This window comes from Podarcis filfolensis (assembly GCF_964270895.1).
Source record: "Podarcis filfolensis genome assembly, chromosome: W".
NCBI classification, from domain to species: Eukaryota; Metazoa; Chordata; class Lepidosauria; order Squamata; family Lacertidae; genus Podarcis; species Podarcis filfolensis.
In genome coordinates this window covers 15,757,194-15,829,282 of record NC_139619.1, presented here as the reverse complement: position 1 = coordinate 15,829,282, position 72,089 = coordinate 15,757,194, and positions in this window count along the sequence as shown.

The following is a 72,089-nucleotide window of genomic DNA, read 5'->3' as shown; positions in this document are numbered from 1 at the left end:
CTCCATAGCTGTTATTGGCGAGTTCAAAATTTAAGTTTTTTCCTTAGGTATTATTGGTAGTTTTTTTTTCCCATTCCTTTTTTAAAAATAATTTTTTTATTCAAAGTTATAACAAAACATATTTTCCAAAAACATATCCTTATTTCCCCCCATTTTTCTTCCCCCCTCCCCCCCATAAAACCTATCCCCCCACCCCCGACTTCCCTCAGTTCCAGTCTTTGGTTTCTCTAAGAATGCTGTTTTCTGCATGTTACAAAGTTGCATAGATCCTCAAACTATTTAGCTGATTATTTTCAATAAAAAGTTTGTGAATGTTTATTCAAAACCTGCCAAGGAGTCCAGTTCGCTTTGTTGTGCCTTCAGATACTTTGTAAAGGGTTCCCATTCATCCTTAAAGTCACAGTTATCCTTGTCCCATAGCTTATATGTCAGTTTTGCCAGTTCTGCATAGTCCATCAATTTTTCTTGCCATGATTCTTTAGTTGGGGTTTCTTCAGTCTTCCATCTTTGTGCTACCAGACCTCTCACGGCCATTGTCACATACCTGAAGATGTTTTTCAACTTTTTTGGCAGGTCTTTCCCTACAATCCCCAACAAAAATGCCCCAAGGGGCTGCTGATTCTTCTAGACCTGTCAGCAGCCTTCAACATGGTCGATCACGAACTCCTGGACCACCGCCTTGCTGACGTGGGGATCCAGGGCACAGTCCTTCAATGGCTGCGCTCATTTCTCTCTGGTCGGGGACAGAGGGTGGCGCTTGGGGGGGAACTGTCATCGCGCCACTCCTTGGTGTGTGGAGTGCCTCAGGGTGCGATACTCTCCCCAATGCTTTCCAACGTCTTTATGTGCCCCCTCGCCCAGCTTGTCCGGAGTTTTGGGTTGGGCTGCCATCAGTGCCATCATACAATCCCCAACAAAAATGCCTCGGGTTTTTTAACAAATGTTAAATGGAACATTTTCTTCAATTCATTGTATATCATTTCCCAATTTTTTTAATTACTTTACAATCCCACCACATATGATAAAATGTTCCCTCCTTTTCCTTACACTTCCAACATATATTTGAACTAGTTTTGTACATTTTCCCTAACTGCACTGGTGTTGTGTACCATCTGTACATCATCTTCATGTAATTCTCCTTCAATAGGGAACAATCTGTAAATTTTAAGTCAGTTTCCCATAATTTAACCCAATCTTCCATCATAATGTTGTGACCTACATCTTGTGCCCATTTAATCATAACTGATTTTACCTCTTCATCTTTCGTCTCCCATTCTAATAGTATGTGTCAGGGAATCAGGAGCAGGAGCACTGGGGAGAGAGGAATTGGAGAGCGAAGGGGAAGAATCCGAGGGAAGCGTAGGGGAGTATGACAGTGGCCCGAGAGATTCCATGAGCTTCTCCAGCGAATCAGAAGATTCCCAGAAGGGGGCGCCGATGGTCAGAGCAAGGGGGGTCCCAGAGGGGACGCACCAGAAACAAGGAGCCAGAGGGGAACCCCAAAGCAGCAGTGGGAGATCGGGACCAGTTTCCCCACCAGAGCGTAGTGGGGGGGAAGAGTCACATGTGTCAGGGCCAGCGTCCCCTCCAGCCGGCAGAGGAGGTGAGTCAGGGCTGACCACGCCTCCATCGGAGAGTGGGGGAATGGAGGGGAGGTCAGTTGCAGCTAGCCCCCCGAAGGGGGAAGCAGTGACAGCAGCAGTGAAACGGTCAGGAGGAAAGCTGCTGGCTGGGCGCGCGCGCCAAGTTCAAATGTGCAGGCGCGGGGGACAGCAGGAGACCCGGATGGGGAACCAGCTCCTAAAGCCCGCCGGAGGGAGGGAGAAGGCTCAGGGGAATCAGCGTCAGAAGAGGCTAGAAAGGGCGAGACCCCGGCGGGCAGGCGGACCCAGAGGAGGAAAGAGCAGCGGAAAAGGTGGAGCAAGGTGAGGGTCTTAAACTGGTGTACAGGGGGAGGAGATTCAGAGGGATCATCAGCGGTCTGACAGTGAGACGTAGAGCTGCGCGCTGCGGCTCTGGAAGTGAAACTGAACTTCAATAAAGACTTTTGTACTTAACAACGAAGCAGCGTTGGTCCTTTGTGAGCTGGGACCTTGGGCAGCTCTGACAGTATGCTATATGCGGCCTTCAGTAGTTTCATTTTCCCTTCAATCACTTCCGTTTGAAACCTAGATCTAGTATAACTAAATCCTTTCTTACAGTCTTCTTTATATGTTTCATGTAGTTGTTGATAATGCAACCAACTCTGAAAGTGGTCTTTGTCATGCTTCATGTGGTGAAAGCTACCACGGAGTCTTTTGTTCCAATAAGTCTTTATATCTCTCCCATACTCTCATTAATGATTTTCTGATTATATGGTTGTAGAAGCTTCTATGAATCTTCCCTTTCCTGTACCATAAGTATGCATGCCAACCAAATCTGTTGTCATGTCCTTCTAGTTCTAATGCCTCTTGCTTGTCCAATCTCATCCAGTCCCTGATCCATACCAAACAAGCAGATTCGTAATACAATTTAAGGTCTGGGAGGGCAAACCCGCCTCTATCTTTTACATCTGTAAGTATTTTATGTTTTATCCTAGGCCTCTTGCCCCCCCCAGATAAATCTTAAAATCTCTTTCTGCCATTTTTTAAAGCATTCATCTTTCAGGATGACTGGTATTGATTGAAAAAGAAATAGCATTTTTGGCAACACATTCATTTTAATCGCTGATATTTTTCCTAACATTGAGAGATTCATTCTGCTCCATATTTCTAAATTTCTTTTTACCTCAAGCCAAATTTTTTCATAGTTATTTTTAAATAGGTTTATATTTCTTGATGTTAACCAAATCCCTAAATATTTAACCTTTTTATGGACTTCAATCTCAATGTTTTGTTTTAATTCGGTTCTTTCTTCTTCCTTCATGTTTTTAACTAATAATTTAGTTTTATTCCTATTTAGCTTAAATCCTGCCACTTTCCCAAAATTCTGAATTTTTTCTATTACTTTAGGGAGTGAAGTTTTAGGTTCTTCCACTGTTATCATTAGGTCATCTGCATATGCTTTTAACTTGAATTCACTTTTCCCAGTTTTTACACCTGTAATATCTTTATTTGCTCTTATGTTTTTGGCAAGTACTTCCAAGACCAGAATAAACAATAATGGTGATAATGGGCATCCTTGTCTTGTTCCTTTTTGGATCTTACAGTCATCCGTTATCACCTGATTTATAATTAGTTTAGCTTTTTGTTCTGAATAGATTGCTGCTATTGCTTTTAAAAACTTGGGACCACTTCTGATTTGTTCTAACAGCTTTATCATGAACTTCCAAGAAACATTATCGAAGGCTTTTTCAGCGTCTATAAACATCATTGGCACTTTCTTTTCATTTTTAGCCTCCAAATATTCTATTATATTCAAAATATTCCTTATATTCTCCTTCATTTGTCTTCCTGGTAGGAACCCGGCTTGATCTTGATGTATATATTCATTTAATATTTTTTTTAATCTGTTAGCTAGGATATTTGCAAATAATTTGTAATCATTATTTAACAAGGAAATAGGCCTATAGTTTTTAATTTGCAGCAAATCTGCGTCTTGTTTTGGAATTACTGTTATATAGGCCTGTTTCCATGTTTCTGGGATTTCGCCTGTGTTGAGTATTTCATTCATGACATCTTTCAATGGGTTCGCTAATTGTTCATTTAATATCTTATAATATTTTGCAGTAAAGCCATCCGGGCCTGGAGACTTGCCATTTTTAGAGCTTTTTATTGCATCAAGTATTTCTTGCATTGTTATCTGGGAGTTAAGGATGTTCCTTTGTTCTTTTAAATATGGCATATTGCTTTTCCTGATGTACTCTTCTATCTTAAATGTTTTTTCTTTCCCTTGTCTATACAACTCAGAAAAATATTTAACAAACCCTTCTCGTATTTCCTTCAGCTTGTCTGTCATTCTGCCATTTATGTTAATTTTATTTATGGAGTTCCTTTGTTCACTTTTATTCAAATGCCAGGCTAACAACTTCCCCGGTTTATTTGCATGCTCAAAATATTTTTGTTTTACTCTTTTTATTTTCCAGCTGATTTCCTCGTTTATAATCATTGAGTATTGGGTTTGTAATGTTTTGATTGCCTGTTTTACTGCCTCTTTGTTTGCTTTGTTTGGCAGCTGTTTCTCCTTTTTCATAATTTCCTCTAATATTTCTTTTTTCTTTTTCTCTCTCAATTTCTTTTTAAATGAATTTTGTTGTATAAAGAGTCCTCTCATTACAGCCTTGCTTGCATCCCAGACCGTCTGTAACTTTGTTAGCCCTTGACTATTTATTTCAAAATAATCCATCTTTTTTGCTTTTTCAACAAATTTGTGATCATCTAATAAATCATCATTTAATCTCCACCTAAAAGAGATTTGGCTTTCTTTTTGTAATTCCATAGTCAGGGAGTTATGGTCTGAAAAGGTTCTGGGATTGATTTCAATTCTTTTGACTCTTGTTTCCAATTCTTTGGAAATCCATATAGAGTCTATTCTCGAACTGCTGTCATGTACATGGCTGTAAAAAGTATACTCTCTATCAAACATGTGTCTCACTCTCCAGATATCTATCAGGTTTAGATTTTGAGTCATGTCAAAAAAAGTTTTTGGCAATTTACCTTCTTTGGTCTCTTTTTTCCTGGCTGATCTGTCTTTGTCTAAAGTTGGAGCTCCGTTTAAATCTCCCATTAAAATAATCTTTTGATCTGCAAATTCAAGTAGTTCTGTTTCTAGTTTCCTGAAAAAAGTTGCTTTTTGTCATTAGGGGCATAAATACCAACCAATATCACTTTCTCTCCCTGGATTTTAATTTGTATTATTAAAATTCTGCCTTCTTCGTCCTTCTGAATCAATTTGGGTTCAAGTGCAGGATTAATATAAAAAACAACTCCTCTCTTTTTTGTTGTATCTGATGAGATGAAATCCATGCCTAATTTTTTTGTTAATTAAGACCCTTTTATGCTTTTTTGCAATATGTGTCTCTTGGAGACAGATTATATCCAATTTCTGTTTTGCTATTACATGTTCAATCCGATGTCATCTGGCTCCAGAATTTAAGCCATTCACATTCCAACTCAATAATTTAAGATTGGCCATTTCCAGAGTCAGTTACAATATCTCTTTTCCCTGAAGCTGCCTCTTCCAGTAGAAGTTGTTCTAAGGCTTTCTTTTGCTCAGATCGGGGGTCTCCCCTGTCTTGTTTGGGGTCTAAGTCTCTCCTATTTTTCTCCAGGAATTCTCTCGTCTGAGATTCTGATGTCAGCTTATATCTGTTGGAAAAACAAGCCTTAACGGGAGAGACTGGCCCCTCTCCCTGCTCCCGGAGCTTGTTTACTGGTGACCTCCATGGCTGCAATCCCAGCAAGTCCAGGGTAGATCTCAATAGGCGACATTTCCCAGCGTGGGATTAATGCACACCCACTTCTCCCCCTTCGCAGGGGAAAGAAGAGTAGTCAGAAATTCCTTTTACACCATGTTTATTTCTGGCCGTACAAGCCTACAAGAAAACACGTCCGATCACTTCAGACTCCTTCAAGCAAGTCACAAGGACCTCCTTTACAAACGCAACAGGAAGGTCTCATATTACACACTTCACAAAGACTTATCCAGCCTGTGAACTTCCGGGAAGATTCTTTCCCACAGCTAGCCGCACCATGTGATGTAAACATCGAGCTGGCTTGCAGCTGCGTTGCATTCATATCGTAACAATATCTCCTCTTCATGTATGTAAAGGAGATACCCTCAGGAAATTCCCATTTGTATCTGATGTCGGCTCTCCTAAGAGCCGTTGTCAAAAACCGGTATTTTGTTCTTCTTAATCTCAATTTCAGAGGGATTTCTCTAAAGATGTCTACTTTCTGTCCAGCGACCATGAGATCATTTTCAAAGCTATTCTGAAGGATTGCGTCCTTCACTTTTTTTTTGTCACTAATGTTAACAAAATGTCTCCTGGACGGTTCCGTTCTCTGCTCTGAAACGATGTAATTCTAAAACAGCTTTCAACTGAACCATCCAGCCAATCTGTACTTTCCCCCATCCACTCTGAGATTATCTGTGTCACATATGTCTCTAGTACTGGCTCAGAGTCAGAGTCTGGTAAGCCTCTGATTGTGATTGTCCTATCCCGTTCTTGTAGCTGCAAAAGTAAAAACTGATCCTCCAAATCACTCTGTTTCTCTTGAACCCCTTGTACCAATCCTAACATCCCTTTTTGTTCCTCCCTTACTTCTGTGACCTCCTCTCCTAATTTTTCTAATTTATCTACTTTTGACTCCAAGCTGCTAACCTTCTCTCCCAATATCCCAAATTGTTCCTTTAAAACCTTGTTTGAGTTCTCAATATCTCTGTGTACTTGTTCCTTCAATGATAAATTAGACTTTTCCATGTCACTACGGACCTGTTGTGTAAATTCTTGCATTGATTTCATCATCTCTTTCCTAAATCCTAAAAGCTGCAGTGCAAAAGGGTCTGGCTGTTCTTTGTCGCCTTTTTCCCCATTATCGCCCTGTACACTGGCCCATCTTGCAGCTGCAGCAGCAACCGAAGCTGCTGTTTTCCGTGTTGTTATTCTGTCTGTCCCCCACATTTCTTATCAATTGGTTCCCAGTGTTATATGAGTTGTTCAAGGTCACACCTGCCAGCTCTGTTCAGCCATACAGCTATCCCCCCTCCCAGCTTTCTCCCAGTTTCTCTTTCCCTTTTGTCAACTATCTCTCTCCCTGTCACCCTTTCACATTCACTTTTATCCCCTTTTATCCCCTAAACAAAGGAAGATATAAAAAAAGAAAAAGAAAAAAGGGGAAAACTTTCAATAAAACCTCTAACATAAAATATATAAATATACAATACAATATTTAACAATAAGGGGGGAGCCAATTAGTTAATATTCCAAGAACAAGGGAGGTAAACTTAAAATAAAAATAAAAATTAGGTCAGTCCAATTTCCAGTTTCCGATATTTTCTTGGAACAAAGGAAATGCACAAAGCAAATAAAAAAGAACTAGCAAGGGAGAGATTATTCTTTAAATTATACTTATCTACTTATAGTCTCTCAAATGGTGGTGATTTGCAGTATTTCCAAAACTTGTAGGTCCTTTTAGTTTGTTCTTATTTTAGTCCCATGACCGTAGTCTTGTTTTCCAAGTCGTAAATTCACAGGCAATTAACGTTCCAATTCATAAGCAGCTGAGGCTTTGATTAACAACTCTTATTTGGAGAGCTCTCCGACTTCCTTTTGGGGTACTTTAGAATACTTGGGAAGCTGTTCCAGGCTCTTTTCCACTTTGTTTTGGAGGTTGCCCCCCAAATGTGCAAGAGTTCCCTGCAGGCTCCCTGTCTTTACTTCCCCCTTTACTTCCTCTTTAGCTCCTCCAAATTTTTATAAAGTTGCTTAAACCTCCAGCTGTGTAGATTTCCACTTATATCTCATTGAGTAACTAGACACAGTTAAAATTGCAAGCCATTAGAATGTAACAATTCAGTCAGATTTAGCTATAGCAATTCTCCATAGCAATAAACAAAGTCGAGTCCCATTCACAAAAAGAATCCCTTGCAGAACCTGTCCTCAAAGATCAGAGACTGACTTCCTCTTTTATCTCTGTCTCGCCAAATTGAAGTTTTATGGTCTAATTGCGCCTTTAAATTGTTTTATTGGCTTTTACCTCTAATTAGGAAGGTCTGCTGCTTCTGGTGTCAGAATGTAGCTTTGGCAGGGGCCGCGATGGTGCCTTGAAGCATCCTCAAGCCTCTCCCCCTTTCCTCCCGTGTGCTAAACAGCCACTGGGGGGGCCTGGGGGGGTGAGAAATTTCGCTCTGCAGGAACCCTTGGGTCCCCACACTCCTGTGGGGTTTTTTTGGGGGTGCGCTGAGCTCTGGCGCTGCCCTCAAAAGCCTTTCTGCCAGCTCCGTGTCGCAGCCGACACTTAGCACACCGACATTCCTTTCCGCAGCAGCCGGAAGCTTTGGTAGTTTATTTTTGCCCAAATAATCAATTATTTTTTCTAGATTCTCTGGACCTTTTTTATGTAGATTTCCAAAAAACTAGTAAAGTTTTTACTAATTTCCTTCGGTTCTTGGATCCATTTGTCTTCAATTTTAATTTTATTGATAATTCTATCTTCCTTTTTCTTCTTTAGTTGCCAGGCCAGAAGTTTGCCTGGTTTATTTGCAAACTCAAAATTTCTATATCTCAGTCATTTTATCTTCCAAGCTATTGGCTCAATAACCTGAAGAAGATTTTACGATCTCCAATTGTAAATTTTGAGGGTGATCCATCAATGCTTCCTTGTGTGCATGCTAGTGCAATGCTTCCTTGTGTGCATGCTAGTTCCCGCTGAAGTATAATCGTTGCCTGCGGCCTTACCACTCTAAGTTCCTAATTAAAACCTAAACTTCTTTTTCTGTGACTTTATTCCAGGGGTCAGCAAACTTTTTTGGGAGGGGGCCGGTTCACCATCCCCCAGACCTAGTGGCAGGCCGGACTGCATGTGTGCATGCAGCGGAGCGGGCTTCTCTCTTTCCCCCTCTCTCCCCCAGCCCCTCCCCTCCCCCTGCCTACCTCCTTCGCCACTCTGCCTGCGGTTGGGAGCCAGTGGCGGTGCCTGCACCTCTCCTTTTCAGGCCAGCTTTCCCGGGCTCAAGGCGTGGGGCCAGCAGACGCGCCAAGCTCCAGCCCACAGCGTGGCCATGGGGAGAGGCCGGCAGGCTGCGAGGATTCCTATCAAAGCCCAGCCCCCTTCCTCCGCAGGGCGGGGAGAAGCCAGGAAGAGGGAGGGAGGAGGGAGGAGACGCAGCTGCTGTGAGGGAGGGAGGGGGGAAATTGCGGGAAAATGGTGCCCGATTTTTTTTTGGGGGGGGGGGGAAATGGCGATTGCGCTGATCCAAGTGCCGATTGCAGAACCGTTCATGGGCTGGATCCAGAGGGCAACTGGGCCGGATCCAGCCTGCGGGCCTTGGTTTGCCGATCCCTGCTTTATTCCATAATGGGACCTTTAATAAATCAATAGCAGGATTGTCACATCTTGGGAGGGAGTTTGGCGTCTCGGCAAAAATGGTTTTAAAATGGTTCTCCCATATATAAACCGGGATGGTACACCTAGGGGCAGGAGTGTTGTTTTTTTACATACTAGAAAACAGTTGCCAGAACAATTTGGCATCGTTATTTAAAGAAGCGTTCAATAATAAGGACCAGACATTATATTCAACCTACCTTTTCTTCATTGCTAACAGTGCTTTATACTCTCTTTTTAATTCAATATAGGATGCAGGTAAGGAATTTAGGCCTGCTTTTCTATACTGTCTGTAAGAGTCCCTAAGATCTTTGTTCTTTTTATGACAGTCAGTGTTGAACCAGTTATACACTGTGAAATTAGCGGGTTTGCCGGGGGCTCCGTTATGGGCGCCTTGGAAGATGGCCGACAATACCATTTCTCCAGCTCACACGAGGTAATTAAGGGGCTGAGATGGGAGGTAATTTCTCCAGCTCACACGAGGTAATTAAGGGGCCTCCCATTTTTCTTCCCAGTGTAAGGGAAGATGCAGCCTCGTCCGCAGTTGCCCATAAATCACCCCCGAGTTTGAAAGAAGGAGGGGGTGAGGGCACTGGACGGAAAGCCCTCGAACGAGCTCGGATCTCCCGGATGCTGTCTCCAAGTGCGACCCAAGTTGCACTTCTTAAGATAAAAAATTGGATATAAAAGTTATTGCACATGCTTCGAGCGAAGAAAAGGGTACATTAGCTGCTAATTAAGCCTGCCACTGAGAAGTTAAGAGTGATGGATTGGACTGGAAAGAAGATAACATCAAAGAATAACATCTATTCCGGTATGTTGAAATGGAACGGAAAGGGGGGGGGACTTTTTCTTTTCTTATTACGATATTACTTAACAACTCCCCCCCCCCGAAGAACCGTCACTACGACCTATAGCAAGTGAGATTGGAAAATAAACTGTGTGGAAATAAAAATATCAACTAAAGCCTTTGTTTTTGGAAATATCTGGAAAGAAAATAAAAGGCTCTCTTGTGACGCAGTTTTTAATCGGGATCCGCCATTATGAGACAGACTATGTTGCGAGATTAATAGTCATAGGGGGAGGCAAGCCATTACTCTGTTATCATGTTTGTATTCTAAGTTTGACTTGGCAAATCTTCCCTGGAAGGCTAATTTATGGTGCAACTTGTTTGGGAAAATTAATGAGCAAACGCCTAGATTTTATTTAATCGGAACTGAGAAAGACGGCGTCTGCCACCCGAGGAGGACTTTTGTTTTTTTTTTTTAAAGATATTTATTAAGGTTTTACAAAGAACAGAGATTTACAGAATAAAAAAAAGACAGAAAAAAAGAAAAATACAAAATACAAAAAATACAAAGATACATAGAAGAGAAAAAAAGAAAATACAAAATACAAAAAGTGAATCCATTTTTTGATATCTTTAAGCTCATTTGCTTATTTCCTTGACCTCCTCACACCTCCCCTTTTTGTATTCCCATTTACATAATCAATTCAGCAAGTCCTTACCCTCTTTCATTTATCTTAACTCGATATCATAACATATTATAACTCTATATTTTCATCCATTTATCAGTTCATTTTTGCATATTCTTATTAACTTTTGTTGCTGAATACCACTTTTTGCCAATCCAAACATAATTTTAACATTCATTAATTTTACAATTTTTCTGAAGATAGTCTTTAAATTTCTTCCAGTCTTCCTCCACCACCTCTTCTCCCAAGTCTCGGATTCTGCCAGTCATTTCTGCCAATTCCATATAGTCCATCATCTTCATCTGCCACTCTTCCAGGGTGGGTAGATCTTGTGTCTTCCAATACTTTGCAATAAGTATTCTTGCTGCTGTTGTTGCATACATAAAGAAAGTTCCCCGAGGAGGACTTTTGGATCAGCGTGTGAAGATTTATTGCAAACAAAAGACTTACCAGCATTTTTAAAAAGGGAGAGCCTTACAAAGTTCACACAGAAGCATAATATTGCTTACTTTAACTCGCCTGTGGAAACAACTCAGAGGCTATTAAGAAGAAAAAGGATAACAACAAGAAGATTGAAAGATGGGACTGGTGAACACTAAAAGCAGCAGAAATATGAGATGATTGGACCCTACTGAACTCGAAGCATGGGAAGCCCCAACAAAAATTTATAATTTGGCAAAATATTTGGACTTTATGATATGTATTGGTATAATTTGGAATAATTAATGTGATATGATTGGATTGTTAAATGGAAAACTTAGTAAAAATTATTTTTTTAAAAAAAGAAATTAGCGGTTTTGCCACCTGTGTTCACATTGGTTGAAACCACATCCTGTAGAAGTTTGATAAGATTGCCATATGCCTCAATAGAGGCTTCTGCAGATTGACCATTTATTATTTTTGATCTTAGAAGAATTGCTGGTTCCGAATTGTGTCTGGTGTCAACTGCAATAAACTGCTTTGAGGATCATTTTATTCTTCACTTGGTTGGACCATCTGGGTCACTGTTTGGCATGCATCTGTTCTATTGGGGGCCACAACTTTGTTCTGGCATGCAACAGAAAGGACAGCTGAATAGAATGGTCACTTTCTGTCCTATTGTCAATATGAAAGGAATTGACTGACATAAAGGCTTTTCTGGTTATTAGGCAATAGTCAACTGTACTTGCTCCCCAGTGATTCATGAATGTGAATTCTCCCTTGCTATCCTCCGGGAGCACCCCTATACAATTAGCTGTTTAAGAGTACAATAATTTGTTCAGTTTTTATTTCCTCCATTCTTCTATACTTGCATATTTGCTTACCTTTTCTAATCTCCCTGTTGTGTTGATTTCCAAATCAAAATATTGTGGCAACTGTAACAAGTTGGTGACCTTCTCTGCATCTACAGAATACTGTGGAGATTGAGAAAGATATAAAATAAAGCCCAAACATTTTTCAAGAGAGCAAAAATGTGTCCCACATAATTACACCTTTGTTAAATTTTAATTCTGGCTTTCTGCCAAATTGTTCAACCTGAGATTCCAAATGCGGGTCTCATAAGGAAATTGAAAAAAAATCAGTGTTAACACTGTTAACACCATTAACCAAGTACTTTGTCCAAATGCAATCTTTATTACAGTATTGGTCTGAACATAAGCCACCCCCCCCCCCCAATTCCAACTGTGAAAAGTTAAAGTGCAGCTTAAATTCGTGACCTTACAAAAATTGGCTTTTACGATTTCACTGCTGAAACAGACATATGGTAAAACAGAACGGGTGTGAGTGCCTGGGGAATTTTAAGGGAGCGGCTTATATTTGGGTATTGTCTTTTTTTCTCCCCCCCCCCTTGAATTTTAAAGGTGCGGCTTATATTAGGCCAATATTACTGATTTAAAAACAACAACAAAAACTTCACATGCTGCTTCAAGTGCTGGAACCTATGGAAAATTGTACAAGAAGGGCTATAGCTCAGTGACAGGGCTCATGATTTGCATGTGAAAGGACCCAGGATCAATCTCTGGTATCTCCAGGTAGGACTGGGAAACTTACTCCAGTCTGAAACCTTGGAGAGCTGCCAGTCAGTGTAAACAATATTGAGACAGATGAATCAATATCCTGACTCTGTATTGGCAGCTTCTTACGTAATAGTGGTCTAAAAAAAGAGACGATACTAAATCACTCAATTTTGCTAATAGCTGAGGGAGTGCCACAGCAAAAAGTTCTGTGATTCTGGTCCTGTCATCCAGCTGTGCTTTTTTCTCCTTTGCTGTAAGTACCTACATTATGGGAAGCACAAGGGTTGTTATAACTAAAGGAGTGATAATATCAGCAGTTATTTAGCGCAACCAGTAAGTTAGCAAGTTAAAAAATGTAACTCATAGCAGACATAAGAAGGGCCTGCTGGATCAAACTAGAGGCCAATATAGTGCAACCAGTGTCCAAAATTATCATTGAGCCAGTCACAAAATGCAATTGGCAACCAGTCATTTGTGATCGGGTGGAGATTTCCAGCCCTGCCTGGCTGCAGTCTGCTGGTCTGCCAGCTTACCCTGCAAAACACCTGCAGAGCAGCAGCAAAAAACACATCTCTTTTTCCAGGCTGGGCAGGAACTGGGGAGGGAAAAACATCTCTCTTAAATCCCTACTGGCTCCAGAGAGGGACACTTTCTGGTAAGGCTTTCTGGGGTTAACTTCTCCCCCCAGGTTATCTTTTCAAAGAGAGGTAAAGGGGAGGAGAACAAAGGGAGGATGGAGGGACAGAGCTGCAGAACCTCCCCCACCTTTCCAAGGAAAGAAGGGGGCTAGGGAAGTTCCTCTGTCTAAGAGGCGTTTTCTCCTGATTCTGAAAACAAAACAAGAATTAGCCTATGAAAAGGAGAGGGGAACCCTGCAAGTGATTTACACGGCATCACATCCTGAACAGCTTGACGTGAATGTCTTTCTGTGGCACATACTTCCAAGTGAGAGTGTCTGAGCTATTTCATTTTTTTTTATAATAAATTTTTATTGGTTTTACAACATATATTAACACACAAAAACTAACAATTCACAACATAACACATCAACAAACAAACATGTAAACACGTATAATTTCATAACCTTTTTTTCTTAAACCTTATTTCAACGACTTCCCCATACCTCCCTTTTCTGCATCCCTGTTTAAACTTTTTCAGCAACCCCTAATTTCAATTACTTATGATTCAATTTCTTTAATCCTCTTTCTCTTACCCAATCGTTTATCGTTGCAATTCTGTTTTACGTTACCCATGACATTTTAGCACTCATTAATTTTACAACAGTTCTTAAGATAAACTTTAAATTTCTTCCAGTCTTCTTCCACCGTCTCTTTCCCTTGGTCACGGATTCTGCCAGTCATCTCGGCCAGTCCCATATAGTCAATCACCTTCGTCTGCCACTCTTCCAGCGTGGGTAGTTCTTGTGTCTTCCAATACTTTGCTAGAAGAACTCTTGCTGCTGTTGTAGCATACATAAAAAACGTCCTATCTTTCCTTGACACCAATTGGCCTACCACGCCCAGGAGGAAGGCCTCTGGTTTCTTGTGAAAAGTACACTTAAGTACCTTCTTAATTTCATTATAGATCATTTCCCAGAAGGCCTTGATCCTTGGGCACGTCCACCAAAGGTGGTAGAAAGTACCTTCAGTTTCCTTACATTTCCAGCATTTATTATTGGGCGTATGATAGATTTTTGCAAGCTTGACTGGGGTCATGTACCACCTATAAATCATTTTCATAATGTTCTCTCTTAAGGCATTGCATGCCGTAAACTTTATACCGGTAGTCCATAACTGTTCCCAGTCAGCAAAAATAATGTCATGACCAATGTCTTGTGCCCATTTAATCATAGCTGATTTAACCGTCTCATCCTGTGTATTCCATTTCAACAGCAAGTTATACATTCTTGACAGATTCTTAGTATTGGGTTCCAAAAGCTCTGTTTCTAATTTTGACCTCTCCACCTGGAAGCCAATTTTCCTGTCCTGTTTGAAAACTTCATTTATCTGGTAGTAATGAAGCCAGTCTCTTACTTTAGACTTCAATTTCTCATAACTCTGCAATTTCACTTTTCCCTCCTCATGCTCTATAATTTCCCAATATTTTGGCCATTTGGATTCCATATTAAGTTTTTTCACTTCCTTAGCTTCCATTGGTGACAACCACCTAGGGGTTTTATTTTCCAACAAGTCTTTATACCGAATCCAAACATTATATAATGCTTTCCTAACAATATGGTTTTTGAAACCTTGATGGATTTTAACCTTGTCATACCATATATATGCATGCCAGCCAAATCTGTTATTGAACCCTTCCAAATCCAAAATGTCTGTGTTTTCAAGAAGCAGCCAGTTTTTCAGCCAGCAAAAAGCCGCTGATTCATAATACAATTTTAAGTCCGGCAGGGCAAACCCCCCTCTTTCTTTTGCATCAGTTAGTATCTTAAATTTTATTCTGGGCTTTTTGCCCTGCCAGACAAATCTAGATATGTCTTTTTGCCACCTCTTGAAACAATCCATTTTATCCACAATCTGCAATGTTTGAAACAAAAATAACATTCTCGGCAAAACATTCATCTTAATAACAGCAATTCAGCCTAACAAGGAAAGTCTCAAATTTGACCATATTTCTAGATCTTTCTTCACTTCTGTCCAACATTTCTCATAATTATCTTTAAATAAGTTCACATTCTTAGATGTCAAATTAATCCCCAGGTATTTCACCTTCTTTGCTACCATTAAACCAGTTTCACTCTGGAACTTCTCTCTTTCAGCAACTGTTAGATTTTTATCCAGTACTTTCGTTTTCTGTTTGTTCAACTTAAAACCTGCTACTTGACCAAATACTTGTATTAGCTCTAAAACTCTTCTCGTACTAGTGTCTGGCTCTTGTAAAGTTAATACTAGATCATCTGCAAACGCTCTCAATTTATATTGTTTAGCTCCGACCTGAATCCCTTTAACCAGCTGGTCCCCTCTGATCATGTTTAATAAAACCTCCAGGACAGATATAAAAAGTAATGGGGATATTGGGCACCCCTGTCGTGTCCCTTTTTCAATAGCAAATTCTTCAGTAACCACATTATTTACAATCAATTTTGCTTTTTGTTCAGAATAAATTGCACCTATACCATTCTCAAAGCCTTGGCCTACCCCCATCCCTTGGAGATTCTTTTTCATGAAGCTCCAAGAAATATTGTCAAAGGCTTTCTCCGCATCCACAAATATTAATACTACCTTGGTATTAATATTAACTTCTAATAACTCCATAATATCTATTATATTTCTCACATTGTCTGATAGATGTCTTCCTGGAAGAAAGCCCGCTTGGTCTTTATGTATCTCCCCCACCAAAACTCTTTTCAATCTTTTTGCCAAAATGTCTGCAAAAATTTTGTAATCCACATTGAGTAATGATATAGGGCGGTAGTTCTTAATCTGGTTCTTCTCAGTCTCTGATTTTGGTATAAGTGTAATATACGCTTCTTTCCACGATTCAGGTGCCTTCTTCCCCTCTAGAATTTCGTTACAGACCTCCTTCAACAGTTGTATAAGCCATTCTTTCAAAACTTTGTAATATCTGGAGGTCAGTCCATCAGGTCCTGGAGATTTTCCCAATTGCATATTTTGAATGGCTCCCTCAATTTCTTGATCAGTTATCTTCTGGTTCAAAATCACTTTACTTTGTTCAGAAATTTTTTGTAATCCATATTTTTTAAGAAATTCTTCTATTTCTTTTTCATTCACCGGCCCTTGTGCATAAAGTCTCCTGAAATAACTCTGAAAACAGTTTCTAATCTCATTTGGTTTATAAATGTTCTTTCCCTCAACTTCTAGATTTGTAACCGTATTCTGTTTTTGTCTCTTCTTCAGTTGCCATGCCAGAAGTTTCCCACATTTATCTGCCGATTCAAATGTCTTTTGTCTCATTTGCTTTATTTTCCATTCTATCTCTTGGTTCATCAATTCCATATATTGTCTCTGGTAAAACTTAATTTCTCTCAAAATTTCATGTGACTTTGGTTTAGATCTCAATTTTTTTTCTCCTTCTTTTATCTTTTCCAAAATCTTATCCTTCTTCTCATTCTGTCTCTTCCTTTTTATAGCATTCTGTTGTATTAAAAATCCTCGCATGACGGCTTTGCTTGCGTCCCAGATTACTCTTTTTTCCACTTCTGTTCTCAGATTTATCTCAAAATAGTCCTTTACCACTTTCTGGGCCTTTTTATACACCTCTTCATCTCTAAACAGGGAGTCATTCATCCTCCATCTAAAGGAGCCAGCTGTTGTTGGATTCATCTCCATCTTTACAGCGTTATGGTCGGAGCAAGTCTTTGGGCAGATTTCCACTTTCTTTATCTTTGATGCCATCCCACTAGTTACCCATATTTGGTCAATTCTGGTCCAAGTCAATTTTGCTTCAGAAAAGAAAGTTCCCTCCCTCTCAAGAGGGTTCCTTGTTCTCCAAATGTCAATCAGGTTCATATTGTCAGTCATTTCAAAAAAAGTCTTTGGTAGTCTCCCATCCTTGGAGACCACCTGTCTTTGTGCTTTGTCCATGTTTGTAGAGACCACTCCATTCATATCTCCCATCAAAATTACATTATAGTCCAAATAGTCCATTAATGTCTCATGCAATTTCTTGGAAAATTCTGACTTCCCTTCATTTGGTGCATAAATTCCTATTATCAATAATTTTTCTCCTTGAACTTGAATTTCAATTGCCAAATACCTTCCTTGTTCATCTTTAAAAATTAATTTAGGGGCCAACTTTTCCTTTGCATAGATCACCACTCCTCTTTTCTTCACTTTGTCCGATGAAATAAATTCCTGTCCTAGTCTTTTATTAATAAGTAATTTTCGGTGTACTCTGGTCACGTGGGTTTCTTGTAAACAAATCAAGTCCAATTGTTCTTTTTTTAGGATATGAAAAACCTCACGTCTTTTCCTAGGAAGATTCAGTCCATTACAGTTCCAACTTAGAAATTGCAGAGACATCTTGTTGTTTACTTAATTGTTCCCCCAACTGCTCCAAGCAAGTCTTCTCCTGTTGGTGTCTTAAGCCCAAAAGATAAGTTTGAGATGTCTGGTACTTCTGCTAAATCTGTAGGTTCTGCCGTTTCCTTCAAAAGGTCCTCCTCGTTCCTTTCCAAAAATTGTTCTTTATCTTGCACTGTTTTTATTTTAATTTTCTTCCCTTTGTAATTAAAAGACAGGCCTTGTGGGAACTCCCATCTGAATAGTATGTTATTCTTTCTCAACAGAGTGACCAAGTCCTTGTAATGAGTCCTCACTTCCAAAATATATTTAGGAATGTCTTTGTCCTGCCAAAATTCCAGAAACTCTTTTGTAAGAAAGTCTATCAAATTGTCCTTTTCACTTTCTGGGATCAATCTCAATCTCAAATTCCTATTTTTCCTCTGTAGTTCCAACAAAGACAGGGCCGCATCATGTTCTTCCAGCTTTTTGCAGACTGGTACTAACTTTTCCTGTGTAGTTTCTGCAGAAGTTTTTGCCTCTTCAGCAATCTTTCTAGTTGTCTCATTTTCTTGGACCAATTTGTTTATTGACTCTGTATTTAAATCCAATTTTGTTGACAGTTCTTTCAGCTGTTTAGAGTTTTCCGTGCTCTGCTTTGTAAGCGCCTCCAGAGCTTCATTTATTTTATTTATTTTAACTAGTGCCTGTGTCACTGAATCCATAGATAAAGTTGTAGCTGCACCTGCTGCAGCTGAACTTGAAATAGAGCCCCTTTTTTCTGAGCAGCTTTACTCTTAGCTCTTGTTGTTATCTCTTCTGCTGGGCCACTCATGTCCCAAGGTCATTCCCACGGGAATTACTTTCAGATGGAAAACTCCACAAGCCTGTTCCTTACAGTGAGAATAATAACTGTTTCCCTGCAACCCTCTAGAGGGAGCAGTCCAAAGTTCTAAATACAAAGAAACAAGGGTTCCCTTCAAAGGTAACAAAAATAGCAACCAATTGTCCAATATTTTCCAAATGTTATCAATTTGTAACTTTCCAGAGTGCCAGACTTGTAGCAAATAAGGTCTTTACTTTGTTGTAAAAGGCAGAGCACCAACTTTGTATCAAGTCTCTAATGGCAGTTCTCAGTCCCGGTGACTTACTTTCCAGGCAGTCCTTCCCAAGGATTTAAAACGGCAGAAAACTCCACTTCTATACTTCTTTCATGCAGGTAATACAAATCAAAAGTCTTCCCCCCCCTGCCCCTGCCTGCTAAGGGGGGGATTTAAGTCCAATGTCAGAGTCCGTCAATTTTAAAGCTGCTTCCTGTCAAATTGCAGCTTCCTATTTCGTTGCTTTAGTTGTCATGCAGTCCGGGGAAGGCAGACTTCCTTACTTTTTGCCTTCTCCATTTTCAGCCAATTTCCAAGTATTTTCTTTTAAAGTTTTTGTTCAGTCTTACTCACGGATAATCCAATTACGTTCCAAATGTCAGGAAGGAATCGGCGCTCTCTGTCAATGGCGACGCGGCTTCACTCCACGGGCTGGGTAGCGACTCTCAGCACCACGCTCCCCGATGCCGCTCTGGAGCCTTTAAAAAGGCTCCTTTGCAGTGAGGGGGGGGCGCTTAAGGTGCCCACCGAGTCTCCGTGCTCTCAGGCTTCCGCGCCTGAGATTTTAGGGGTCCCCGCTTCGCCGTAGCGGTCAGACCCGAACTCGTGGAGCAGTCTCCCTGAGCGGAGCTCAGCGGGAGACCGCCATTGAGCGCTGGCGCCGACCGGAAGTCGTGTCTGAGCTATTTCAATTGCTTTTGTTTGATTTGCTCATTGCAAACAGCTGAAAGTCTTTAAATTTTGATAATAAACCTGATTTACAATGTGGGTGGAAATAATTTTGGTTGCAACTGTATATGTCTAGGCGTGAAAGGCAAATCATAGAATTGTAGAGTTGGAAGGAACCCCAAAGGTCATCTAGTCCAGCCCTCTGCAGTACAGGAATCTCAACTAAAGCATCCATGACAGCTTAAGCCTTCCAACCTCTGCTTAAAAACCTCCAAGGAAGGAAAGCTCCTTGATGATGTTAGTTTCTGTTTTGCCACTGAGAAGCTGCTTGGAGTCACAGGACTCTGTTTACATTCCAGAGACATTCCAGGCTGTTGGAAGTCTCACGGGAGGGGAGACGGGATGTGACGTTTGTGGTTTCCTGTTTCCTTTGTTCCTTTGTTCAGTTGCTCTCTGCTTTCATAGAGAGAGGTTGTGTTTTTTGTCTGCGTAGCTTAGAAATAAAACTCTTTGCAATGTAGCGATAAATCTCATCACTTCCACATGCTGCTGGAAACTCTGCTTAATGGATGAAAATGTGCCTAAGGCCTCATCAAAGGCTCAGGTCGTTAAGTATTCATTGGAGGCGATTTTGAAGGCTCGGCCAGAGAAAAATGAGGCTTTATCAGCTTGGCCGAGTGGAGATGCCGACAGATGGACCCCCACCCCATTCTCCGGTAAGGGAGAGATGCAAGTGATATAGAGAGGGGGGACAGGAGATGGAGAAATAGAGAGAAGGGCAGGGTCACATTGCTTTTTCCCTGCTGTAATCCTAACCATGCCTACTTGGATGGAAGTCCTATTAAACCCGGTAGGGCTTACTCCCATGTAAATGGGATCAGGCTGGCAGCCTGGAGCTCATTTTCCCAGCTAGCCTGCCTCCATCTCTAATCACTATTGAAAGATGCTTGCAGGGTGGGGGGCAGAAAAAGATGATCAGTGGGCTTCTGTTCACAGTACAGTGGTGCCTTGGTTCTCAAACTTAATTCGTTCCAGAAGTCCATTCCAAAACCAAAGCTTTCCAAAACCAAGGCGCGCTTTCCCATAGAAAGTAAAGCAAAATGGATTAATCTGTTCCAGACTTTTAAAAACAACCCCTAAAACAGCAATTTAACATGAATTTTACTATCTAACAAGACCACTGATCCATAAAGTGAAAGCAATAAACTATGTACTGCAGTCACACAATCAATCAATCAGTAGCTGAACTGGGTTCCACACATTCACAAAAACAAAACAAAAAGCCACAAAAACAAAAACGCAAAATAAATAGCAAAAACAGACAGACCTCAACATAACACTCAAAATGGAAGTGTGGCACTCAAATAGGAAATGTAACACTCAAAACAGAGCACGTTCGGCCTCTGAAAAAAGTTCGCAAACTGGAACACTTACTTCCAGGTTTGCAGTGTTTGGGTTCTAAGTTGTTTGAGCACCAAGGCATTTGAGAACCAAGGTACCACTGTATTCTCTTTCCCCTGGCCCGCCCCACCCAACCCCAAAAAGAGTATTTTGCCATACACACCCTACTGCTGTCTCCATAGAACATTTGAGTCGGGTGTGTGTGTGTGTGTGTGTGTGTGTGTGTGCGTGTGTGCGTGTGGTAGGGCTGGCATTTAATTCTTGTAGTACATCATAGCTGAGGGGTGATTGGTTGCATTTTGAGAGCTCCCCCCCCAAAAAAAACCCTTAAGAGTCCTGATTATGCTCCATGTTCCCCCTCTTTCCACAATCAGGGTTTTCTATGGGGTAATCGACTGTTGATTTCTGCAGGGAGCTACTGGGGTGGCAGCTGCTTTTGAGGTTGTAATCATGTGGTTTTGATGTGTGTGTGTGTGTGAGAGAGAGAGAGAGAGAGAGAAAGGGAGAGAGATGGACAGTAAACCCCTTAATTATTTGAGACACAAGGATCCCCTTTTCCAGACTGTGTAGGGCCCTAATGGTAACTAGGGCTGGGCGATATCAGGTTTTCAATATCACGATGTACCACCAGCCAAACATTGCAATCTGGCAATACACCATGATGTTGAAACAACAAGCTGCATTGGCCCCAGCCTGTGAGGTGCAGGGTCAAACTTGCCACAGCTCTCACCATGGGAGCTGAGACACTTTCACCCCAGAGCCTTGCAGACCAGGACAATGCAGCCTGTTTGTGCTACTCAGCTCTTTTGCAAGGTTCAGTTGGGGGGGGGGAAGCGGGAAGACTCCTGCCCCCCCAGCTGAGCGTTAAACTGCTCACGCCCCCCAGCTGAGTGAGTCCCATGCCTCTCCAGCTTGCCTGTGAGGCATCAGGGCTTGCTCAGCTGGGGGGCATGAGCAGTTTAAAGGCGGCTCATTGGATGCATTGGATGCTTAAAGAAGCACCTCCAACAGAAGGATGGATAATTATGCAATGCTCTTAACAAGGGGTGCTTCAATGATAATCATTCACGAAACTTGGAAAGAAAGTTGTCTGGAGCTGCAAGAGAACAAGCTGCTAGAAAGATGGCAAATGAAAACATGTCAGAAAGTGCTCTTCATCACAGATGCAGATGCCATTATGGACATTTGGTGAATATGAATCTAGTCTTCTGCCTACTACAAAGTGCACAGCTCTGAAGGGAACTCACCTGCATGAATATCTAATACTTGCTGTTGCACTTGCAAAGTGCACACAACAATATGAGAGTATGACAAGTGGCATATGACCTGTGTGTAAGATACCACAGGTCATTTCAGGTTGTGGTGCACTGCAAAAAGTGGGGTTTGCACTGCAAAACAATTGCAAAACTTTGGCACAGGTTTGGAGTGAATTGGACAATGTTGGATTTTGGGGTGGTACCTATGAACCCTGGTTTGAGTATTAATTACAGTTGTACCTTGGAAGTCAAACAGAATTTGTTCCAGAAGTCCGTTTGACATCCAAAACATTTGAAAATCAAAGCACGGCTTCTGAATGGCTGCAGGAAGACCTGTCGGTCGTTTGGCTTCCAAAAATAGTTCGCAAACTAGAACAGTCACTTTGCAACCTTCGGGAGCCAAAACGTTCGGGAACTAAGCTGTTCAACTTCCAACTGTGCTCAGTTTGGGTTCACGCTGCAAAATGATTGCAAAACTTTGGTGTAGGTTTGGAGGGGATCCCAAATTTGGGGGTTCGTTTGTGTGGGGAATTTGGTAGAGATGCCACATATCTGAATAGATTCATATATTAAAAGGAGTAGCATCTTTAACTATAATTTATTGTTTGCATTTATTAGTTGATTATTAACCTAGTCCTCTATGTGATGTACAACCAAATATTAGCAATTGGATAGAATCATGTTTTCAACAGCAAGCCAATTTACATTACACAAAGTTCTTGTCTAGTACAATTAATAAACACTACAAAAATGTTTCACAATTCTAGGAGTTGAATTCAGAATTGGACCTTGGACTGGTTCATTCTAGCCTCTGAGACAAAAGCTAATTTAGTTAAGATTGTTCATTGATATGTGCATTAAGAATGAGCTCAACACCCACTGAGTACATGTCTTACTTCTGATTTAATATTGTAATAATCCAATGAAAGTTTAAAAGCTTTTGGGATTCAGAGGATTTGCTATGAATGATAGAATACTTAAAACCAAAATATCCTAACAATTCAACATTACTGGCATTGTGGTGTACGTTTCCTTCAAAACCAGATATGTAAAGAGCTACCAACACAGTTCATCTTTGGCCAGAAGGCTGTATTAGAATGAACTTTGCAAACAAATCCAACACTACTGTCCATAAAATAAATTTCCAAAACCAAACCATACCAATTTTCCTGAGCCTCTTCCTACAGGGGGATGACATTCAGCTGCTTGCCTAATTGTACACAGCATTATTTCAATCAGTGCACTTTCCTGTTTGTCTGTCAAAGCTGAAATTAGAAATTAAAAAAATCTAAATATTCCAAATAAAAGGGGCTTTCCACTGGAGTTACATTTATAGTTTAAACTTGAAACTAGTACATCAAGATTAAGTACAAAGTAGAACAATTATGGACAACTACAAGTTTGGTATTACTTCCAAACCTGTATTTGCATTTAAATGGTTTCTTTAAGAAAATAACAGTATTATTTTTACACAATAAGATAAATTGAAGATTTACACAAGAACAGTGCAGTAGCAAGCGTACTGTTTTGCAAAATTAAAAACTGTCTACTGATTTAGCATGAAAAGGGTTTCAGATGTTGTATTAAAATATCAGAGAGGATGTTTCAGTACAAATCTGCAAGACAACACTACCCCTACACCTACAATACCAATACAGGTTTGACTATGAAGTGAGGAAGGGGGGTTAAATCTGTTAGACTGCAAGACATATATATGGTGTATTGCTAACAATGGCTACAATCCAGATTGCTGTACACAAAAGGGCTTCCCTTTCTCTTTCATGAGAAAGGAAACCACTGCATGTTCAGTGGGGAAATGCCCCTTCCCAGACAGCTATAAAATCTTCGTATTAAAAAGATTGATGCGGAAAGCTACAGTAAAATCTTACATTCTTCTCCATTGAGTGGCTCCTCCAACAGAAGACTATTCATACATTCCCAATCCTTCAAGAGGTCAGTGGCACAATCCCACATGCTGTCCACCAAGTAAGCACCATGCTCGTGTAACTAAAAACGATTCAGCTGTATTTAACATTTAGACTCAGAAAAACTAGTTAATATGTTCACTCCAGCAGCTACCCAAAACTCTAGTGCTGCTGAAGCTGCAAAAGATCCAAACAGTGCTTATTCCTAGGATTTGTGATTTCAAAGGGGGGGCAGGGGCAGGACACATATTGAACAAAATTATGAGCAATGTGCCAATAAATTATTTCATTACTTGCTTGCAGTTACTATCAACCCTTGAAGCTGGTGTATTCAAGCACCCTGAATGGCTTTACTTACTGTATTTACAAACGTGCACTGCATTTCAACTGACACTCAAATGATTCTTTATTTGAAAGCACTCAAAGAACCCCAAGTCAGACAACTCATTCTCCTCTCATGCTTCTAATAACAAAATTGTCAGCGCCAAACAACGTCAGCAATAACCACATAGGGAGAGATTTGGAGGCTCCTATAAACATAGGCACAGGAAATGTAGCCTAAGAGTTCAACATTCCTTCCCATGTTGCTTAGTCATACTATTAGTAGTCAACACTTTTCACAAACTCAGTCTCTACTCATTAGAGTAGACAAAATATCTGCAAGGATCTCGCCTGGCTCTATGCTGCTGTTTAATTATCAGAACTACCTCTGCAGTAAAAGGCATAACCCTGTAAATAACAGATTTGTAAAGACATCTTAGTTTTTAAAAAGCCAACATATATAAAAAATGAACTAGTGCAAAACTTCTTTATCTGTTCTTTTAAGCAGATTTTTATATTGGATCAGACATTTCATCTTGTGCAGAAATGTCTGGCTATCCTTTTCAGGAAGAAATTGCCATAAACAACATAGTTCTCTCTCAATTATAATTTTATAAAATGAGCAAGTTACTAATAAACATACCTCACTTTCCAAAAAGAAAAACACTAAAGTCTTGACAAGGTTTACATTTGGACCTTGTCTTCCCCTTCTTTTAAGAATTCCATCATCTTCCGAGTTTCCACGAGTCTCAAAGCAAGAGAACAAACAAAAAACCAAGCACCACACATTTATTTTCTGTGGACTGCTGCAAATGCATTTACTACACAGATAAAGGTTCCAACAGCAACGATTAACTATTAAAAGTGTAAGATTGTAAGGTGATCTCAAATCTGACTCTGTAGCAAATCGACAATGAGTGCAGGTCTCTGAGCAGATATCTCAAGAGGGCTATCTTTCCTCTCAGTCTCCTTTTTACCAGGCTAAACATACCCAGTTCCTTCAACCATTCCTCATAAGGCTTGGTTTTTTGACCCTTTATCATCTTGGTTGCCCTCCTCTGCATATGTTCCAGCTTGTTGATGTCCTTCTTAAACTGTGCTGTCCAGTACAGTTGTACCTTGGATCTCAAATGCCTTGGCTCCCGAACAAATCAGCACCCAAACGATCGAAACCCAGAAGTGAGTTTTCCGGTTTTTGAACAATTTTCGGAAGCCAAACGTCCAGCATGGCTTCCACGGCTTCCACTTGGCTGCAGGACACTTCTGCAACCAATTGCCTAATGACTTAATCCAGCCCACCAAACCTTTCAGAGTGGCCTTCCACAGGCCCCTAGCCCAATTTAGCTGTGGTGGTGATAGCAGATAGCAGAACAACTTGGAGAAAATGTGACAATGGACCTTCATGGGACCTTCATTGGGGATGGAGGGAATCCGCAGATGGGCTGTCCCTCCCAGTTACTCAACAGGCAGGAATATGCAAATTAGAAAGATCTTATATCATGGTGAGAGGGCAACTGGCAGGGCATGGACAAGTGTATGATGGGGGCAGGAGGCTGACCCATGAAAGAGGTCCAGTGATTTATGGGCGGCAAGGGGGGGGGGGAGGGTTTGAGCAGTCAGAGACAGAGGTAGGGATGCAGGAATAGGCTGTTCAGGTAAGGGGCAGGCCAGCCAAATCCCCACTGCCCTCTCACCTGCTGTCTCCTAGAACCAGAATGGGCTTGAAGAGGGAAGTGCTGAGATGACCTCCATGCAGGAGAAGTCTCAGGTTGCATGTGAACACCGCCAGATGAGGGACATAAGCCGGGGGAAGAGGCTTATGTTTCCACTGCTCCATCAGGCACAAAACTGGAAAAGTTAATGTCAGCTACTAAGATGCTAGAAGCATGTGTGCATGTGTACCTAGTGCACCTTAGGAGCTGGGCAGTACAGCCCTTAGGCCAAAAAAGAAGCTCCACCCCTGCTGTAGAGATACTACAGAATCCTCCACAAAATACAGGATCCCCACAGCAGATGTGAAAATAGTCCCCTAAAGATTTGTGCTTGTGCAACAGAACGTCTCCCACTGTGCCTCCCACCCTGCTCCAAAGGGTTAGGTTCAGAAACAAAACAGATATGGGAGAGAAATATAGGTGAAGGAGAGGGGGAAAGTTCTGTTGCACAAACATGTTTCTTTGTGCTAACAGATCTAGTTACTTCACACTACACTTAATACCACCCAGAGAGTCTGAATGCCACCACTATGAGCAAATATCAATAAAATATAAAGTGTGGCCATCCTAAAGCTTCAACCAAAGTGCAGCACAATGCCAGATTGTGAAAAGAAGATACATGCAAGGCATCAGAAATCAGAGAACCATAAGGGGGTGTAAATGAAATGCCTTGTTATTTTTAGCATTTAATAGCAGCTGATGGCTGGTGGTTAGAGGCAAACAACAGAGCCCAATTAAGACAGCAAGAACAAGACTAGGCCTCACCAGAGCCCCAGTCAGCCTTTGCGCCTTGACTCGGAAACTACAACTAATCCAGAATGCGGCAGCTAGACTGGTGACTGGGGGCGGCCGCCGAGACCACATAACACCGGTCTTGAAAGACCTACATTGGCTCCCAGTACGTTTCCGAGCACAATTCAAAGTGCTGGTGTTGACCTTTAAAGCCCTAAACGGCCTCGGCCCAGTATACCTGAAGGAGCGTCTCCACCCCCATCGTTCTGCCCGGATGCTGAGGTCCAGCGCCGAGAGCCTTCTGGCGGTTCCCTCATTGCGGGAAGCAAAGCTACAGGGAACCAGGCAGAGGGCCTTCTCGGTAGTGGCGCCCGCCCTGTGGAACGCCCTCCCATCGGATGTCAAAGTGATAAATAACTACCTGACATTCAGAAGACATCTTAAGGCAGCCCTGTTCAGGGAAGTTTTTAATCTGTGATATTTTAGTGTATTTTTGGTTTTCTATGGAAGCCGCCCAGAGTGGCTGGGGAAACCCAGCCAGATGGGCGGGGTACAAATAATAAATTATTATTATTATTATTATTATTATTATTATTATTATTATTATTGCGCATATATTCCAAGAAATAAGTAGCTATTAATTCTATTCATCTTAGAAGGCTATTCCTTCCACTTGTCATTTGCTTTGACAATCTTTTTCTTTCTACTTCCGGTCGGCGCCAGCGTTTAATGGCGGTCTCCCGTTGAGCTCCGCTCAGGGAGACTGCTCCACGAGTTCGGGTCTGACCGCTACGGCGAAGCGGGGACCCCTAAAATCACAGGCGCGGAAGCCTGTGAACACGGAGACTCGGTGGGCACCTTAAGCGCCCCCCCCTTACTGCAAAGGAGCCTTTTTAAAGGCTCCGGAGTGGCATCGGGTGAGAGTCGCTACCCAGCCCGTGGAGTGAAGCCGCGTCGCCATAGACGGAGAGCGCCGATTCCTTCCTGACATTTGGAACTTAATTGGATTACCCGTGAGTAGGACTGAACAACAACTTTAAAATAATTCCTGAAATTTGGCTGAAAACGGGGAAGGTAAAAAGTAAGGAAGTCTGCCTTCCCCGGACTGCATGACAGCTAAAGCAACGAAATACAAAGCTGCAATTTGACAGAAAATAGCTTTAAAACTGACTGACTCGGACATTGGATCTGAACCTCCCCCTCAGCAAGCAGGAGCCGGGGGGGGGGGGGGAGATTTTAATTTGTATTACCTGCATGAAAGAAGTAAAGAAGTGGAGTTTTCTACCGTTTTAAATCCTTGGGAAGGACTGCCTGGAAAGTAAGTCACCGGGACTGAGAACTGCCATTAGAGATTTGTTACAAAGTTGGTGCTTTGCCTATTTACTACAAAGTGGGGACTTTATTTGTTATAAGTTTGGGACTCTGGAGAAGTTACTAATTGACAGTTCTACTATTGGAAACATATTGGAAAATTTGTTGCTACTTTTGAAGGGAATCCTTGTTTCTTTGTATTCTGAACTTTGGACTGCTCCCTCTAGAGGGTTGTAGGGAAACAGTTACTAATTACACTGTAAAGAGCAAGCTGGTGGAGTTTTCCATCTGAAAGTAATTCCCATGGGAAAGACCTTGGGACATGAGTGGCCCAGCAGAAGAGATAACAACAAGAGCTAAAAGTAAAGCTGCACAGAGGAAAAGGGGCTCAATATCAGGTTCAGCTTCAGCAGGCGTAGTTACAACTATATCTATGGAGCCAGTGACACAGGCATTAGTCAAAATAAATGAGGCCTTGGAAGCTCTGACAAAGCAGAGCACAGAAAATTCCAAACAGCTGACAGAACTGTCAACAAAACTAGATTTAAATACTAAAAGTGTCACATCCAATACAGAGACAATAAATAAATTAATTGAAGAAAATGCTGTAATCCGAAAGATTGCTGAGGAGGCAAAAATTTCTGCAGAAACTACACAGGAAAAGTTAGTACCAGTCTGCAAAAAGCTGAATGAGCACGAGGCGGCCCTGTCTTTATTGGAACTGCAAAGAAAAGATAGGAATTTGAGACTGAGATTGGTTCCAGAAAGTGAAAATGATAATTTGATAGACTTTCTTACAAAAGAGTTTTTGGAATTTTGGCAGGGAAATTTGAAAGAGGAGGAATTCAAGATAGTAACCGCCTTTAGACTGGGCAGGAGACAAAATAGAAAGAGTCCAAGGGACTGTTTGATAACTTTAAGATCTAAGGAGGAGAGGGATAAAATATTAAACTTACATTTTCAAAGAACTCTGGAGATTGAAGATTCCTATGTGCAGATATACAAAGACATTCCTAAATATATTTTGGAAGTGAGAGCTCATTACAAGGACTTGGTCACTCTGCTGAGAAAGAATAATATACTATTTAGATGGGAGTTTCCACAAGGCTTGTCTTTTAACTACAAAGGGAAGAAAATTAAAATAAAAACAGTGCAAGATAAAGAACAATTTCTGGAAAGGAACGAGGAGGACCTTTTGAAGGAAGTGGTGGAACCTACAAATGTAAAGGAAGTAACAGATATTTCAAATTTATCTTTCGGGCTTAAAACACCAACAGAGGAAGAACAACTGCTTGGGGCAGTTGGGGGAACAATTAAGTAAATAACAAGATGTCTCTGCAATTTCTAAGTTGGAATTGTAATGGACTGAATCTTCCCAGAAAAAGGCGTGAGGTTTTTCATATTTTAAAAAGAGAACAATTGGATTTGATTTGTTTGCAAGAAACCCACGTGACCAGAGTACACCGAAAATTACTTATTAATAAAAGATTAGGACAGGAATTTATTTCATCAGGCAAAGTGAAGAAAAGAGGAGTGGTGATCTATGCAAAGGAAAAGTTGGCTCCTAAATTAATTTTTAAAGATGAACAAGGAAGATATTTGGCAATTGAAATTCAAGTTCAAGGAGAAAAATTATTGATAATAGGAATTTATGCTCCAAATGAAGGGAAGTCAGAATTCTTCAAGAAATTGCATGAGACATTAATGGACTATCTGGATTACAATGTAATTTTGATGGGAGATATGAATGGAGTGGTCTCTACAAACATGGATAAAGCACAAAGACAGGTGGTTTCCAAGGATGGGAGACTACCAAAGACTTTTTTTGAAATGACAGATAATATGAACCTGATTGACATTTGGAGAACAAGGAACCCTCTTGAGAGGGAGGGAACTTTCTTTTCTGAAGCAAAAATGACCTGGACTTGACCAAATTTGGGTAACTAGTGGGATGGCACCAAAGATAAAGAAAGTGGAAATCTGCCCAAAGACTTGCTCCGACCATAATGCTGTAAAGATGGAGATGAACTTAACAACAGCTGGCTCCTTCAGATGGAGGATGAATGACTCCCTATTTAGAGATGAAGAGGTGTACAAAAAGGCCCAGAAAGCGGTGAAGGACTACTTTGAGATAAATCTGAGAACAGAGGTGGAGAAAAGAGTAATTTGGGACGCAAGTAAAGCCGTTATGCGAGGATGTTTAATACAGCAGAACGCTATAAAAAGGAAGAGACAGAATGAGAAGAAGGATAAGATTCTGGAAAGGATAAAAGAAGGAGAAAAAAAACTGAGATCAAAGCCAAAGTCACATGAAATTTTGAGAGAAATTAAGTTTCAGAGGCAGTATATGGAACTGATGAATCAGGAGATAGAATGGAAAATAAAACAAATGAGACAAAAGACATTTGAATCGGCAGACAAATGTGGGAAACTTCTGGCATGGCAATTGAAGAAGAGACAAAAACTGAATATGGTTACAAGCCTAGAAGTTGAAGGAAGGAACATTTATAAACCAAATGAGATTAGAAACTGTTTTCAGAGTTATTTCAGGAGACTTTATGCACAAGGGCCGGTGAATGAAAAAGAGATAGAAGAATTTCTTAAAAAATATGGATTACAAAAAATTTCTGAACAAAGTAAAGTGATTTTGAACCAGAAGATAACTGAGCAAGAAATAGAGGGAGCCATTCAAAATATGCAATTGGGAAAATCTCCAGGACCAGATGGATTGACTTCCAGATACTACAAAGCATTGAGAGAATGGCTGGTACAACCGCTGAAGGAAGTCTGCAATGAAATTTTAGAGGGGAAGAAGGCACCCGAATCGTGGAAAGAAGCGTATATTACACTTATACCAAAATCTGAGACTGAGAAGAACCAGATTAAGAACTACCGCCCTATATCACTACTTAATGTGGATTACAAAATTTTTGCAGATATTTTGGCAAAAAGACTGAAGAGAGTTTTGGTGGGAGAGATTCATAAAGATCAGGCTGGCTTTCTTCCAGGAAGACATTTATCTGACAATGTGAGAAATATAATAGACATTATGGAACTATTAGAAGCTAATATCAATACTAAGGCAGTATTAATATTTGTGGACGCGGAGAAAGCCTTTGACAACATCTCTTGGAGTTTTATGAAGAAGAATCTTGAAGGGATGGGGGTAGGCCAAGGTTTTGAGAATGGTATAGGTGCAATTTATTCTGAACAAAAAGCAAAATTAATTGTAAATAATGTGGTTACTGAAGAATTTGCTATTGAAAAAGGGACACGACAGGGGTGCCCAATGTCCCCATTACTTTTTATATCTGTCTTGGAGGTTTTATTAAACATGATCAGAGGGGACCAGCTGGTTAAAGGGATTCAGGTCGGAGCTAAACAATATAAACTGAGAGCGTTTGCAGATGACCTAGTATTAACTTTACAAGAGCCAGACACTAGTACAAAAAGAGTTTTAGAGCTAATACAAGTATTTGGTCAAGTAGCAGGTTTTAAGCTGAATAAACAGAAAACGAAAGTATTGGAGAAAAATCTAACAATTGCTGAAAGAGAGAGGTTTCATAGTGAAACTGGATTAATGGTAGCAAAGAAAGTGAAATACCTGGGGATTAATTTGACATCTAAGAATGTGAACTTATTTAAAGACAATTATGAGAAATGTTGGACAGAAGTTAAGAAAGACCTAGAAATATGGTCAAATTTAAGACTTTCCTTGTTAGGCCAAATTGCTGTTATTAAGATGAATGTTTTGCCGAGAATGTTGTTTTTGTTTCAAACATTGCAGATTGTGGACAAAATGGACTGTTTCAAGAGGTGGCAGAAAGACATATCTAGATTTGTCTGGCAGGGCAAAAAGCCCAGAATAAAATTTAAGATATTAACTGATGCAAAAGAAAGAGGGGGGTTTGCCCTGCCAGACTTAAAACTGTATTATGAATCAGCGGCTTTTTGCTGGCTGAAAAACTGGCTACTTCTTGAGAACACAGACATTTTGGATCTGGAAGGGTTTAATAACAGGTTTGGTTGGCATGCATATATACGGTATGACAAGGTAAAAATTCACAAAGGTTTCAAAAACCATATTGTTAGGAAAGCACTATATAATGTTTGGATTCGGTATAAAGATCTGTTGGAAAACAAAACCCCTAGGTGGCTGTCACCAATGGAAGCTAAGGAAGTGAAAAAACTTAATATGGAATCTAAATGGCCAAAATATTGGGAAATTATAGAACAAGAGGAGGGAAAAGTGAAACTACAGAGTTATGAGAAATTGAAGTCTAAAGTAAGAGACTGGCTTCATTATTACCAGATAAATGAAGTATTCAAACAGGACAGGAAAATTGGCTTTCAGGTGGAGAGATCAAAATTAGAAACAGAATTGTTGGAACCCAATACTAAGAATTTGTCAAGAATGTACAACTTGCTGTTGAAATGGAATACACAGGATGAGACGGTTAAATCAGCTATGATTAAATGGGCACAAGACATTGGTCATGACATTATGTTTGCTGACTGGGAACAGTTATGGACCACCGGTATAAAGTTTACGGCATGTAATGCCTTAAGAGAGAATATTATGAAAATGATTTATAGGTGGTACATGACCCCAGTCAAGCTTGCAAAAATCTATCATACGCCCAATAATAAATGCTGGAAATGTAAGGAAACTGAAGGTACTTTCTACCACCTTTGGTGGACGTGCCCAAGGATCAAGGTCTTCTGGGAAATGATCTATAATGAAATTAAGAAGGTACTTAAGTGTACCTTTCATAAGAAACCAGAGGCCTTTCTCCTGGGCATGGTAGGCCAATTGGTGTCAAGGAAAGATAGGACGTTCTTTATGTATGCTACAACAGCAGCAACAGTTCTTTTAGCAAAGTATTGGAAGACACAAGAACTACCCACGCTGGAAGAGTGGCAGACGAAGGTGATAGACTATATGGGACTGGCCGAGATGACTGGCAGAATCCGCGACCAAGGGAAGATTGGAAGAAATTTAAAGTTTATCTTAAGAACTGTTGTAAAATTAATGAGTGCTAAAATGTCATGGGTAATGTAAAACAGAATTGCAGTGACAAATAATTGGGTAAGAGAAAAAGGATTAAAGAAAGTGAATTATAAGTAATTGAAATTAGGCGTTGCTGGAAAAGTTCAAAACAGGGATGCAGAAAAGGGAGGTATGGGGAAGTCGTTGAAATAAGGTTTAAGAAAAAGAGGTTATGAAATTATACGTGTTTATATGTTTGTTTGTTTATGTATTGTCAGTTGTATTGTGTTTTAATATATGTTGGAAAATTAATAAAAATTTATATATATATATATAAAAAAGACAATCTTTTTCTTTCTTTTCTTTTCTTTCTCCCCTCCCCCTCTCTTCTGTGTACCCCAAACACCTGTAGAGACATTACAATCTGATATACAAAACCCTGCATACAGTGAGTTCCTCCCTTTCAGGACTTCTATTTCTAAATACTAAAATACAATAAATGCAACTTATTTTGAAAAGGGCGGATCTGCAGCAACAGAATTAGCCATCTATATTCCTTTTAGTCAGGGATAACTGGCTCACCACTCTGCAACATTATACCACAAATAAGGCACATTCCCTTTCAAAGCAATACAGTACACTGGTGTGCAGAGGTGCAAACGACACGTTGCAAGGGGTTGCACAAGTGTGTAAGGTTGCAGTTTAGGAGAGGAGCTGGGGTAGGAAAGAGACATAGTTTTCATCTCCCATAATCATTTCTCCATGTCAGTTGCACCTGCCCAAACTCATGCAGGATTCCAGATGCATATACTTCATAGGGCACACAGTACAATTCAGGTACTGCTACAATCCCAGCATTGAAATCATTGGTGGAAATGGGTGAGTGGGTGTCTATTATTTTTTAAAAAACAAATAAATGGGGGGGGCATGGCTAGCTGAAAAGCTAAATGGGGGCATAATTCTGTGTCTCCAATCCCCCCAGGACAAAAACTAAGCAGAGTGGATCCTATTGACATCTAAACAAAAACTTTTATACAGCCCCAGCAAGGTGATGATCCAAGGAATACAGAGACCTAAAAGCAAATCTGCAAGGTTAGATTTTCGGGAAGAAATAGATGGAGCTCTGTCTGAGGCTTCAGAGGAGGCCTCAGACACTGACATGACCAAAGGCAATATGAGGACTCCAAAAGGCAGGAGAGTATCTGCCACAATAGAGGAGGACAGAGATTCAGATGAGTACATAAATTTTAAAAAGGCAGGCACTGGCCTTGGACTGGGGAGCAGCCCTAGCTCTGCTTGAGCAGAAATTTGATGTGCTATCTAACCAGCTATCAGATATTTCTAAAACAGCAAATGATGCAAATGATGCACACAATCTTGCTCTAACCAATCAGTCTGAGATCCAGCTCTTACAAATGATGACTGAAGATTTAGCTATGAAGCTGGAAGAACAATTGGACAAAGATTTGAGGGGAAAAATAGTCTACAAACCTACTGGAGAACCAGGAAGTGGGGGACATGGTTCAATTCATTATTCATTGGATACTCTCTCTGAATATAAACATACCATTGTCCCCCAATGACACAGAAAGAGCTCATCGGGTTCCAGGAGGCAGAAGCAGAACTGGGGAAGCCCTGAGAGATGTGGTAATTTGCTTTGAACACTATAGGTTCAAAGACTCAATTTACAAAGCACTACAGAATGTTAAAAACATAAAATACAGTGAAGCCACCATTGAAATATTCCAGGACATCAGCCCAGCCACACAGGAAGGGTAGGGTGCTCTCTGGCCTTAAACATCAGCACTAAAAGAAGTGGGCATAGCATATCACTGGGGCTTCCCTTTTAAGTTGATAGTCCAGCACAAAGGCAGAACCTGGGTTGTGAGTGATAACCACCAGGCTGACAACGTTCTCAACAAGCTCTAGCTCCAAGCAGCAGATGACCCTCCCCAGTGCCTCTCCCCATCTCAAGCACTACAAACAACCATATGACCTGAAGGGTGCTGCTTCCCTAACATACAGCAAACTATTAGATCAGTGGTCAGCAACCTAAGGCCCATGGGCCACAAGTGGCCCATGGAGGTCGTTTAACTGGCCCACGAGTCGCCCCCAAACCGAGCCGCCTGCTCGGTGAGTCCCCGCATGCTGCGCAAAACTGGCACAGCACGGTGTGGGGACTCGCTTCCGCGGCACCGGAAATCATGTCTGTGCAGACACCAGAAATTACATCTGCGCAGACGCAGACGTAATCGTGGCGCACGCACTCACACACGCATGTGATGCAGCCCACAGAGGGATCTCCACTGGAGTGAACCAGCCCAGGTGAGGTAAACCTTGTCGACCCCTGTATTAGATCATGAAGCAGGGGGTGAAAGAGGCCTTATAACTGTATGAATATCAGATTTAGGCCATCCAGTTGAAGATCACAAATAGAAAGGTATTTGGACCCCCCCCCCTCAAAAAAAATAAATCTCTGCTCCTTGCAGGAGGACTTGCTCAAGGACATCCTCCATTGGCACTGGACACCAATCACCCTGGCAAAAATTAATTCCTCCCTTTCATATTAGAAGGGCTGTGGAAATATTGGGTCATTTTTTCTTAGTTGGTGGGATTATGCTCCCATGTTAAAAAACTTTTGGAATAGAGTATTGTCACTTATATCTGCAATTACAAGCAAACCCATTTCTCCAAATCCTGCCTTAGCCCTACTATCTTTGGACATTGAATTTGACTCCACCCTGCACCACAGAGAACTATTAGGCTTCTTACTGACCACAGCACGACCAGCAATAGACCAACGATAGAAGAACCATACTGAAATATATATATATATAAAATATGTTTGAATGCTGAATGTGAACATTTATGTCTAGAGTCAATGGATAAAACAAACACCATTAGATGTACTGCTAGATGGTGCTTAATGGTTCCTGTATTTATATTTATATCTGTATAAAAACCAATAAAGTTTTGTTAATAAATAAACAAACCAGGCAAAGCAATGAGATCAACCAGGATTAAACTGCAGTGCAGATGTGAGCTAAGAAATATATGAAGCTTCATTGGTTCTTTTTAAAGAAAGAAAGTGCTCCCCGCCCCTAAACCTAACTGAACCTCAATACATTTCACCTACGACAAAGTGACCAAAGGGAAGGTCTCTCTGCATTTACTGAAACTGCCAGCATTTCAATCCTGACATGCCGAGAAAGACAGTTGAGCGGAAGGATATAATTACAGGCACCATTCCTTTTATTCCAGATGCATGTTACACAATATGCTTTCAAGCTGATTTCTCTCTCCTTCACCCATAAATTGCTCCAGCGTATACCAACATGATTTGTACTCAACATTACTATATAGGAGAGGCTAATCCTATCAAGGGTCCTTAACAGAGCTCTTAAGACCCCCAGTGTTTAAATGGCAAGGGGGAACGAGAACAGGTCAAGGGAGATTTACAGTTATACTGTAGCTTGCCTTCGTAGCAAGACTGCACCAAGAATACCAGAACCAGTGAAAGGTGCAGACATGTCTACCTGGGATTTGGTTTGCATCTGTAACCCACAGAGCAATTGATGAAAGAGGTGAAGGGCAATCAAGTAGAAAATCAAGTGTAGAATGCTTCAGCCAGATGTTAAAAGAGGAATCCTAAAGAGGCATTCCGGAGAACCGTCTAAGGGCCACATGCTAGTCATGAGTTGGGCAATTTTTTTCTTTGTATAGTAGGCTGGTTTCTACAAACAAACAAACAAACAACATCCTCTCTCTAGACAAGGGAGATGCATGATCAGAGCTCAAAGGTGCAAAGAAGGGCCAGTGCAACCTGGAGAGACTTCCAAGGGCTATGCAGAAAAGCCTGAGGCATTGCATTTAGTTCCTAGGACTTGAAATTCCCACCACCATCATAGATGTTACTGCTGCTGCAGCTATTTCAAATGCTTTTCTTTGAAGATTCCATGGCATCCTCAGTGACAAATACTTATCTACTCACACCAGAAGTGCACAACTTAAGAAACTATGCCCAAATGACTCCATATGTATTTGTTCCCTAGAAGATGCACTCTCTCCTCACTTGGGCAGCTGGATAGTCTGCAGCTCTTGCCTGTTCCTGGTGGCAGGAGCAACGGTTGAATGCTCTGCAATGTAAAAAGAAAAAAAGGAGTCCACTGTCTTCAGAGGTTACTGATGTTGTTGTAACTGTTTCAGCTGCCCCTTCTGATTTAGCAACTGTAAGAGGGCTCAAATTTGGTCACTCAAAGAACAAACATACAGCCCATTTCATCTTCTTACCACATCACCATCCTGCAGCAAGTTCAATCCATTGATAGAACTGTGGGGTTATGCTTACAAGCAATCCATAACCTGTGAAGTAATGAGGTCCAGTGTGCTTCCACTGCCACTCAGCTTTTCCGGACCATAGCAGAGTGCAGGCACAGCGTGTGCTCTTGTGTGCAAGCATGCAGAAACAGAGAGTCTGTACGCGGCTTCTTCACTAATCTAAGAAGCTTTATTTATGTACAGCAACAATAATAAAGCAACAGCTCCGAGAGACAGCATAATGATGCCTCCCGTCTTGGTCAAAACCGAAAGCAGACTCACAAAGAATAGATCCCCGGATGGAGACCACCCCGCAGTGGGCAGGACGCAGACCCTGAGCTGTTTAACCCTGTCAGCTCTGAATCTCCTCACACCCCCTCTCATCCTGCACCACGGGGGGCACGTAAGCATATCACTTACCCCAAAAGCAACCCTGCACAAAATTCACTGTTTCTCTGGAAGCTCAAAGGTTTAGTAAACCCATCTGCCAGATTCTGCTGGCTTGGACAGTACTTCAGCTTCACAAAGCCTGTCTGGACACTCTGACACACATTTTGGAAACGGATGTCTAGATGTTTGGTTCTGGACTTGAACTGTCCAGACTCTGCCAACTTCAGACAGGGTTGATTGTCTTCCCAAACAGTGATGGGCAAACAACAATCCCCACAGATCTCTTGGACCAAACAAGTGAAAAACTCAAGTTCCCTACACAGTTCTGACAATGCACTGAACTCAGCTTCAGTAGAGGAAAGCGCAATGAGACTTTGCTTTGAGGACTTCCACCCAACTAGAGATTCCCCAAACTTTATTATCGTCCCAGACACGGATTTCCTGTCTTCCAGATTCACCCAATGCTGTCAGTCCAGCACGTGAGCTGTGCTTCACCCTCAGTTGACAGTTTGAGACAGAAATCTTTGGTATCCTGCAGGTAACGCATCACCCTCTTGATACCATTCCAGGCACTCACACTTGGCTTTGTAGCCTCCCTGCTGAGCAGACTGGTAGCAAACACTATGTCAGGTCTGCTCCACTGGGAGAGATACAACAGACTACCTAGAGCTGACTGAAAGATCTCAGCGTTTTCGAACTCAGCACATTCCCCAAGCTGACTGTCTTTCACGTAGCTTGTCTCCATGGGTGTTCTGACCCCTGCACATTCAGACATTCTGAACTTCTCAAGCAACTGCTCAATCTTTTTTTTTTAAATAAATTTTATTAAATTTTCCACCATGATAACACAAACCACAAAGCAAGATGATACACAAAAACAGAAAAGGAAAAAGAAAAAAGAAAAAAGAGGGGGGGAAGGGGGAAAACAATAAACAGATAGACAATAATAACAAACTTAATTCTTCACAAATCCAACCTTTTAAACATCTTGGTTGACTTCTTCAAATCCCTCCCTTCTGAGTTTCCTTGTAATTAAAAGTAACAGCTTTCCAATATCATTATTAAACTAAAACAATTTCCAATTATAGTCCATCTTATTCACTTTTCTTAACATTCTGAATCCCATTTATTTAATTATAACTTAATTAAACTCTCCTGGGTGAGTGTCTGAGGGCCCTGCTCTTGCCGCTTACCACCTGGCCCAGGGCGGGGACTGAAGCATCACAAGGATTGCTTGCTGCTTGCTGCTTGCTGCCTGCTGCCCAGGAGGACTCCCCTGTGTGAGTGTCTGAGGGCCCTGCTCCTTCCTGCCACTCACCATCTGGCCCAGGGCAGGGCCTGAAGCCTCACAGGGACTGCTGTGCTCTGCTGCCCAGGAGGACTCTCCTGTGTGAGTGTCTGAGGGCCCTTGTCCTTCCTGCCACTCACCATCTGGCCCAGGGCAGGGCCTGAAGCCTCACAGGGACTGCTGTGCTCTGCTGCCCAGGAGGACTCTCCTGTGTGAGTGTCTGAGGGCCCTGCTCTTGCCGCTTACCACCTGGCCCAGGGCGGGGCCTGAAGCATCATAAGGACTGCTTGCTGCTTGCTGCCTGCTGCCCAGGAGGACTCCCCTGTGTCAGTGTCTGAGGGCCCTGCTCCTTCCTGCCGCTTACCACCTGGCCCAGGGCGGGACCTGACAGGCCTCACAGGGACGGTTGCTGTCACTGCTGCTGCGGCCCAGGGGGATCCGGAGGGGCGCAGAGTTCTTCTTAAAATGTTTTAAAATTTTCCTTTTCCTATTTATTTATTTATTTATTTATTTATTTATTTATTGTATATGCGGGGATGGGGATGGGGGGGGATGGATGTTTAGTTGGGAATTTGTTTGATTTTGATGGATTTGTAATTTTTACAGTTTTTTTTATTTGTATTGTTTTTTGTTTTCTGGGGTTTCCTTTTTTTTGTTTGTTTTTATTGTTTTAAGGTCTTATTTTGTTCTTAAGGGGAGGGGTCAGGGCTGCCAGGGAGTGGGTCCCAGCCAACAAAATGGCTGGGGCATGTTCCAGAGAGGGGGATGCGCTGGGACAACCAATCTCAGTGATCACGGGTAGGAGGAGGAGTTACGCTAAGACCAGACCATGTCATTACAGAGGAGGCAGGTTTAGTCGTTGTCTGAGGACTATCCCTGCCTCCAGGTCTGGTCCTGACCGGACGGATACTAGAATCAGCAAGGGATACCCACATGACCTGAAGGTGATGCTGTGCAATGCCAGGTCAATGATTTGATCATGGATGGAGGATTTGACCTGGCATGTGTAACAGAGACTTGGTTGGATGAAGCGGATGGGCCTGTCCTTGCCGATGCTTGTCCACCAGGTTTCTCTTACGCACAGCAACCCAGGCCTTGTGGGCGGGGAGGGGGGGTTGCAGTGATTTTTAGGAAGTCATTAGTTTTCACCAGGCATCCTATTGGGAAGACCCAGTTCTCTGAGTCCATGTTCTGGAAGTTGGGCAATAGGGGCAGTACAGGATTCCTTTTGGTGTACCGACCTCCCCGCTGCACCAAGGATTCCCTGCCCAAGCTGCTTCAGGTCGTGGTGGATGTTCTCCTGGAGACACCTAGTTTGGTTGTCCTAGGGGATTTTAATATCCATGCCGACACGACCTTACAAGGGGCCGCTCGGGACTTCGTGGAAAGCATAGCCTCCATGGGGCTGTCCCTGAATAAGTTTGGCCCAACCCATAGCCGCGGACATGCCTTGGACCTGGTGTTTAACTCTACGGATGTTGGTGATCTGACACTAACTAAAAGTGAAACAAAAGAAGTGCCATGGTCAGATCACTTCCTGGTGCAACTGGACTTCTCCGCGACCCTTCCCCTCTGCAGGGAGGTGGGACCGATTCGGATGGTCCGCCCCCGCCACTTAATGGATCCAAATGGTTTCCAGATAGTGTTAGGGGATGTTTATCCCATGTTGGTGGCCTTTCAGCTGATTCCCTGGTGGCCCGCTGGAATGTGGAGTTAACCAGGGCTATTGACTGTTTGGCTCCGAAGCGCCCTCTCCGATTGCATGGAGCCTGGACAGCCCCATGGTTTTCCACGGATCTGAGGGCAATGAAACAATCGTTGAGACAGCTAGAGCGCCGGAGGCGGATGACCCATTCTGAAGCTGACCAGACACAGGTTAGAGCTCAATGTCGAGCCTACCAAGTGGCGGTAGCGACGGCGAAGAAGACTTTCTTCACCGCCTCTATTGCATCTGCAGAAAACAGCAGCAGGAGACTTTTTCAGGTGGTCCGCAATTTAGCGGAACCACCTGCTACATCGGGGCCCAGTACGGGCCACATGATCTCCTGCAATGATTTTGCAAAGTTTTTTGCAGATAAAGTCGCTCAGATTCGGGAAGAGGTAGATGCCACCGTGGGAGCAGGGCCGGGGCGGGAGAGTGCTAGAGTCCTGTCTAGTCAAATTGTGTGGGATCAATTCCAATCTGTTACCTCCGAGGATGTGGACAGGCTGCTTGGACAAGTGAAACCAACCACCTGTCTCCTTGATCCTTGCTCATCCTGGCTTATAAAAGCTAGCCGGGAAGGACTGGGCGATGGGCTTCGTGGGGTGGTGAATGCTTCCCTCCGTGAGAGAGCCTTCCCAGACCCGCTGAAAGAGGCAGTTATTAAACCGCTTCTTAAAAAACCATCTTTAGATGCGGCCACGATGGCCAACTATCGCCCAGTCTCAAATCTTCCATTCTTGGGCAAGGTGATTGAGCGAGTGGTTGCTGAACAACTCCAGGCACGCCTGGAAGAAGCGGACCATTTGGATCCCTTCCAGTCGGGATTCAGGCCTCATCACGGGACTGAAACTGCCTTGGTTGCACTGGTTGATGATCTCCGGAGGGCTAGGGACAAATTTGAGAGCTGTTTCCTAGTTCTGCTGGATCTCTCAGTGGCGTTTGATACCATCGACCACAACATCCTTCTGGACCGTCTTGAGGGGCTGGGAACTGGGGGCACTGTCATACAGTGGTTCCGCTCCTTCCTCCTGGGCCGTGTTCAGAAAGTGGTAGTGGGGGATGAGTGTTCAGACCCCTGGGCTCTCACTTGTGGGGTGCTTCAGGGTTCTGTCCTCTCCCCCATGCTTTTCAACATCTACATGCAGCCGCTGGGAGAGATCATCAGGGGGTTTGGGCTGGGTGTTCATCAGTATGCGGATGATACCCAGCTCTACCTCTCTTTCAAATCAGAACCAGTGAAGGCGGTGACGGTCCTGTGTGAGTGTCTGGAAGTGGTTGGAGCATGGATGGCAGCTAACAGATTGAGATTGAATCCTGACAAGACAGAAGTACTGTTTTTGGGGGACAGGAAGCGGGCAGGTGTGGAGGATTCCCTGGTCCTGAATGGGGTAACTGTGCCCCTGAAGGACCAGGTGCACAGCCTGGGAGTCATTTTGGACTCACAGCTGTCCATGGAGGCACAGGTTAAATCCGTGTCCAGGGCAGCTGTGTACCAGCTCCATCTGGTACGCAGGCTTAGACCCTATCTGCCTGCGGACTGCCTCGCCAGAGTGGTGCATGCTCTGGTTATCTCCCGCTTGGACTACTGCAATGCGCTCTACGTGGGGCTACCTTTGAAGGTGACCCGGAAACTACAACTAATCCAGAACGCATCAGCCAGACTGGTGACTGGGAGCGGCCGCCGAGACCATATAACACCGGTCTTGAAAGATCTACATTGGCTCCCAGTACGTTTCCGAGCACAATTCAAAGTGTTGGTGCTGACCTTTAAAGCCCTAAACGGCCTCGGTCCAGTATACCTGAAGGAGCGTCTCCAGCCCCATCGTTCTACCCGGACACTGAGGTCCAGCACCGAGGGCCTTCTGGCGGTTCCCTCACTGCGAGAAGGCAAGTTACAGGGAACCAGGCAGAGGGCCTTCTCGGTAGTGGCACCCTCCCTGTGGAACGCCCTCCCACCAGATGTCAAAGAGAACAACAACTACCAGACTTTTAGAAGACATCTGAAGGCAGCCCTGTTTAGGGAAGCTTTTAATGTTTGATGTATCACAGTATTTTCATATTATTTTGGAAGCCGCCCAGAGTGGCTGGGGAGGCCCAGCCAGATGGGCGGGGTATAAATAATATATTATTATTATTATTATTATTATTATTATTATTATTATTATTATTATTATTATTATTAATCCTTGGCCTATTTGTTTCTTTCAAGTAATTTCTAATTTTTTATATTACAATATTTATTCAAATAGTCCTTAAATTTCCTCCAGTCCTCTTGAAACTCCTCTTCTTTCTGGTCGCGGATTCTTCCAGTCAGGTCAGCTAGCTCCGAAAAGTCCATCATCTTCATCTGCCAATCTTCCACTGTTGGTAGTTCTTGTATTTTCCAATTTTAGCAAGTAATATTCGGGCGGCCGTTGTGGCATACAAAAATAATTTAACATCTTTCTTGGGCAATTCTAAACCTGTTATTCCAAGAAGAAAGGCCTCTGGTTTCTTAATAAATGTATATTTCAACATTTTTTTCAGTTCGTTATAAATCTTCTCCCAGAAGTCTCTCATCTTGGGACAGGTCCACCACATATGGAAAAAAGTACCTTCTTTTTCTTTACATTTCCAACAAAGATTATCACTATTGTGATAAATCTTTGCTAGTTTTACAGGGGTCAAGTACCATCTATACATCATCATAATAATGTTTTCCTTTAACATCGTACATGCAGTGAACTTAACCCCTTTCCTTCATACCCTTTCCCAGTCCTCCAACATTATATTATGTCCCACATCTCTTGCACAATCAATCATGACCGATTTAACTTGTTCATCCTTTGTATGCCACTCCAACAATAAATTATACATTTTAGACATATTCCTATCATTAGTATCTAACAACTCCGTTTCCAATTTGGTTTTTTCTGTTGCAAAACCATTTCTCTTATCCATCTTATATAATTCGTTAATTTGATAATATTGCAACCAATTCACTTTATCTTTAATTTGTTCAAATGGTTTTAATTTAAAACCTTCCTGATCCTTTAACAACAAATCTGAATACCTCAACCATTTGTTTTCCATATTTAACTTTTTTGGGGCCTGTGCTTCCATTGGTGAAATCCATTCTGGTGTTTTTCTTACTATGAGATCTTTGTATCTAGTCCATACATTGTATAACGCCTTTCTAATTACATGATTCTTAAAACCACTGTGGGCCTTTATCTTGTCATACCATAAATATGCATGCCATCCAAATCGATTATTCAGTCCCTCCAAATCTAACACATCATCGTTCTCTAATTGAATCCAATCCTTTATCCAGCAGAAGGCAGCAGCTTCAAAGCATATCTTCAAATCTGGTAGGGAAAAGCCCCCTCGTTCTTTTATATCTGTAAGTAATTTATATTTAATTCTAGGTTTTTCCCCCTGCCAGATAAATTTAGACAATGCCTTCTGCCATTCTTTAAAACATTTAACATTATCAATGATTGGTAAAGCTTGAAATAGAAACAACATCTTCGGCAGTACATTCACCTTAACCACCGATATTCGGCCCATCAGTGAAAGTTTTAGGTTTGACCATATCTCAAGATCTCTCTTGATTTCATTCCATAATTTTTCATAGTTATCTTTATAAAGATTCAAATTCTTTACCAATAAGTTCACACCCAAATATTTAACTTTTTTCACAGAAACAAGGCCTGTCCTTTCAAAAAGGATTTTTCTTTCCTCATTATCTAAGTTTTTTTCTAAAACTTTGGTTTTGCTCTTGTTTAATTTAAATCCTGCTACCTGCCCAAACTCTTGAATCAGCTCCAGTGCTTTTACTGCACTGGTTTCTGGATCTTGTAAAGTTAAGACCAAGTCATCAGCAAAGGCTTTTAATTTATATTGCTTGGATCCTACTACAATGCCTTTAACCTCCTCCTCTTTCCTAAACATGTTTAGCAAAACCTCCAGAACAGAAATAAATAGCAGAGGGGAAAGCGGGCACCCTTGCCTGGTTCCTTTCTCAATTCTGATTTCCTCTGAGACCACATTATTAACTATGATTTTTGCTTTTTGTTCAAAATAGATCGCATTGATACTGTTTAAAAATTCCTGGCCAACCTCAATTCCTTCTAGGTTTTTCATCATAAATAACCAAGAAACATGATCAAAGGCCTTTTCAGCATCAATAAACATTAACATTGCTTTACAATTTCTTTTCACTTCCAACCTTTCTATTATATCAATTATATTTCTAATGTTATCTTTCATATGTCTCCCAGGCAGAAATCCTGCCTGGTCCTTGTGTATATAATCTGAAGCAACTGCTCAATCTTGCCTTTCTGACTGAGCTTCCGTCCTGGGTTCTATCAACCTGGACGCCTAGGTAGTCAATCAGAAGCTGCGGAAGCCCTGCCAGATGTTCGGCTTCCAAAAGAACATTTGAAAACGGAAACCCTCACTTCCGGTTTTCGATCATTCAGGAGCTGGAATGTTCGACTCCTAAGGCATTTGGGAGCTGAGGTATGACTGTACTGTGGTCTGCTCTTACAGTAGAAGCCCAAATGGACTCCCTCACCAGGCATAAACTTCAAGGTAGCATTTACTTTAGATACAAAGATGTCCACTCAACCTTGTTTGCTTGTTCTTGCCCATGCATAGTCGCCTCTGAATGCTCAAATGAACGGTGCTCAACACAAAGGGGGCAGAATGCAGGTTAAGGAGAAATGGAATGTTTTAAGGCAGAGAGGGAAAGCTTGTGACCTTGCAGGTGCTGCTGGACTCCAAATCCCACCAGTTTCCAGCTAACAGGTCAAGATCAGGGATTATGTATGCTGCAATCCATCAACATCAGGAGGGCCACAGGTTCCTCATTCCTATCCTTAGAACAGGCACCCCCAAACTCGGCCCTCGGGACTACAACTCCCATCATCCCTAGCTAACAGGACCAGTGGTCAGGGATGATGGGAATTGTACAGTAGTCCCAGAACAGCTGGAGGGCTGAGTCTGGGGATGCCTGCCTTAGAACAAGGCAAGGCAGAGGGGTCTGGTCGTTTTCTGGTTTCCCAGACAAGCAGCAATAAATGACCCTAGTTCTAAGACAGGGAACCCTTTTCAACCCACGTTCCCTTGAAGGCACCCCTCTGGGTGGTGGGCAAGGCTAGAAGCATAAAGTGGGTGGAACAATGAACACTGATTTCACCTTTTTACAGCAGGTTTATTTCTACACACACCCAGCAGGCGCCCAGTGTATGGCTCTGCTTCCTTGTGGACCACATCAGTGAGGCCAAGAGGTGGGTCTTGTCCTCTGGGCAGCCCCAAACCTCCATACACACTGCACAAGCTTGAGCTCCGGAGAGGTCATGTTGGTGCTGCTAACACTGCAGAAACAATGCAGGAGGCAACTGCTACGAGTTACCAATTTCTGCAGTCACAGCTGGCGCTGTGATTCTCCAGTGGTTTGACCACCCCCAGAGGCACACTCCATTGTCTCTCAAAACATATAGATGCCAACAATATCACACACACTTCTACATTGTCCAGGCAAGGAAGCAGCATTATCAGAGTTCAGGGACACATTCTAGCCATGCAAAGTAGGTAACAAAGCAAGACTGGGGAGGGGTATGGACTGGGGAGAAGGGAGCAGGTGTTGCTTAGAAAGAGTCCAGAGGGCCAAACAGCAAGGTGGCCCAAGGCATTTCAGCACCTGAGGCAAAACCTCCCACTGCCAGATCCGCCCCCCCCCCAGCAGTTGGGCTTTGCTAATGGCTCCTCCCTTCAGGAGAAATTGCTGCAAAGCTGCACCACACCGCTGGGCAAGAGAACAGCTCTTCTCCCACCCATCTGCAAAGCTGGGTGGCAGAACAACTCCCCTCTTGTTAACTTGAGAGGAGGGGAAGCATTCTGCAGAGCTTTGCCACCAGCCCCTTAGAGGCCAGGGAGACCAGCAGCAGTCTTCTCTCTTTTCTTCCTCTGACCTCCCTCTGACCATCATTGTCCCACCACCAATCCCTGAGCTCTTAGCCTTCTTCCCTTGGGGTTCCCCAGCTGGTTCCTCCCACCATTCTCTTGCATCCAACCCATCTGTGACACTAGTAGACAGAATGTGAAGAGGCGTAAGGAGAGTTTCACTACTTGAAGTTTCAAAAGGTTGGTGCCAAGAGCTCTCTGCCAGAGACCAGAGTCCCCAAGACTTGCAAGATGAACTCCTCAGTCTCTCAAAGAGCCATCAGTTGTCATTGTTTGAGATGGTTCTACAAATGGAGTTCCTTAAGACAGGTGCATGGGAGACACTCACCATTTCAGTGAGTGCTGGATCAAAGGCACCAAGACCTCTCGATTCAGACTGCTAATTATCTAAAGTCAAATCAAATATCTTTATTGCAGTCCATAAACCCACAAAAGAGTTTCAAAACAAGATACAGTTAAAACAACCAACCAGCAGACGAAACAGACCGAGGTATTCATTTTGTTATGTCTAGAGCATGATGGTCTTTGACTCTTGCAACCTCCGAAAGAAACTTTGCCATGGTCAGTGTAATATCATTTGACCTATCCTCCAGAAGGTATTTAATATGGGAGGCTTCAGATTTTCCTGGGAGATTTGCTAGTAAGGGTTTGATCAGTTGATCCCTTGCTTGTTCATCTAAAGTTGAAAACCTGGGGTGGGTGGAGCTCTGGAGTGAGACGTCACTCATTAGATAGTGTTGATGGTTGAAATCTTAATTTCAAGGGGAGCTGCCAGAGATTAAAGGCAAGAATGGGAACAGCTAGAAGCCTGATGAAAGTTTGCATCTCTGGTAAGTGGAAAAGATATTGAAAGGTTCCAGGCAACTCTTTTTTAGGTTTAAGAAAACCATGATGTTGCAGAACATCTAGGTAAGGATGTATGTATGTTCCTGCCCCAGTGCCACTAAACCATGGGAAGGCAAACTAAGGCCCGGGGGCCGGATCCGACCCAATCACCTTCTAAATCTGGCCCACAGACGGTCTGGGAATCAATGTGTTTTTATATGAGTAGAATGTGTGCTTTTATTTAAAATGCATCTCTGGGTTATTTGTGGGGCATAGGAATCTGTTCATTTCCCCCCAAAAAATATAGTCCGCCCCCCCACAAGGTCTGAGGGACAGTGGACCGGCCCCCTGCTGAAAAAGTTTGCTGACCCCTGCACTAAACCTTGGTAAATCTCCTTGGAGATGAAGAGAGGCCAAAGGTTAAGGCTTGGAAGTGGAACCATTAGGTCTCATAGTGAAGCACCAATATCTCCTGCTTATGGGAATATGAAGATATGTGGGGAGACCATTGTCATCTATATATCTCACCAAAATTTAAGACATACAAGAATTGACTTTAAAGTCTCCATTCTGAATTTGTGTTTGGCGAAGGAATGGTTGGCAGGTTTGAGATAGAGAATTGTGCATGTTTCCCTATTATTACTACTTTTTTGGAGCAGTTAACACCACTGGGTGGGGGAATGGGACTCTGACCTCTCTGTTTTGAGGAAACCGGCTCTATGATGTGGATCTCCAGAAGAGGCGCAATGTCAATTGCATTCCTTTGATGTCTAACTGGATTGAGAGACAGGGGAACTAACACTCTCCCCCATTCTTTGAATTCCAAAGCACAGCCGTGGTACTGATGTCAAGGGTTCCAGCAATTAGAAGGTGTTAAGAATCGGACATGGGGACAAGAGGGAGGAATCAAATTGACCACCCAACACATTTTCCACAGAAAGCAGAGTCAGGTGGATATGGGCTGTTGGGAGTGCAAATAATGTCAAAGCTTGGGTTTGCCCCCCCCCAATTGCTGCTGCTGCCATATGGGATTGAAATCACTTGCAAGAGCAGGTGGACTTGGAGGAATCAAAGGATTTAGCCTGCTTACAGCTTTTCTTGTTGTCTGGAAGTTAAGGCGTTGTGATACTCCAGACCAACGGGACCTAGCCCGAAGCTGGCTGTCCTCCTCCCCAGAAAGGAGATTCAAGTGGGCTGGCAAAGGAGGAATGAAGCAATTTGTCCCTCCACCAGCAGCTGATTTCACTTCCCTACACGGTCACTTTTGATCACCAGTGAATGGTTCAAAAAACAAGACTGCTCTAGTTCTGCAGAATGCTGCCTTACACTGAGTCAAGACTTTGGTCAATTTAGCTCAGTACTGTCTGCACTGACTAGTAGTGGCTCTCAAGGATTTCAGAGAGGGTTCTTTCCCAGTCTTACCAAGAGATGCTGGTAATTGAACCTGGGACCTTTTGGATGCAAAGCAGCTGCCCTACCACTATTACCCTGATAAGACGGTTCCAAAGCTGCACTCTTGCTGCTGAAAAAAGCCACAGCAGGTTTTATTCCAGAAAGAGATGGAGGTAGCACATACCTTTTTAAAAATGGGAAATTCATATGGAAGAAAATGTGCTCACAGATAGGATTGGCCCACTAGATCCTCGTCTGGATGCTTTCACCTCTTCTCCTTCCAGATTTTAGTTTATTGGAATAAGAACACACAAACACACACCACACTTCAATTCCTTGTTGCCAAAACAAGTCTCCTTTTTGCTTGGCTGCTGCCAAGAGCAGATCCCACCCTTTGTAGTTCTGGCAGAGCTGACAGAAGGAGCTGGAACCAAATGCCAGAATAACTTGGTATTTCAGTTCAAATGTCAGTTACTTTGCAACAACTGACCCAAGGCAAGCAGAGGGACAGTGGGGGATAAAGAAGAAAGAGTTATCTCACTTCCAAAAAAAAGTTTTCTCTTGCCACTACTCTGCCCTGCAAGCAGGTGCAACATAGAGAATTTCCAATCCTTCATGCCACAGTCAGAGATGTGAAGATCCAAGCATTACGCAATCAGGTTTATCTTGGGTCACAAAATGCACTCTAGGTCTCCAACAGTGACAGTTTCTGCCTGTACGATGGCTAAGAGCTAAGAGCATCTCTCATGGATTTGGCCTGCTAAAATCAGCAGTAAGAAGGCACTGGAAGTCAGCAGCTGGAAGCCCCAGGGTCAAATGCAGCCCCCTTCAGTATCTTGAGCTGTCTCATCCCAAATGCAGCTTAAGGATAGTTTTGTGCCTTATGCTCCACCTCAACCACTGAGATCCGCTTATGCAGCACTTTGGGTGGTTCCCTATGCCACTGAAATTTGGTTGACCTTCACTAGGGACCAAGCCCAGCTGTCAGGCACCTGGGAACTGGGCAGCAGAAGCCTGCTTTCTTTTGCCAATGCACAATCTCCACTTTAAGGCTTCCAGTTGCACATAGGAATCTGTTGCTCCACCTGCCTCATACCTGATGTCACATAAAGTATGGGGCAAGCGGGCGTGTTTTGGGGAAGGAAATTACAGACAATATTTGAACCCCTGGTGGGCACAGGGTTCCCCACCCCTCTTCTAAAGGGAAACAGAAAAGAGGAGAGCACTCAATAGTAATATGCTGGGGAAACAAGATGAGAAGTCCTAAAGGTACAAAAAGAAGACAGTGAAGAAGAAAAATCAAAAGATGCACAGGTTTCAATCTTGCACATTCTTTAGAGAAACTCTAAATACCATTGCCATAATGTTCCTGTTTGCCTACTAATAAATGAGAATATGAGAGTTTGTCCTCTCTCTCTCTCGGCTTTGCAGGTTAACTTTCCCAGTCTAGAGAATGGAAAGCTACGAGTACGCCAATGAAGAACAAATGCTGTTCCTTCCAGGAGTCAAAACATACAATTTTCCTGAGAATGTGGAAGCTCAAAGTGTATATGGTTTTGAGTCCCCTCACACAAACAATATTCTTTTCCTTGCTGAACCCAAGGCAAAGATGGTGGGCTGCTATATTATTGGATGCCACTTTATTTTCCAGAACAATAGTACAGTATATTTTACTCGCTGAATGTTTGCCCAGAGTGAGTACTTGGGCTCTGTAAAAAAAAGGGGGGGGGTGCCAAATAGCAAGGAAGGTTTTACTGTTTCAGAATACACGAACTCAGGCCTGGTCAAGGCATTACATACCACACACCGCAAAAGCGATGTATCACTGAAGTGTGGAATTTCTCAAAGTTTTGTAAAAATACACCACCATTAACCCTCTCTCTGTGAAAGCACGGGGAATGGTGGTTGTTTTTAAACCACAGATTGATTTACATGCTGTAGGCCTGCCAGTTTAAAGAAGAATTTGCAGCTTAGTGGTAGATCATCTGCTTGGCATGCAAAAGGAAATAGGTTCAATCCTGACATATCCAGTTAGAGCTTGGAGAGATCCCAGTTTTAAATCTTTTGAGAGCCATTGCCAGTCAATGTAGACTGCTGAGCTAGATAGACCAAAGATCTGACTCTGTGTAAGGCAGCTTCCAGCGTTCCTGTTTAATTCAGCCACTGTATTCAGAACCATGAGAAGTAGAATCTTGGTTTATTTTTAAACAAAATGCAGCAACAGAGCACATGCTTTGCACACAGAAGATCATAGATTCAATCCCTGGTATCTCATGGTATGGCTAGGAAAGAACCCCGTCCAAAACCCTGGAGAGCTAATGACAGTCAGTGTAGACAATACTGAACTAGATGGACTTACGGTTTGACACATTATAAAAGCAGCTTCCTACGTATGTTGTCATGTGTCAGATAAGTTGGTTCTACAGGGCCAGATATAACAAGCTGGATACCCTTCTCACAATTGATGAAGACTATCATGGGTGAAAACTATCTGGGACAGTTCCAGGGTAGAGAGAGCCCAGGCAAAGTACCCAGTGGTGGACCCCTCCTGCCTGAGCCACAGGTCAGCAACATCTGGAGGGCCAAAGGTTCCCCACACCTGGTATACACCTTAGACTGAATTCTAATCTACAGTCAGCAGAACAAGTAAAAATATATATTTCATAATCTTTTTTAAAAATTCAATAGTATTTTAAAATAACCAGGTTTGATTTTTGCAAAACATGTTAAAAGTATATACTTGCAACATCTAAAAACTGAATCACGTATGACTCTAAGGTCCACCAAATTCCTTCATTGCCTCACTGACAATTTCATTTCCCAAAAGGTGGAAGAACCAACAAGGGGTTCATTTATCTTGGACCTGGTCCTCACCAACAGAGAGGAACTGATCGATGAAGTGGAAGTACTCAGAAACTTGGGAGGAAGTGATCATGTCCTCCTGGGTTTCCTGATACAGAGGCAAGGAAAAACTGAGTGTAGTCAGACATGCACTCTGGACTTTAGGAAGGTCAATTTCAAAAGGCTTAAGGAGCCACTGAGTGAAATCCCATGGTCAGAAATACTCAATGAATAGGGAATCCAAGATGGATGGGATTTTCTTACAGGTGAAATATTGAAGGCCCAAATGCAGACAATTCCAACAAGAAAGAAAAGTGGGAGGCATCTAAAGAAACCAGTGTGGCTGCATAAGGAGCTTAAAGATGAGCTGATCTTTAAGAAAGGAATGTGTAAGAAACGGAAGAAAGAAGAAATCACAAAGGAAGAATATACAGAAGTAGTCAACAGCTGCAGGGAGGTCAGGCAGGCCCAAACTCAGAATGAACTGAGGCTTGCAAGACAGATTAAAAATAACTATGTTTCTTTGGCTATGTTCAAAGCAAGAGGAAGAGAAAGCAAGTAGTAGGTCCTCTGTGTGGGAAGATGGAGAAATGCTGTTGGGTGACAGAAGGTGGAACTGCTCAACACCTACTTTGCCTCAGTCTTCACCCAAAAGGAAAGCAGTGCCCAACCTGGTGATAACAGAATAAATGATGTAAAAAGGGAGCTGCAGCCCAAGCAAGGAAAAGAGGTGGCAAGGGAACACCCAGCTACTTTAAAAGAATTCACATCTCTAGGACCTGATGAACATATATTGCTGCCTCCATTGCATCCTCATTATGTCATCCGGCAGAGCTTTTCCAGGTTGTACAGGGCCTTTTGTCTGGAGCACAGTCTAGTCCTGTTGTGCTGGATGAGTTTTAGTTTGTAAGGCTTGAGGAGGTAGACAAAGTGCCTTCTCTGCAGTGGTTCCCCATCTGTGGAATGCTCTCCCAAGCGAAGTTCGCCTGGCGCCTTCATTATACACCTTTAGGCGCCATTGTTGTTCAACATCTATATAAATGACTTGGAATTGAGGGGGTGCTCATCAAATTTGTATACGACAACAAACCGGGAGGGGTAGTGAATGCCCCAGAAGACAGAATCAAGATTCAAAATGGGAGGCTTCCGGTTGATCGTGCACCATCACAGTCAGAGGTCTCTTCATTGGAGACCTCGGTACATCAAAGGCTGGGGGAAACTGCTCCAGCGCAGCAGACCCCCCAGGAAAACCTCAAATCGAGCATTTTGAGGATGTGGGATCCGGCGGGCGTTAAAAGCGGGCTCCCCCCTCCCCGGTAAGCTCTGTTTTTGTGCTCCAAGAGCGAGGGGGTCGGAGCTGCCACACAATGGACAGAACGCTTCCTTTGATGATACGAAGCTGCGAGACTGTGAGGCATCAGCGGTCAATTCTTCCAACATTAAAAACATTTAAGGACTGTTCTGTGAGTACCTTTTACATTTAGATTAAAATTTGGAACAATCTGGATAAGGGAAAGGGAATTTAAAAAACGGAAGCCAGTCCCTTCCTTCTGATATAATAGGAAAGCAGAGACATTTTCCGAAGCCAGGAGAAAAGATTTACAGACCTTTAAACTTCCAAAGACTGAATCTATTATTCCCCCCCCCAAAAAAAAAAGCAGGTGGAGGGGGGGGGAGAGAATTTAACATGACTGAAATACCTGCGAAAGCTTTTAAAAAGGACTTTTAAAAGCCGCTTGACTCTCTGGAAGCGGTCAAGCGGAGAGCAGCCATTGTGATGCAACAATAAAAGAATGTCAATTACTTTTGTTTCCTACTGGGATACTTTGAAGCGCTGTAGCAGGCTGAACTGAATTTTAACCCTTAAATTGAAAACTGGCAACATATTTGAACAGCTTGAGGAGAGAAAAGGGAAAATAAATAAGAAAGGCAGATTGGAAAAAATTGGGACTGTATTTTAACTGTCTTGTTCCGCAAACTGGAGCTGTTGTATGACTACTAGCTCATTACTCCTGACTCTGTGGAAATAAAAGCATCTTTGACCTTGGAAATCTGAGTCACCAGCAGTGTTATGGCTGAGGGGGGAAAACACAGACTAGAAGAGATTCTAAAGATCAGGCTTTCCAAGAGCAGATACTGGAGTTTATGAAAGATAATAAGCAAGGTTTGCAATGTCTTCCAACAGAGGTCAGAGCTAATATGCTCTGTCTCCAGGAATTGAAAAAAGACTTTGGAATTCTGCGCAAAGATCTCCAAGAGGTCAAAACAGAAGTTGCAGGTTTGTAGAAAAGAGTATCAGAGATTGAAAATGTTAAAATTTCAGACTTGGAAAGATTACAGGAAGAATCGCAAACTGCAATAGCTTTTTTACAGTTTAAGGAAAGAGAGAAAAATCTTCATCTGAGAGGTCTACCAGAGATTGAACAAGGAAATCTAAAAGAGTGTTTGGTCCAGGAGTTTGTGTCCTTTTGGGACCTAACAAAGGAAGAGGTGGAGCCTACAAGTGTAAAGGCCTACAGATTTGGACTTAGAGGTAAAAAGGATTCAAAAATTTTAGAGGATTCCATGGTAGTCTTCCAAACAAAGGATCAAAGAGATAAAATCTTGGGGTTGCATTACAAGAAGATTTTTTTCCCCAATAATATTTATTAGTTTTCAATAGACATAACAAAAAAGAGAATATACAACAACACAACAACATAACAACAACAACACAATATAGAAGTAAAAAAATAAGAAAAAAAGAATAACAGACTTAACATACCTAAACAGAAAAAAAGAAACTCAATTAATTAATTGAAATCCATTTTCATAAACATTTTAGTTGACTTCTTCTAATCTCCTCCATCTGTATTTCCTCTTAATTTGAATGTAGCAGTTTCCAATATCATTATCTCATAAAACAATATTACAGTCATATTCCAATTTCTTTACCTTTCTTATAGTACATTTTCTTATTTATACATTTAGGTCTAATTTTGTCCTAGGCCTGATTGGTTCTTTCAAGTGGTTACATATCTTTAATGTTAGAGTATTTATTCAAATAGTCTTTAAATTTCTTCCAATCTTCTTGATAATCCTCTTCTTTCTGGTCGCAGATTCTCCTGGTGAGATCAGCCAGCTCCATAAATTCCATCATCTTCATCTGCCATTCTTCTACCGCTGGTAATTCTTGTGTTTTCCATTTACTGGCTAGTAAAATCCTAGCAGCTGTTGTGGCATACAAAAATACTTTCACGTCTTTTTTGGGCAGTTCAGTACCAACTATCCCAAGGAGAAAGGCCTCTGGCTTCTTAATAAATGTATATTTCATAATTTTTTTTAATTCATTATAATTTTCCCCCCAGAAGTCCTTTACCTTGGGACAAGTCCACCACGTATGATAGAAGGTACCTTCTTTTTCTTTACATTTCCAACATACATTTTCACAATTATGGTACATCTTTGCCAATTTAACAGGGGTTAAGTACCAGAAGGCTGATCGCCGAAGAATTGATGCTTTTGAATTATGGTGCTGGAGGAGACTCTTGAGAGTCCCATGGACTGCAAGAAGATCAAATGTATCCATTCTTAAGGAAATCAGCCCTGAGTGCTCACTGGAAGGACAGATCGTGAAGCTGAGGCTCCAATACTTTGGCCACCTCATGAGAAGAGAAGACTCCCTGGAAAAGACCCTGATGTTGGGAAAGATGGAGGGCACAAGGAGAAGGGGACGACAGAGGACGAGATGGTTGGATAGTGTTCTCGAAGCTACAAACATGAGTCTGACCAAACTGCGGGAGGCCGTGGAAGACAGGAGTGCCTGGCGTGCTCTGGTCCATGGGGTCACGAAGAGTCGGACACGACTAAACGACTAAACAACAACAAAGTACCATCTATACATCATTTTCATTATATTTTCCTTTAGCAAAGTACATGCGGTAAACTTAACCCCTTAACCCAATCAATCATAACTGACTTTACTTCTTCATCTTTCGTGTGCCACTCCAGTAGTAAGCTATACATCCTAGACATATTCTTAACATTAGTATCTAACAACTCCGTTTCCAATTTGGTTTTTTCTCTTGCAAAACCTTTTTTCTTGTCAATCTTAAATAGCTCATTAATTTGATAATACTGAAGCCAATTTATTTTATCTTTAATTCAAATGGTTTTAATTTAAATCTCTCAGCATCCTCTATCAGTAAATCAGAGTATCTCAATCACTTATTCTCCATATTTAACTTTTTTTGTGCCTGGCCTTCCATCGGTGAAATCCATTTGGGTGTTTTTCTTACCAAGAGATCCTGATATCTAATCCATACATCATAAAGCGCCTTCCTGATTATATGATTCTTAAAACCAATATGGGCCTTTACTTTATCATACCAAAGATATGCATGCCATCCAAACTGTCAGGGAACTGCCATCGGAGCCAGAGGTGGAGGGAAGGCTCCAGAGGGATGCCGGAGAGGGTCCCAGTAGGGAGAGAGGCAGCCCATCTGCTGGGGAAGGAAATCAGCGTAGCACCAGTGGAGAAGGGGGGCAGATGGGGGAATTGGCGAGGGGGCTCCAGGACTCCTCGCTGGAGACCAGCGGGGAGAGCACAGGTCCTCCGCTGCCCACACCCTCCCTGCGCAGAAGACTTCCGCGTAGGGAGAGTAGGAGGAGACTAGGCGTCAAAGAACTTCTTTGCTGGAAGAAGTTCAAGAAACGCCCACTGACGGATTCTGCCAGCGATTGAGACAGCCACGGGTGAAAGGCTGTCCAGACAGAAAGGGTTCACCCAGGTAACCTAGCCAGGAGTGGCGACAACTTACGCACAAGCAACCCCTAGAACCATTACAACAATCCGTCAGTCACTGACGTTGCTTGTGCGCAGCCCCAGAGAGGCAGCACGATGAGCCAAACCAGGACAGCCGGAGAGACGGAGCAAGCAGCTGAAGTGCGAAGTCTGGTAGAGAGGAACCGAGACTTGGAACAGCATGTAGCTCTCCTGACGGCGCGGCTGGACGAAAGACGGGCTCAGGATGCACAGGTCAGACCCACCCCCATCGCAAGGAAAGTAGCGGGGCTGGTACACAAGTTTGGGGGGAAACCCCAGGACTACAATGCGTTCCGAACGGAAATAGAGTACGCTTTGGAACTGCAGCATAATGACTTTGCTGATGACGGGGAGAGGGTAGCTTACATTGTGGGGCATCTGGAGGATGGGGTGCGCGAATGGATCAGGCCCCTAATGGCGACGCAAAATGATGCCTTGAAGGACCTTAAGAAATTCTTCCAGGCAATGAATGCGATGTATTCCAGCGAAGTGGAGCAAAGTGTGACTCAGCGGGAACTGATGGGGTGCAAGCAGGGGAGCCAGTCAGTTAGAGACTACTGGTCGCACTTTGCGATGTTGATCCACCGGCTCGGCTGGAATCTGGACTCTGAACCGATACAAATGTTGTTTGAGGAGGGTCTGTCCCCCGAAGTGAAAGACGAGTTGTCCCGCGCGCCCCGCCCACAGTCGATGGATGAGCTGACCAAGGCTCTGCTTGCGATTGGAGTACAGCAGGAAGCGCGGGCTCAGGAGAAACGCGAAGTGAGATGGGAACGTTGCCATGACTACCGCATTCCTGAAATACTGAGACAGCTTTCCCAGGCGGCTGAGCCAATGGAAATTGATGGCGCGCACGCGCGCGTGAGGTTTCAAACTCCAGTGAAGGTCGCAAGAGGGAGGGGAAGGATTGGAAAGCCACCAAGAAGTGTTTCCTCTGCCAGCGGCCAGGACATTTTGCCAGGGTCTGCCCTCAAAGAAAGGCCTGGCAAGGGATGGTGGGGGCTGCTGGCTGTGAGGAGAAGGGGAAGGAAGGGCAGGCGCAGGGAAACGACAACGCCTGGCTGCCAACCAGCAGGGGCAGCAGCCAGGCCAGCAACCAATAGAAGTGCCCCAGCCTGACCCTCCCAAGGCAGCTATAGCCATAGAAGTGGTGCTAGAACTCCTGAATGGGCACCCAGTCAAAGTTGAGGGGCTGCTGGATTCGGGCAGCTCCTGCAATTTCTTCAGCAGGGACTTCGCTCTGGAGTACCAACTCCACCTGCTGCCCCTGGATTTTCCCTTGCAAGTGACCACCATCGATGGCAGGGAACTTCTGGGGGGGGGGGAGTGACGCACCAGACCCCACCAATGCGAATGAGGGTTTCCAGGCACACGGAGACCATCGCTTTTCACGTGGCCACACTGGCAGGACCTCCAGTAATAATGGGAATGAGCTGGCTGGCACTGCATGATCCAGTAGTGTCATGGCATCAGCGGTCAGTCACCTTTGGGTCAGCTTACTGCTTGAAACACTGTCTGGGGGGGGGGAGAACCCAAGAATAACAGTGGCCAGGGTGGCTGGGCTGGCCGTGGAACTAAAAGGGGAGGTGCCACCACAATATGCTGACCTGAAGGAAGTCTTCAGCGAGAAGGAGGCGGATAGACTACCCCCCCATAGGCCCTTTGACTGCCAAATCAACTTACTCCCAGGGGCTCAGCTGCCGGTGGGTAAGCTGTATGCCATGGGAGATGCAGGAGTTGCGGCAATTTATTGACAAGAACCTGAAGAGGGGGTTCATAAGGGAATCAAAGGCGGTGGGGGGCAGTCCGGTGTTCTTTGTGGACAAAAAGGAGACTAATCAGCCCAGATTAGTCGTAGATTACCGGGCGTTAAATCTGGTGTCAGAACCCGTGACCTTCCCAATGCCCAGGATTGACAACATTTTAACACGGGTAAGGCAGGGGAAAATGTTTACCAAGCTGGACCTCAGGGGAGCGTACAATTTGATTAGGATAAGGGAGGGGGACGAATGGAAAACTACCATGTTCACCCCCCTAGGGGCTTTTGAGTACTTAGTCATGCCATTTGGATTACAATCGGGCTCCGCCTGCTTTCAAGCTTTCATGCACCACGTGTTGGGGCCCCTGCTGTACAAGAATTGCGTAGCCTTTTTAGATGACGTCTTAATCTATTCGGACAATGAGAAGCAACACGTCAGAGACGTCAGGGAAGTACTACAGAGACTGCAGAAGCACCAGTTGTGGGTCAAGCTGGAAAAATGCCAATTTCACGCCAGAGAAGTCGAGTTTCTGGGGTACAAGTTGTCAGACAAGGGCCTAGCTATGGACCCAAGCAAGGTGAAGGCAGTGCTGGAATGGAAGGCCCCCAAAACCCGGAAGGATGTGCAGAAGTTCTTAGGGTTCAGCAACTTCTACAGGAAGTTCATAAAGAACTTCGCTCACTTAACCGCGCCCATCACAGATTGTCTCAGTAGCAAAAAGAAGTTCGCGTGGACAGAAAGTGCCCAGCATTCCTTTGAAAGACTGAAGAAGGCGTTTGCTTCGGAGGAGCAGCTCCTGCGCGTTGATCTGGAGAAGCCCATGAAACTGGAGACGGACATGTCCGACCGAGCCATAGGGGCGGTCCTTTTGCAGCCAGGGGCCAAGCAGAGCTGGAGACCGTGTGCCTTTTTCTCAAGGAAGCTGAACAAGTCGGAGCAAAACTATACCGTGTATGACCGCGAACTGCTTGCGATCTATGCAGCTTTTCGGCAATGGAGACATCTGTTGATAGGGGCGCGGCACAAGATCCAGGTCTGTACTGACCACAAGAACTTAGAATACTGGAGGACTGTGCGAGTACTCAACCAGAGACAGATTCGATGGGCTCAGGAGTTCTCCAAGTTTTCCTTCGAGATACGATACGTGCCGGGAGAGGAAAACGTAAGAGCAGATGCTCTCTCCAGGAAGCCGGAGTACATGGAAGGAGAGGGACCGCCGGAGGTCCGACACGTGTTTCCCGAGGACCGATGGGTGTGGGGGGGAGCGTTGGTTGGGAAACGAGAACTGACCGGGCTTACTAGAGACGACGCGTCCGCTCAGGCAAAAATCAGGGAACTCTGGGATGGAAGGGAATGTTACGAAAAAGGAGCAATGCTGCTGAGTGCTCCAGATGGCTGGAAAGCCAAACAGGATGTTGATGTTTTGGGACTGTACCGTGGGAACAAGGGACAGTCTATTATGTGCACTGAGCACCGGATGTTAGCTCAGAGTGTCACATGACCCTGTACTGGAAGTACATGGGAGGAGTCATTCTCTCTCTGCTGTTGGTGTTGAGAGAGAGCAGATACGTTTTCTCTGTACTGCTGGAAGGACAGAAATAAAGGCATGTAAATATATTTCTGTCTGTCTCTCTCCCCTCCCTGGGGATGGGGGAGGGGGAGTGGTTGTGTTCTTCTCACGTTTGAGAAGGATCGGCCGATAGAGATCTGGCCTTGTCTTGCCGGGAGCCGAGACGGGGGAGATCAACAAGGAATCCAAGCCGGGCACCTGGAGAGTGGCCAATTCCTCTGACTGAAGGCTTGATTCCGACAAATGGTAGCAGATGCCGCTGGTTATCTGATCCATGGGAATCAGCATGAGAGGTGAGAGGTTGATGGATCGTGTGCCATCCTCTGCACCAAGGAAAGAAGATAACGTCTGCATTGCAGCCAGAAGCTGAACAGACGGCTGGACACCGAGAGGGGGTGTTTTCCCAGCAACGGAGCACCAAAAAGGTATGCTGAATATCGGGCTAAAAGTGTGAACGCAGATCGATTGATTCTCTGGTTCACAGGAGCTGCGTTTGGAAAAACAGCTCTGAGAGCAAAGGCTTGCATACCAGGCATACTTGTGGCTAGATAAGAAATCCTGTCTCAAGAAAGGTATGCACAGTTGCTAGGCAACGACAGTCAGTACAGTGGAAAGTTACTGACACCTGGGGCTGGCTCAGTGAGAGCCTGGGAAAGCGAAAGTTGTTTTGTCTTCGCTTCTTTGCAAGGACTTTGAGGCAGCTTGCAGTTTGCCTGCCAGAAAGGCAGTAAACAACCCGAAAGAGACTTTTGGATTTTACTGGCTCGAGAGTGAGAGCTGAGACTTGGATTCAAAATGGATGCCAAGAAGGGGGGAGGCTTGCCTAATGACAATTATTCATCTTGGTCTGTAAAGATGAAGGCCCTGCTGCAGAATCAGAGGATTTTTGGGGTGATTGAGAACCCCATCCCTCAAGCACCAACGCGAGGTTGGGAATCACAGAATGTGAAAGCCAGGACGGCCATAATTCTGTGTGTCTCGGATAATCAACTTGTGCATATTCAGGATTTGGAATACACGCAAGAGATTTGGGAAACGCTGCGTAGAACACATCAGAGGGATGCTGGTTCTTCAGCGTTGCTGTATTTTGAGAAGCTGACCAATCTGAGGCTTGCGCCTGATGGAGATGTTCAAGCGCACCTGACGGAAATGAAATATCTGCGCCAACAGATGGTGGAACGCAATTTCCGTCTGCAGGAGGAAGTGTTCTGCTTCATGATGATAAACAGCCTAAATCGGACTTGCAAAACCGTTGCCAGTCAGCTTGGTTCCCTTCCGGCGCAAGATTTGACCGCGGAGAGGGTGTCTGCCGTTGTTTTAAATGAACACGACCGCCTTGCTGCACTGGAGGTGAAGGACAGGGGGAGGGAGGAACGGAGTTCTAATTCCCCCACTGATGTTGCTACTGGAGAGACTGCTGTAGCTTTGAACGTTGTCCGATGTTACAATTGTGGACAGGCTGGGCATCTTCAGCGGAACTGTAAGAAGCCACGCCAGCCGAAAGGAGCTAAGGGCCGCTCAGCAAAGCCTGAGGCAGCAGGCAAAGGTCATACCAAGTCTTCGGTGAAACCTGCAAAGGCCCTGATGGCGAAAGGAACCACGCCAGAAGTTGGAAACTCGTTTATAATCGATACGGGCTGTTCTTGTCATATGTCCCCACACAAAGGACTCTTTTCAACGTTTAAGAAGCAAAGCTTCGCTGTGAAACTAGCCAACGGTCAGGAGCTGGAAGCGACTGGGAAAGGAACTGTGTATCTTAAGAGTCTGAACCTGACTATACACAATGTTTACTTGGTTCCTGAATTGAAGTTCAATCTGCTGAGTGTTTCGCAGATTGCAAAGAAAGGACTAAAACTGTCCTATGATGCTGAGAGCTGCAAGATCTTCAAAGATGGAGAGTTGTATCTTTCTGCCAGAGAGAAAGATGGACTGTATTTGTTGACTTTTGAGCAAAGTGATTACATGGAATGTAATTCTGAGTCTAACTTGATTTCTCTTGCAGGTGTGACCAAAACAAGCGCCAAGAAGGTGGCCAGGGTCGACAGAGCGTTTCAGCGGGTGTATGCTGATGTGATTGGTCCTCTAGAACCATCTAGAGGCAAAGCAAGATTTTATCTTGTGTGTGTGGATCATTTCTCTAACTTTGTCTGGATTTATGTGTTACAGAGGCCACAGGAAGCCTTGGAAAGGTTTCAGGAGTTTTGTGACAAGGTTAAAAATATGCATGATGCTAACATTGATTGTCTTTTAACAGATGAGAAGCAGATTTTCCTTTTACAGGATTTCCAGAGGTTCCTGCAGAAGAAAGGGATAAGACACAAGGTTGCTGTTTCAGCGGAAGCGTGGAACAGGGGTGTCTGTGCACGGGTGAACAAAGAATTGCAAAAGGGGATGAATGCGCAATTGCTTAGTTCACATCTGCCACATGAGTTCTGGGCGGAGTCCCTAATGTCGTATTGTTATACGTGGTTGAGAAAGGTTTCAAAAGAGTTGGGAAGTTCTCCTTTTGAGAAACTGTTCCAGAGAAAACCTTCTGTTGCCCATTTCAAGGTTTTTGGGTCTCGTGTGAGGACAGAAGCTCCAGGTGGAGTAAAGAATGCCGGAGGCATTTTTGTGGGATATGAGAAGGGTCTCTACAGAGTAATTTTGTCTGAATCTGGTCAGGTGATTCTCACAAAATTTCTAGAGAATGCTCCTGAACAGGAGAGAATGATAGTACACACATTTCCCACAGAGGACAATTCAGATGATGATTTTACAGATTACAGTGGTACTGAGAGCGACAGTGATAGCTCAGAGAGCTCAGTTGTCACAGTCATTGAGAGGAAATCTCACACAATGGATAGACCTTCACAAGTGAAGGATGAACCACTGTTTACTATTGGAACTGGTTCTCCTAAGAGTCCTGAGACTGAACCAGTGTGCAGAGAGGATCAGCACCTCTTACGCAGGTCTGAGAGAGTCACAAAGGGTGAACCACCCAAAAGGTACTCAGAAGAGTTTGCTAACTTAGCTGTTGCATGTGTTGCTGTTGTAAACAACCGGGGACAGGTTGGAGCTGTGTCTAAGTCAGAGACAAAGACACAACAAAGAGTTGCTAGCCAAGGTAATGCAGATGCACTCATTCCTTGGAAGCCAGACAACCAGAGAGGTACACTGGGGAAACCAGTGGCGGGTAGTTCCAAGGGTGGAACTGAAACAACAGGGGAGTGTTATGTGTACAACAACTGTTTGTTTTCTTCTCTGGATCACGCTTTGCTTGCCGCAACACGCATTGATTCTTTTGGGGGAGGATGTTACGAAAAAGGAGCAATGCTGCTGAGTGCTCCAGATGGCTGGAAAGCCAAACAGGATGTTGATGTTTTGGGACTGTACCGTGGGAACAAGGGACAGTCTATTATGTGCACTGAGCACCGGATGTTAGCTCAGAGTGTCACATGACCCTGTACTGGAAGTACATGGGAGGAGTCATTCTCTCTCTGCTGTTGGTGTTGAGAGAGAGCAGACACGTTTTCTCTGTACTGCTGGAAGGACAGAAATAAAGGCATGTAAATATATTTCTGTCTGTCTCTCTCCCCTCCCTGGGGATGGGGGAGGGGGAGTGGTTGTGTTCTTCTCACGTTTGAGAAGGATCGGCCGATAGAGATCTGGCCTTGTCTTGCCGGGAGCCGAGACGGGGGAGATCAACAAGGAATCCAAGCCGGGCACCTGGAGAGTGGCCAATTCCTCTGACTGAAGGCTTGATTCCGACAGGGAAGACCAGGGAGGGTTTGAGGAAAAAGAAGGGCTACTGTACTATAAGGGGGCATTGTATGTACCGGGGGAGACCTTGAGGGGGAAGGTACTCAAACAACTCCACGACAACCCAACAGCTGGGCACTTTGGACAACACAAGACCATGCTGCTCGTCACCAGGCAGTTCTGGTGGCCAAAGATGAGGGAAGACGTACAGGAATACGTACGGGGGTGCGACCGATGCCAGAGGGCAAAGGGGGAGAGGGCTGCCCCCGCAGGGTTACTGGAACCCTTACCCACACCGGGAAGACCCTGGGAGGTGGTGTCCATTGATTTTATGACCGATTTGCCCAAGTCAAGGGGGAAAACAGCAGTCATGGTAGTAGTCGATCTACTGACAAAGATGTGCCATTTCATAGCTTGCTCACATGCGGTGACGGCAGAGGAGACAGCCAGGTTGTTTGTGGATCAGATCTTCAGGCTGCATGGGACTCCCTTGAGGGTCATCTCGGATCACGGGAAACAATTTACTTCCCGGTTCTGGAGGAAGCTCATGAGCTTGCTACAGGTTGAGGTGGGCTTCTCGACGGCGAGGCATCCGGAAACCAATGGACAAGCAGAAAGAGCGAACAGTATACTCCAGCAGTACCTACGCTGCTATGTCAGCGAGAGACAGAACGATTGGGTAGAGAAACTAGCGTTGGCTGAATTTGCGTACAATAACGCTGAACATGTGTCCACGGGAATGAGCCCGTTCATGGCCAATTATGGGTGTCATCCCAGGGCCTTCCCGGGGAGGGGGGAGGAAGGATGGAGTGTACCCACGGCAGAGCAGTTTGCAGAAGAAATGGAGGCCTTGCACCAGCAACTCAAGATGAACTTGGAACGGGCCAAGGAAGTTTACAAGAGGCAGGCGGACAAGCACCGTCGGGAGGGGGAGGCCATACGGGTGGGAGACCGGGTGTGGTTGTCAACCCAAGGGTTACCCCTAAAGGGAGGGTGCAAAAAGTTGCAGCCGAGACGGCTGGGGCCTTTTGAGGTAACACAGCAGGTGAACCCCGTGGCATTCAAGCTCAAGTTGCCTGACAGCATGAAGATACATCCGGTGTTCCACAGGTCCCTACTTTCACCGTACAGGGAGGGACGGGAATTTCCGGGGCAGGAGGGAGGAGTCACCACCCACCCGCAGGTAGAGGAGAGGGAACGCCGCAACCAAGCCACGGAAATACTCGACTCAAGGTGGCGAGGTCGCCAGGTGGAGTACTTGGTAGCTTGGGAGGGAGAACCCAGGTCAGAAAACACGTGGGTTCCCGCTGAGTCGATCAATGACGGGTATCTGGTGGAAGAATTCCACAGCCTGTTCCCGGATAAATCAAAACCACTAGCGAGATACTGGGAGGAAGAATTTGGAACCACAGACGACGAAGAGGACTTTGTGGGTTTTCCTGCCTCCGAAGAGGAGGGAGGGGAGGAATCAGACTGGGAGGCCCACCCCGCGGGAAGAGATCGGAGCGGGTGGGAAGCGGGGTTTGAATCCTCAGAGGATGGTGACAGCTCCTTCAGGGGATTCCCCGCATCGTCGGCCGAGGAAAGGGACGAGGTTGAATCGGAAAATCGGGCCGGGGGTGTAGGGGGTCCTGGGGGGGGGAGGTGGATGTCAGGGAACTGCCATCGGAGCCAGAGGTGGAGGGAAGGCTCCAGAGGGATGCCAGAGATGGTCCCAGTAGGGAGAGAGGCAGCCCATCTGCTGGGGAAGGAAATCAGCGTAGCACCAGTGGAGAAAGGGGGCAGATGGGGGAATCGGCGAGGGGGCTCCAGGACTCCTCGCCGGAGACCAGCGGGGAGAGCATGGGTCCTCCGCTGCCCACACCCTCCCTGCGCAGAAGACTTCCGCGCAGGGAGAGTAGGAGGAGACTAGGCGTCAAAGAACTTCTTTGCTGGAAGAAGTTCAAGAAATGCCCACTGACGGATTCTGCCAGCGATTGAGACAGCCACGGGTGAGAGGCTGTCCAGACAGAAAGGGTTCACCCAGGTAACCTAGCCAGGAGTGGCGACAACTTACGCATGAGCAACCCCTAGAACCATTACACAAACCTATTATCCAGTCCCTCCAAATCCAAAATATCCTCATTTTCTAATTTAATCCAGTCTTTAATCCAGCAGAAGGCCACTGCTTCAAAATATATCTTCAAATCAGGCAGGGAAAAACCTCCTCTTTCTTTTATGTCCGTAAGCAATTTATACTTAATTCTCGGTTTCCCCCCTGCCAAATAAATTTAGACAGGGTCTTCTGCCATTCTTTAAAGCATTTAACATTGTCAATAATAGGTAAAGTTTGAAACAAAAACAACATTTTCAGCAATACATTCATCTTCACCACCAATATTCAACCCATAAGTGAAAATTTTAAATTTGACCATATCTCCAAATCTCTTTTTACTTCATTCCATACTTTCTCATAGTTATCTTTATAAAAATTCAAATTTTTCGCTGTTAAGTTCACCCCCAAATATTTAACCTTCTTCGTAAATGCCAGGCCTGTTTTTTCAGTAATGGTATTCCTTTCATCTTTATCTAGATTCTTTTCTATTACTTTAGTTTTGCTCTTATTCAATTTAAAACCTGCCAGCTGCCCGTACTCCTGTATCATCTCCAGTGCTATCAATACACTGGACTCTGGATCCTGTAGAGTTAACACCAAATCATCAGCAAAGGCTTTTAATTCATACTGCTTAGATCCTACCACAATGCCCTTTAGTTTCTCTTCTTTCTTCAATATATTCAGCAATACCTCCAGGACCAAAATAAATAGTAGGGGGGAAAGTGGGCATCCCTGCCTGGTTCCTTTCTCAATTTTGATTTCCTCCGATACCACATTGTTAACAATAATTTTAGCTTTTTGTTCAAAATAAATTGCCTTAATACTATTTAAAAATTGTTGGCCAACTTCAATACTTTCCAAATTTTTTTCCATAAAAAGCCAAGAAATATTATCAAAGGCTTTCTCCGCATCAATAAACATTAATAATGCTTTAATATTTCTTTTAGCCTCTAATCTTTCCAGAATATCCACTATATTTCTGATATTGTCTTTCATATGTCTTCCAGGCAAAAGACCTGCCTGGTCTTTATGTATATATTCTGTTAAGACTTTTTTCAATCTATTAGCCAAAATATTTTCAAATATTTTATAGTCCACATTAAGTAATGAAATTGGTCTATAATTCTTTACATCCGATCTATCTTGTTCAGATTTTGGTATCAAAGTTATATATGCATCTCTCCAGGTTTCAGGAGCCCTCTCCCCTCTCAATATCTTATCACATACCTCTGCCAATGGTTGAATTAACCAATCTTTAAAAGTTTTATAATACTTGGCAGATAGTCCATCCGGTCCCAGGGCTTTGTCCAATTGCATTTGATTTATTGCTGTCTCTACCTCCTGTCTTGTAATCATGTCATTGAGTAGTAATCTTTTATCTCCGGGAATTTTCTGCATTTCATTTAATCTAAGAAATTGCTCAGTTTTGTCTTTATCTTCTTTACCTTTTTTATACAGTTGTTTGAAATATTTCTGAAAACATTTTCTAATATCCCCAGGATTTTCCACAGATTTTCCCTCTGTTACAATATTTGTTATCGTATTTTGTTTCTGTCTTTTTTTTAATTGCCAAGCCAGCAGTTTCCCACATTTATTTGCAGATTCAAAATTTCTCTGTTTCATTAATTTTATTTTCCATTCTATTTCTTGATTTATAATTTGAGAAAATTGAGTCTGCAAAGCTTTAATTTCTTTTTGTATCTGTTGGCTTTTGGGCTTTGATCTTAATTTCTTTTCTTTCTCATTTATTTGGGAAAGAATTTTTTCCTTTTTTTCATTTTGTAACTTTTTCTTTATAGCATTCTGTTGTATGAGGAAACCTCTCATAACAGCTTTGCTAGCACCCCAAATGACTCCTGCTTCTTTTTTAAAAAAATAAATAATTAATTTTCCAATATAAAAACATACAAAACAAAACATCTTATTTATCACCAACATCTTCTTTTTTGACTTCCCTCAGCCTGTTTGAAAATTCTCAGTTTTATTTACTTCTTCCACATTTCTTACTTAATATTGCACTACCTTAATATCTTATTTATACCTTATTTTTTTAACAATATTTCTATGTTACATTTTCACAGAACTTCCTGAAAACCTACAAACGTTGTCTGATTATCACATAATTTTTGCATATACTCTGTAAATTTAGTCCAGTCTTCATTGAATCTCTGGTCACGTCGATTCCGGATCCTTCCTGTTAATTTATCAAGTTCCGCGTAGTCCGTCAATTTCATTCTCCACTCTTCAATCGTAGGCAGTTCTTCTTGTTTCCATTTTTGGGCCAACAATATTCTTGCTGCTGTTACCGCATATAAAAACAACTTCCATTCTTTCTTATTAACTTCATTTCCTATTATTCCTAGTAAAAATGCTTCTGGTTTCTTACCAAATGTATATTTCAACATTTTTTTCATCTCGTTATATATCAACTCCCAAAAGCTTTTTACTTTTTTACATTCCCACCACATATGATAAAATGTTCCTTCTTTTTCTTTACATTTCCAACATTTATTACTTACTTTATACATCTTTGCTGGCTTCACTGGTGTTACATACCATCTATACATCATCTTCATCACATTTTCTTTTATTGTGGTACACGCAGTAAATTTCATTCCTTCCTTCCACAATTTTATCCAATCATTCAGTTGTATATTGTATCCAAAATCTTTGGCCCAATCAATCATAACCAATTTCACCTCTTCATCCTTTGTATACCATTCTAATAATAATTTATACATTTTAGATAAAATTTTAACTTCATTTTTTAATATTTCCTGTTGAAACCTTGATTCCTTATCAGCAAAACCTCTTTGTACTATATCCTTTTTAAACATTTCATTAATCTGAAAATAATGCAGCCAATCATTAACATATTCTTTGACCTCTTCATATGGTTTCAATTTCCATTTACTTCCTACTTTCATTATTAAACTCCCATATGTTACCCAATTTCCCCTCATATTGATCTTCTTCACACTCATCACCTCCAATGGAGATAGCCAATATGGGGTTTTTGGCTCCAATAAATTTTTATATCTATCCCAAACTTCAATGAGAGATCTTCGAATTATATGATTTTCGAAACCCTTATGTACTCATTTCTTATCCAACCACAAATATGCATGCCAACCGAATCTGTTGTCAAAACCTTCCAAATTTAACATTTCTATGTTTTCTAGTTTCATCCATTCTTTCAACCAACAGAGGCACGATGCTTCATAATATAATTTCAAGTCTGGCAGGGCGAAGCCTCCTCTATCTTTTGCATCTGTCAATAACTTAAACTTTATTCTCGGCTTCTTACCCTGCCAGATATATCTTGAAATTACTCTTTGCCATTCTTTAAATATTGCCGCCCCTTTGATTATCGGAATTGTTTGAAACAAAAACAACATTTTCGGTAGCACACTCATCTTTATCGTTGCAATTCTTCCTCAAAATGATAACTTCATTCTTCCCCAAACCTCTAGATGTCTCTTGATCTTATTCCATATTAAAGTATAGTTGTTTTGAAATAAATCAATACTCTTAGGTATTGTCCAAATCCCTAAGTACTTAACTTTCTTTACCACTTCCATCTCTGTTTGCTGCTGCATTTTTTCTATTAGTTCTTGATCCATGTTTTTCGCAATTATTTTAGTTTTTTTCTTATTTAACTTCAAACCCACCACTTGACCAAACTGTTCTATTTCTTTCAACACCTCTATCACACTCCTTATGGGTTCCTCCACCGTAATAACCAAGTCACTGGCAAAGGCTTTCACCTTGTATTCATTTCGCCCTACTGTCACACCTTTTATTTGTTCATTACTTCTTATTGATCTTAGAAAAACTTCCAGAACCAAAATGAATAGTAATGGTGAGAGAGGACACCCTTGTCTTGTACCTTTAGTAATTGTAATATTTTCTGTTGTCACATTATTCACTATTAATTTTGCTCTTTGTTCAGTATATATCACCTTAATACCGTTTAGGAAAGATTGGCCCATATCCATAATTTCTAAGTTTTTCAACATGAATTCCCATGAAATATTATCAAAGGCCTTCTCTGCATCCACAAAAATTAACTGCTTGTTTATCATTCCTGGCAGTCAGATACTCCATTATATTAATTATATTTCTTATGTTATCTTTCATCTGTCTACCAGGAAGAAAACCTGCTTGATCTTTATGTATAATTTCCTTTAATATCTTTTTCATCCTATTTGCTAATATACTCGCAAACAACTTATAATCATTATTCAAAAGCGAGATTGGCCTATAATTTTTAACTTGAGTCAAATCGGAGTCTTGTTTTGGGATAAAAGTGATATAGGCTTCTTTCCAAGTTTCTGGTATTTCATTTTTTTAAAAAAATATTATTCATCACTTCTTTCAACGGTACAAGTAGGGTGTTTTTCAATTCTTTGTTGTAAGGGATGTGCTGACAAGCTAGCTGAGATAAAACTCCGGGCAACCAGCCATCTCTGTACAGTGATTTATTGGATAGCTTCAAAGTATTTACAAGAGTTCAAAAGTACACTCCATCACGATGAGTCAGTTGGCTCGACTGACGTCTTCCTTTGCCGTGACCAGCAAACCCATTTCCGAAGTCCAACCCCCCTCTTTCCTCTGCTCCGTGAGTGGCTGGTCTCCGGAGATGGCTCACCCCTCCCAGTTTCATTGTCTCCCAACAGTCCTCTCTCTTCTTCCTCTGATGAAGAGGAGTAACTGCTGATTAAAGGCGCAGGATCTTTGTAAGTGCCTCTCTTCTCCCCCTCTCTCCTCCTTCTCTGCCTCCAATTCCCTGACATTTGTAATATCTTGCACTGAATCCATCTGGTCCTGGTGTCTTTCCACTTTTTAATTCTTTTATTTCTCCTTTAATTTCTTCTATTTCAATTAATTCATTCAATTTATCTTTTTTATCCGTCGGTATTTTCTGCACCTCTTTTCCCTTTAAAAATTCCTCTATTTTTTTATGTTAATTCTTTCTTTTTTTATATACAAATGTCTATAAAAGTCCACAAATCCTTTCCTGGTTCCTTTCGGATTATCTATCTCTTGATCATCCACTTTAATTTTGTAAATTGTATTTTGTTCTTTCCTTTTTTTAATCTGCCAGGCCAACCATTTCCCTGATCTGTTTGCAAACTCAAAGTTCCTCTGTTTCATTCTTTTAATATTCCATTCTACTTCTTTATTTATTATCATTGCAAACTGATCTTGTAACATTTTAATATTTAACTTCAATTTCTTATCATTGGGACTGCTAATTAACTTCTTCTCATTTTCCATTATTTGTTTTAAGATTTCTTTTTTTCCCCTTTTTCTCTAAATTTGTATTTTGCTGAATAAAGAAACCTCTCATCACTGCCTTACCAGCGTCCCAAACTGTACATATTTTTGTCCCTTTATTCATATTATTTACAAAATAGTCCTTCAAACATTTCTGAGCTTTTTCCACAGTTTCCTGATCATCAAAAAGATTTTCATTTATTCTCCATCGGAAAGGTTTTTCTTCAAAACCTTTTACTATGCATTTTATAGCATTATGATCCGAAAGTACCTTTGGTTGAATTTCAATCTTTAAAATTCTTGATGTTAATTCATTGGAAACCCATATCTGATCAATTCTGGACAACGATTGATTCGCTTCTGAATGGAAAGTAAATTGTTTTTCTAATGGGTGTCTCAATCTCCAAATATCAATCAAATTACAGTTTTCTACCATCGAAAAAAAAGTTTTTGGTAGTTTTCCTTCCTTTATCTTTCCTATTGCTCTTAATCTATCCAACTCCATAGAAACTACTCCATTCATGTCGCCCATTATTATAATCTTTTGATCCAAATATTCAAATAGTCTTTCCTCCAAATCTTTGAAAAAGTCCATTTTATTATCATTTGGTGCATATACTCCGACAATTATTAATTTTTCACCTTGCCACTTGACTTGTACTGCTATGATCCTACCCTCTTCATCCTTGAAAATCTGTTGTGCCTCCAACTTCTTTTTTATATACAATACCACCCCACTCTTTTTGCTTCTGTCAGATGAGATAAATTCATTTGGCTATTCCAATCTGTACTCCAAAAGTCAGGGGGTTAAAACACAACAAATTATACCTGTAACTTCTTGCCACTTGAATGGCTAATCCCAGTTAAAGACAAAAAACCCAAGGCTCCAATCTCCAACATAACAAAAGAAAAAGTCAAATCCCCAAGAAGAAACGAAAAGCAGGTATCCAAGTAATAGTCAGACTCTATAATCCATAAAAGAGACAACCGAAAGTAAATCCAATCCACTTTAGAAGTCAAAATGGCGCTGCCTTTTCTTCTGCGTCAGAAAAAACAAAAGCAAGAAGGAGAGGGGTGCAGTCTCCAAGAGATGAGAGAGAAGTACTGTATATGTCCCATAAAATCCTTAAAAATAACCAAAAAGAACAGCTTACTTCTTCTTATAACATACACATAGTCCAAGGCTCCTCCACCAAAAGAAAAGATAGATATAACAAAGGATTCAGATGTGCTGATTGTCTAT